At 48.3% G+C, this 61,128-nt stretch overlaps 1 protein-coding gene, 2 long non-coding RNA genes and 1 pseudogene across 5 annotated transcripts; 2 read left to right on the forward strand and 2 right to left on the reverse strand.

Annotated features, from left to right (window-relative positions):
• Positions 1-12,234: 12,234 nt before the first annotated feature.
• Positions 12,235-21,548, reverse strand: LOC118636941. 2 transcript variants are annotated; one of them, XR_004960860.1, is made up of 3 exons: positions 21,456-21,548; positions 12,860-12,979; positions 12,235-12,247 (listed from the first exon to the last, which is right to left on the reverse strand). It is a non-coding gene; the product is annotated as an uncharacterized LOC118636941 (long non-coding RNA). The 2 variants fall into 2 exon arrangements; XR_004960861.1 differs by lacking the exon at positions 12,235-12,247 and adding an exon at positions 12,367-12,383.
• Positions 21,549-21,944: 396 nt separating this feature from the next.
• Positions 21,945-52,251, forward strand: YY1 (YY1 transcription factor). 2 transcript variants are annotated; one of them, XM_036260368.1, is made up of 5 exons: positions 21,945-22,851; positions 40,229-40,391; positions 48,482-48,542; positions 50,199-50,357; positions 51,084-52,251. In XM_036260368.1, the coding sequence occupies exons 1-5, from the start codon at positions 22,188-22,190 to the stop codon at positions 51,264-51,266; spliced, it is 1,230 nt and encodes a 409-aa protein (XP_036116261.1). In that variant the 5' UTR covers positions 21,945-22,187; the 3' UTR covers positions 51,267-52,251. The 2 variants fall into 2 exon arrangements, with proteins under 2 accessions (XP_036116261.1, XP_036116265.1); XM_036260372.1 differs by lacking the exon at positions 50,199-50,357 and having other exon boundaries at positions 22,112-22,851; positions 51,084-51,985.
• Positions 29,863-30,074, reverse strand: LOC118629348 (annotated as a pseudogene).
• On the forward strand, positions 35,693-39,654 carry LOC118629359. Its single transcript, XR_004959468.1, has 2 exons — positions 35,693-35,728; positions 39,445-39,654. It is a non-coding gene; the product is annotated as an uncharacterized LOC118629359 (long non-coding RNA).
• Positions 52,252-61,128: the final 8,877 nt, after the last annotated feature.

A 61,128-nucleotide genomic window follows, 5' to 3' on the forward strand; every position in this document is an offset into this window, starting at 1 on the left:
AGGAGGTCCCCTGTCCCATGTGACACCTAATTCAGTGTAATCCAGTTAAAGCTGGACTGTATCAGGGAACTCTGCACTGGGCTACCTGTAGGGGGAAGGGGGTCACGGTCAGGACTAGGCACAGCCTCTGCAGTGCAGCACTGTTTCTGGGGACGGGGCATCATTTTCAGGTGAACTGGTCGATTGCTGCTGGGGGCAAAATTAGATCACTGCATATCAAGATCTATGAACATGCTCCTATGCTTTTACCTTTAATTGCACTCTGAAATATCATCTGAAAGAAAAAACATCATGTATTCCTTGCCAACATTATTTACAACACTGAAAACTAGGAGAGAAAAAACCCCATATCCAGCAATGGGGGTTGAATTCTCTGCCACTTATCTGCTTGAAATGGAGAGAGTGGGTCCCAACAGCCCCTTGAAGCCTTTCTGGAGTAAGAAGGAAGGCTCGATCCTCTTCCCTTGCCCGTGCCTCTAGGAGAGAACTCTCCTGAGGCTGACGCAGCCAGCTGGGCTCTGGACACCACCCCATTCTGCTCTTCTCGGCTGTGACCCCAGCACTGACCCCAGCTTCCTGCCGCCTGCACCCGGTGCTGCTGTACCAGCCACTCTGGCTTAGCAAACACCCACCCGCACCCCATGCTGAGTGGGCCCAGCAGGTCCAGCTGTCACTGCCAGCAACGCCCCTGTGCCCGCTGCCAGGGCTCCCGGAGGAGGCGGGAGCACATCTCCACGTACCTGCTGGGCCCGGGCTAGGCCTGCGCCAGTGCAGCTGCCTGCCTGCCTGCTCATCGTCACTCAGGTCTGTTTGGATCAGGTACCATTTCCAGCATTTCCTGTGCTCTGGCTGGCTCTGGGTGAAGAAGTCCCTGTCCCCTGGCACTTGTGAGCTCCTAGGGAGTTAGCGACCAGACCGATGACTGTCCCCATGAGGACGGTCTCCACAGCCAGATGACCCCACCCACAAAAGCAGGTAGAAGGAGCCTCTCCTCTTTGGTCTGCTGTCTCCCCCATCCTGGGTCCTGGGTCCCTGGGTACTATAAGTTATAGATAAAAGCCTTGTAAGAAATAGCAGAAATGGGCCACGTTGAGACTTTCTGGGATTATTTTTACAGATATAAAATAAGTCCCTTTCAACCCAGGGGGCACATGCCCAAGGTCACAGGGATATTTAGCAGTAGAGATAAGAATTCAGGTTTCTGACTGTGGCTATTGCTGGCCCCTCCCACTTTGTTCCGTACCTTTGTACAGACCACTCTGCATAGGACACAAGGATGTGCCAGGTCAATGTGGCAAACTAAGGTGCTTTAACATACACAACCTCATGCCATTCTCATAACCACCTCGAGAGCCAGGCCATTTTCCCCATGGAGGCTCAGAGAGATTAGGTCACTTGTCCAGGGTCACACAGCTAGTAAGGAGCAAGGACCAAATCTGTTCTTCCTATTGGGTTTCCAGCTCGGATAGCATTTAAGATGCAGCAACAGAAGCAAAAATGTGAGAGCCGGAGGGGCAGGTGCTGCAGAAGTCCAGCTCCAGTTCGGGGTGCTCACAGTGCCCCCTGCAGTAGGGAGGCAGAGTCTGGCCCCAAGAGCCGGTCCAAAGCCATGGACCAGACCTGGGAGCACAAGCACAGGCTGCCTGGCTTCCCTCTCGCTCGCTCGTGGGTCAGTCTCCTTTTGTTCACGCTCTGTCCCTGCTAACTCTGTGTCTACCACCGAAAGTAACTGCCTCATGGCAGCTCCAGGAAGTCACCTCCATCCCGCGTGTCCCTCCCCTCGACCTTGAGACAGTTCCACTCTAGAGAAAGCACAGACTTGTACAGTTTTTTTTTTTTTTTTTTTTTTTTTTTTTTATCCTCACCCGAGGACATTTTTTCTTTTTTGTACAGATAGAGTGGGAGGGAGAGAGAGGAAGGGAGAGAGAGAGAAACATCGACGTGAAGGGACACATCGAGTGGCTGCCACCCGCACGACCAACCAGGGCCGGGGACAAACTGCAACCGAAGTACGTGCCCTTAGCGGGAACCGAACCCGGGTCTCTCCGGACCGCAGGCCGACGCTCTAACCGCTGAGCCAAACTGGCCAGGGCAGACTTGTACAGTTTTTAAACTGATCCAGATTCCAGCCTCATTTAATCTGTCTGTGAGGTGGGCCTAGAAACCTGCCCTCAGGACAGGGTCACAGGCATGATCCAGGTCGTGATAAGAGTTCCTGGATTGCCCAGCTGGTGTGGCTCAGTCTTTGAGTGCTGACCCATGCACCAGGAGATCGCCTGTTCGATTCCCGGTCAGGGCACATGCCCGGGTTGTGGGCCAAATTCCCAGTGCAGGAGGCAGCCAATTGATGTTCTCTCCATCGATGTTTCTATCTCTCTCTCTCCCCCTTCATCTCTCTCTAAAATCAATAAAAATTTAAAAATTAAAAAAAAAAAAGAGAGTTCCGAGATGGGTTTGGGTTGTTTGGGGGATCAGAACCTTGTTAATCCACCCAGCAGCTTGGTCTCAGGCAGGGACCCAGCCAGCTTCCGCCAACCCCAGCATATGCAATGTGTCGACTGCAGGCTGGAGTTACAGGAGGAAGTGGTGGTGACAATCATTGAGTTCGTTCTCCCTTCCGGGCAAGGCCTGGAGGAGTGGCTGCCGGCCACCAAGTGCAGCCGAAGCACTGCTGTGGGTGGGTGTGGGCGACTCCTCGGGGGACCCAACGAGCACCCACGGAGCCCTGGGCAGGAGGCCGGGCCAACGCACAGCACCCGACTGCAGTACGTTACAGCAAAGGCACCCACCACCTAACTACACGCTGTGGTGTGGGGGAGGGAGAGGAGGTGGGGGTGGGGCTCTTCTTAGTCCATTCTGGTCTGTATCTAGAAGGAAGTGCCACAGTCAGGGTGCTTATGAAAACAGGTATTTATTCCTCAGTTCTGGAAGATTGAGATCAGGGACAATCTTCACCTTAACAGCCTGTCTCTAGTCTTTTTACATCTAGAATAACATACCTGATAAACGTGCCTTTGCAAAAAAAAAAAAGCAATTGCCTTCCCGACCCCATCCCCCAACCCCGTTCAAAGCACAACCCCTGCTCCAGAGCGTTGACCACAAATCCCCTCATTGTTATGTTAACTGTCGACTGTTAACTATCCGGTACCCCCTGTGTAGAAGTCTGTGTCTATCATTTCACTTTTTATCGAATCCCAGAGATGCCCACTTTGCCTACTCGATCACCAATGGATTTCATGTAACCCACTTCTGCCTCCTCTTTCGATTGTAATGTAGACAATAAAGTGCAAAACTGCCATTTTTCCGGAGCATTTTCTCAATCTGTTGAGGTTTTGCTTGCCAGCAATTATCATCAGTTTGGCTAAAATGAACTCATAAAAATTCTCTACAGGTTGGAATGTTTCTTACCTTGACGTTAGGATTCCCCAGGCGAACTTTGGGTGGGAAAATCTTCAGACCTTAGCGGGCTCTTTGCAGTGGTGATATTTTTAAATGACAAGGGCTACTACGGGGAATTAGGAGCTTACACCACTGGATGGGCTGAAAACAATGGCCAGAGACCCAGGAACGGGGATGCAGGGGCCGCCCCTGGGGTGGCTGGGGACAGGAGTGTGCAGCGCCCTGGTGACCCAGGGACCCAATACAATGGGACCGTTGCTGCAAACTGCCTCCTGGCACCCAGAAGACAGAGAGGCTGAGACGGGGTAGAACTAACCAAGGGGCACCACCACTGAGCACTAGAATTTCAGGTTGTGATCGATACAGTGCAGACACCTTGTTGACCTAAGAGATGCTCAAACTTGCAGAGGATTTTTATGGCTTTGAGCCAAATTGACAGCAGGCCAGGGAGCAAAGTCTCAAATGCTCCTGAAAATGAGTTTTGCAGTTTCTTTTATACTTTTAGAATTAAGGTGGGACAGAATGTGGGAGAAAGCAAGGTGGGGGTTGGATCACAGGGTAGTTACCAAGGTTCTGTGCTCTCTGGAGGCTGTTATGCCTGGAGGGGCCTGAGAAACAGGGTCGCTCTGCCTGGCAAAGCTGTGTCCTAGATGCACAGAAACAGTGGGCGGGAGGCTTGAGGCAAAGACAAAACTTTTACTAGAAAGTTATGCGCCTGGGGCTGGATTACCCGCCAAGACAGGCCCAGTTAGGAGTGTGTAATCAGACCACCCTGTGGGGTTGTTTGGTCACAGAACTCAGATTTATTACAGAGCTCCCTCCCTTTTTGTAAGAAAAGTTTTTTTCTTTATTGATTTTAAAGAGAGGGAGGGAGGGAGAGGGAGAGAGAGAGAGAAACACCAATGAGACAGAACATCGACTGGCTGCCTCCTGCATGTCCTGCACTGGGGATCGGGCCCACAACCTGGGCCTGGGCCCTGACCGGGAATCAAACCGGCGACCTCTTGGTGCATGGGACAGTGCTCAACCACTGAGCCACACGGCTGGACCAGAGCCCCCTTTTCATCCATAGCCTGCAAACACCAAAGCCTACTTGACTTCAGCCTTCCAAAACTGGGCATCTGACTGAAGCAACCCAATTTCACTGGTAACTGAAGCCCAGTTACCAAGGAGCCCGGGAGTTTTCGGCTTGCTGGTCTCCCTGTTCCTGGGAGCAGCTCAGGGAGGGAGTCCAGCCCAGCTCTCTCCCAGCAGGAGGCGGGAGGAGTGCGAGGGGGTGGGGGCTTCAGAGACCCGACTCCCTGGTCCTGGCAGCGGGGGAAGAAGGGAAGACAGCAGCATTGGAGGGTGGGTGAGAGGGCCTGGGGTTCAGCTCTGCACATGCAGCTGTATTCGCAGGGCGATGGGAGCTTTTCTGTAGATCATTGATCCGTGGAGAGAAAAATCAATACAAGCCCAGGGACTGAAAAAATAACTTGGGCTGGAATTTTTCTAGGGGGAAAAAAGCTCCAACCCATCTCACCTGCTGGCCCTATTAACAACACCGGCTGCTAAGTGGGACGAGAGTGAGTGCACACGCCTCGTGGTGAGAGAGGCAGGAGCTGGGTGTCGCAGGGTAGGGAAGACATGGGGGATGGGAAAGGAAAAATGACACACTCGGACAGGAAAGCTGAGGAGGAGTTGGAGGCAAGATGCACAAAGGAGGAAAGAGGGCAGAGCTGGGTGCAGAGAAGGGAGGACATGGACCACACGCTGCACAGGGAGTCAGTGATGGGAGGTGCCTGCGGCGGCTCCTGTAAGTAAGCGCGCTACTGGGTGAATGTGACAGCGCGCTCCTGGAAGCAGCCTCCGACTCCAGTGCCCCGAATCGTGCCGGAGCAATCCGCTTCCAGTGACCCAGATGTGGGCTGCCGTCTCCTCCTGGCTCTGTGGCCTCTTATTGCATGCACTTGCCCAGAGTTCTACAGGAAGTTGTCCAGTTCTTTATTCTCTGCCTTGCCTAAGGTAACCGTAATTAACTAGAGAGTGTATCTTCCCATTCTTTTCTTCATGCTCACATAACACACATACACACAGAGGAACAGAGGGGGCGAGGATGGGGAGGGCAGGGAAGGGGGAGGTTTTCGTACTTACCTACGAGCACATTCAAAGCCTAAGGCCTGGGTTACAGAAATATCCAGTCCAGGGTGGCAGCTGTCAAGAGGGAGGGCTTGTCAGGCTGGAATGCTAGGAGGTAGCATGTGAGGGGAAGAGGAAGGACCCAGCATCCAGAGGTGAGGCAGGGAGGGACAGGCACGGGAGGGTCACGGTGGAAAACCAGGTGTGCCTGCAGGAGAGGCACTGCAGTCGGGCTGATGGCAGCTTTGAGTCAGAGACCAGGGCCAGGGAGCTGACTTGGGATGGCCCAGGGACAGAGCTGAGTGACAATGGCGATCAGCCAGGAGGAGCACAGAAGAGACACATTGGGTCCAACCTGCCTGAACAGCTCACCTGGGTACACGTGGTCAAACTCAAACTCTGTGACCCTCCCAAGTGAAAGAACTGAACCCCACCCCCTCCCCCAGGAGAGGTTCCCTGAAGGGTGACACCAGTGGCCCGTTCATTGTTGTGCTCTGGAGACCGGAGACCGAGCAGGGGGCAGCCCGAGGGACACCCACTCTTTGGTGAGCTGAATTTGTTGCTGTTTGTCTCTGAGTAGTTTACTGGGGGGACAAACCTATGGGCCCAGTACGACAATGAAGAAATAAGTGCCCAGGGCTAGGGGAACATGGTGGCTGAGTCCAGGGACATTCCAGAGATGGAGAAGGCCTTGGGTGTGCTGACGGGAATATCCAGGTGATGAAAAGTTAAAGAACTTACTCTTGAACTATGAGAGAAGGAAGCAGGAAGTAGGTAGAATGGTGGAAAACAGTGAACCACTTCACTTCCATCAGTTTTCAAAACATTTTTATTTATTGATATAAGAAAGAGGAACATCGATTTGTTCCACTTACCGATGCAGTCATTGGTTGACCCGTTCATGCCCTGACTGGAGATGGGACCCGCCACCTTGGCATAGCGGGACAACGCCCTAACCAACGGAGCTACCCAGCCAGGGTCTGCTAGCTTCACCTGATTGTGAAATAGATGCTTATCTGGGCGCCCATCACCTGCTACCCGCTGGGTGAGTACACCGGTAGGGCATTCACTTGGACGGGAGCCGGTCACTTTCCGGGCGCACGTTCTTTGCTGCGTTAGCTGTGCCGGCAGGGTTTCCCTGTCGGGTTTGCTTTGCCAGGGCTGGGTGGGAGATCAGGAGCTTTCTGAGCAGGTCAGAGTGAGATGATCTTTCCAGAGCTCAGAGCATTTTTTTTCTGAATACGCTTCTGAGAAATAGGTAGACATACTTACCACCTTCCCGTAGTCTGGGGCAAGCAATATTCTCTACTTTCTTCACGTTATAAACTAATTTCAAGATGGATGCTTTTACACCGTTTGAAACAAAATTTTCTAGAGTTGTGTCTAATTTCCAGACATTTGTCAATTTGCTTACAAATGCCTATCTCTCGGAAAACCTTCGGGGCCGGCGAGCTGAGCCCTGTTCACAGTTGTTTAGCCTAGTGGAGCAGCATTTCCTGTCCTCCCATCCCCCATCAAAGTCAACAGCCATTTACTTAACATTCAGTTAAATTCCAGCCCTGAGCTCAGAAGCTTAAAGAGCTGCAAAAAGGTAGAGAGGAAACACCCCTGCTTTCCAGCAGCTTCCAACTCAGGAATTACCTCGCAGTAATTAAAATAAGACACCTGACTGAGGAGTGAGGGAACCGCGCCCAGGGGAGGGGCTGCTTCTACTGGGGGATCTGAGTAGAAAGGCTGGTGGAGATAGGAAGGCTTCCCTACTGAGGAGCAGGAGCCAAGGTCGGAGGATGAAGGGGCATGTGAGGCTGATGTCAGGATGGGAGGAGAGAACAGTAACAGACGACATTTACTTAGCACCTATCCGGTGCCAGGGGCTTTGTACACACTGTTTCACTCAAACTTCACAACAATCCTACAACAAATAGTCCTACTGTACAGATAAAGAAACTGGCCCCTGCCCTGGCCAGTCTTGCTCAGTGGTTAGAGCATTGGCCTGCGGACCAAAGAGTTGGGGGTTTGATTCTTGCCAAGGGCATGTACCTTGGTTGCAGTTCCTACCAGCCCGAGCTGGGGTCGTGCAGGTGGCAACCAATCTGTGTGTGTGTCTCTCTCTCCCTCCCTCCGGCTCTATCTGAAGATAAATGGAAAAATATCCTCAGGTGAGGATTAACAAATGAAAAAAGAAACTGGCCCAGACAGGTTACGAAACTCACATAAGTTCACTTAATAATAACTGGTGGAACTAATGTTCAAATCCAGGTTTGTCTGGTTTCAAAACTCTTTCTGCCACACCATGTTTCCATAACACCCAGCTAAGGGTCCTGCTCTCGACTCCCCAGGCAGTAGTAGTAGTGGCATCACCAGGTATTCCTGCTGAACAGTACAACCTTGTGTCCTGCCCTGGGCTGGCCAAGCTTCCCTCTGGGGACAGGAAGCAAATCCCTGCCCTCAGAGAAGGTGTGGTTTTGTGGGAAAGCAGACACATTAACAGCCACTTATGTTAGAATGTGCGCTGGCTGGTTTGGCTCAGCGGGTAGAGCATCAACCTGCGGTCTAGAGAGACCCGGGTTCAGTTCCTGCTAAGGGCATATACCTCGGTTGCAGTTTGTCCCTGGCCGCCCTGGTTGGGTCGTGCGGGTGGCAGACACTCGATGTGTCCCTTTCACGTCGATGTTTCTCTCTCTCTCTCTCCCTCCTACTCTATCTGAACAAAAAATGGAAAGATGTCCTAGGTGAGGATAAAAAAAAGAATATTAGAACGCACCCTGGCCAGTGTTGCTCAGTGGTTAGAGCATCAGCCCTCGAATGGAAGGGTCATGGGTTTGACTGCTGGTCAAGGGCACATACCAGGTTGCAGGTGCAATACATGGGCTGTGCGGGAGGCAACCAGTCGATGTGTGTCTCTCTCACCTCGATGTTTCTCCCTCCCTTACTTCCACTTTCTTGAGGATTAAAAAAAAGAAAGAAGAAAGAATGTAAGACCAATTGCAGTTGGAGCAGACTGCTACAGAAACACCTGTGCAAGGAAAGCTTCCCAGGCGTCCTGAGCTGTTAGGAAGAGGATCAGACCGGAGGTGGGAAAGGACATTCAGGCAGAGAAGCGAACGGCCTGGAGACACGGGGATGAACATCCTGGTGCAGGTCTGGGGGCAGCAGGACAGAGGACAGGGAGGCCGGGCGGTCCCTGAAGTCTGAGTGGGGTAGTGCCGTGGCCCCAGCTGCACGCTAGAAAACCTCAGGGGAGCCTCAGGGGAGGGACACTGCAGGCCGGTGGGGCTGCTTGGCAAAGGGTTAGGCGAAAGCCAGGGCCTGGGTGAGGACAGGGCAGCAGGAGAGGAGCCAAGTCTGCCTGAGAAACATTCGGGAGGTAGACACATCAGATTTGGTGGCTAGCAGGGATAACTGGGGCACAGGAGTCAGCCGGGTGTGACTGGTGAGAGACACCTTCGGGGGAGGGAGAAGGTGGGGGGCAGGTTGGGTGGACCCAGTGAGATTGAGCTGCCTGTGGGACAGGAGCAGGTTGATTTGGAACAGTGGGGCACGGATTTAGAGCTCTGGGGAGCACCCCAAGAGACAGAGCAACAAGAGGAGCAAGTCAGAAAGGAGAAGGTGAAGACCGAGGTGACCGAGACAGCCAGGTGGGAGTCCCAGGGACACAGGCAGACCATGTCAAGTGTTGAGAGGATGAGTTGCCCTGGCCGGTTGCCCAGTGGTTAGAGCTTCAGCTCACAGACCAAAGAGTTTCGGGTTTGATTCCGGTTAAGGGCATGTATTTCAGTTTCAGTTCAGTTCCTAGCCCTGGTAGGGGTCATGCGGGAGGCAGCCAACTGATGTGTTTCTGTTTCTCTCCCTCCCACTCTATCTGAAGATAAATGGAAACATATCCTCAGGTGAGGATTTAAAAAAAAAAAAAAGAGGATGAGTCAAAGTCAGGAGTCTTCACCTGTTTGGGTACAAGACCAGGTAGATGACAGAATGTCTGGCAGACTGCTGCAGACACAGTCCCAGGATGAATCGATAAGGTCAAGACCATTCTGACCGACAGGGTCTCAGGAGGCTTAGCTAATAGAAGGGGTAAGGCAATGGTGGGAGGGAGGCAGGGTCACAAGAGCCTTGTTTAAGGACCAGCAGAGCCCTGGCCAGTTTGGCTCAGCGGTTGGACCGTGGGCCTGCGGTCTGGAGAGACCCGGGTTCGGTTCCCGCTAAGGGCACGTACCTCACTTGCGGTTTGTCCCGGGCCCTGGTTGGGTCGTGTAGGTGGCAACCACTCGATGTGTCCCTTTCACGTCGATGTCTCTCTCTCTCTCTCTCCCTCCCACTCTATCTGAATAAAATATCGAAAAATGTCCTTGGGTGAGGATAAAAAAAAAAAAAGTTTAAGGACCAGCAGAGACTTAACCCAAAAGAAGAGAGCCACACACTCAGCTGAGGCTGGAGACCTCGAGTAAGGCAGGACAAAATCTACCTACGTGATGTGCCTGGAGAGGCACAAGTGGTTGAGCATCGTCCCTGCACTCAAGACTGCTGCTTTGACTCCTGGTCAGGGCACAAACCTGGGCTGCAGTCGGGGTGTATGGAAGGCAACGGATCGATGTTTCTCTCTCTCTCCCCCCATTCCTCTAAGTATGTGGTTGGGGGAGGATTAAAAAACAATCTATGTACATGAGTGGGGTTTCCTCTGCTGTAATATGTCAGCGAGACAGAGACACACAGCCAAACTGTAAAATGAAAGGAGCACTTTATTCACCGGCAGGCTGCGGGGTACAGCCCTGAGCCTTCTTTGTTGCCTGCTTATAAAGGCTCAAACTATTCTCTTGGTACCGCTTTTGGTTCCGTTAAGGGAGAAATGGAGAAGATCTGAGAGGAGCTGTTACAGAGGCAAGGGTAAGGGCAATCATTAATCTTTCTTTTTATAATCCCTCCAAGTCTACTAAGGCAGGGTCAGACAGTAGCTCCGCTTTTATAGCAAGAATATCACAGGACATAGCCAAGGCCCTGAATATTAATTGGAAACTCCATTGTGCCTACCAGCTGAAGCTCAGGGCAGGTAGAGCACATGAACAGGACCTTAGAGGAAACCTTAACCTGACAAAGGGCAGGTTACAAGTATGTTTGAAGGAGAGAATGGGAGCTGGTCCTGATGTCCTGGGTTTACAGTAAGGTGTGCCTCTTCTCCAATAAATGCCATTGTAGCCTCTGACTTCTGGAGGAGAAAACATCCTCCCAGAGGAATCGGACATTCAGGCATAACTAAGGAGTGTGTGACGGTGCCCTTTCCAAATGTGGTCCTGTTAGTTATCCAAGGGTAGAGGGTAGTCTGACCTGTCGCTGCTTAAATTGAGGTCTTCTTAGTTGTTAGTGGACCCACAGGCTGTTAGGAATGAAAGTGTAGCCCGTTATCTAATTAACTGGGGCCCTGGCCGGTTTGGCTCAGTGGTTGGAGCGACGGTCTGCGGACAAGAGAGTCCCAGGTTCGGTTCCTGCTAGGGGCATGTACCAAAAAAAAAAAAAGAGAGAAAAGAAATTAACTGGGCCCTGGCAGGTTTGGCTCAGGGGTTGGAGCGATGGCCTGTGGACTAGAGGCACGTACCAAAAAAAAAAAAGAAAGAAAAAGAAAAGAAATTAACCAGTATTTGTGCAGTGATCCCGGGCTCGCGGGGGCTGAGTTGAAAGGCCCTGGCCCCGTCACTCTTCCAAGTCAAGGACGTCTGGGGCGTGTCTACTAGCTTGTCTTTCCTATCTGACCCACTTGGCACTCTCGCTTCCAGTGTCCTCCTTTTTTGCAGTAGGCACACTGGCTCTTCTCTCGTTGGGTACAAGGCCTGCCTTCCTGACCCTTCCTCATGTTTCCCTTCCTAGGGTGACCCTTCTCCATGGGCCCTGTTTCCCTTAGGGCTGCTATTACCAACTTTGCTATTGTTTTATCTTGTTTTTCCCCAGGGTGTCCTATTATATTTTTTTAGTTATCTCAACTAATTGGGCCTTTAGGCCTAACAGGTGAAAAGCGTCCAAAGAAGCCCCCCGCACAGTCGCTGGGTCCTACCATGGGTGGAGGAATGAGACGTCCTAGCATGTGTGTTTATGTGGGGCAGTGTTTTCCAATTCTCCACAAGAGCATCTTGTGCCTGTGCCCGGGATCGCTACCTTCAATCCCCCAAAGTGCAGAGCCTTGCAGGGAATCTGCGTTGCTGCACTCGCCACTGGAGATTTGCCTCCTCTAAGGGAGGTAGAAGGATGGGGTGGGGGTGGTCCTATCCTCAGGTTTCTCTTGAGACCCACTAACAGTATTAGACTAACCCCGACAAAGTTGAGGAGGACACACGAAACAGACTTTGCTTTGTCTTCCTGGTTGCTCCGCTTGCGGAGCGCAGGTTGGGACTCACAGGCTCCGTAACAGGCATGGAGTACGCTCATTCACAATATAATCACATTCACATACAATTTAAATTTCCATCCAGAAATTCCCTATCCTGAGCGGCCCCTATGCCGTTTGGGAAGTGATCAGACTCGCCTTCTGCCCCAGAGGGGGCCGAGGGAACAGTCTGCCAGATTTGAATCCTTCTTAACATCTTAGGGGGACTCCTCGGAGAGGAGAGGCTGCAGCGCATCTGGCCTCTCACTCTCATCCAGATAGATGGTCACCAGAATTTACCTCTGGGAGGTTTTCTTACCAGGTCTCCTTTGTAGATTTAGAGACTGTGCTGTGTCTCCTGGGCTCCCTTGCTGAGACCTGAAAATAGCATGCGGTGCCCTGGAACGTCTCAGGCGGCCCTCCAGGCTTTCTCGGGCTCAGCTAGCTTTCAGAAGCCACCTGTCGTAGGCATCTAGCCCCTGGTGTCACAAAGCACCAGGGATCTCGCTGGGGCCTCCAAATGTTGTAACATGTCAGCAAGATAATCAGAGAGACAGCCGAATTGTAAAATGAAAGGAGCACTTCATTCACTGGCAGGCTGTGGGGGTACAGCTTCTCAAAACACAGCCCTGAGCCTTCTCTGTTGCCTGCTTATAGACTAAACTACACTCTCTTGGTGCCGCTTTTGGTGTTGTTAAGGGAGAAACAGAGCTACTACGAGAGGAGCTGTTTCAGAGGCAAGGGAGGAACTGTTATAGGGGATGAGAGGAGTTGTTCCAGAGATCAGGGTCAGGGCAATCATTAATCTCTTTCTTTTTATGGTCCCTTCGAATCTCCCAAGGCCATCATTAATCCCCTTATCTTTATGGTTCCTCTAGGTGTCAGTTCCAGTTTTTGTTTTTGTTTTTTAAAAAAAACAGCTCGGTTGTGTACGTGCGGGAATAACTGATCAGAATAAAATTTATTTTTAAGTCAAGTAGCCCAACTTACCTCCAGTAGATCCTAGGATTTCGGAAGTACAGGCAGAAGTGGGTTGATCCAAGTGTGAAATTTCATCAGACATAAGTGGTATGGGACGCTGAGGATGCTGTGATCAACCAGTGTTCTAGTCTGGGAAGTAAAGAGGGATTGAAATGTCTGAGGCTGAAATGCAGGGATAATAGGAGAGAAGGTTTGAGTACCGGAGAGGATGGCATATTGGGAGTTAAGATTCCAGAGATGGTGCTGTTTGTAGGTATGACAAGGACGTGGCAGCTGGCGAGGTGGCAATGAAGGTAACTGGTGTTCGAAAGGCAACATATAAGGAGCCTGTGCTGACTCAAGTCAACCAAGGGCTGGGTATGGCTTAGGTTCAGGAAGAAGTCTATAGACTAAGTGCCAAGTCTTCAGTGAACACAGGAAAAGTAGAGAGGGTGGCATCTGAGATGGCGTTAGCTTTGAGGCATGTCAGGGTAAGCACTGCCTTTGGATGACCTGGTCAGAAAGTCACTAGGAAGTTGGAGTGGTGGAAGCACAATACAGTGCACAGATGATGTGTTGTGGAATTGTGCACCTGAAACCTCTATAATTTTGTTAACCAGTATCACCCCAATAAATTCAATGAAAAGGAAAAAGTCACTAGGAAAAGATTTAGGCAATCCAAGATTGCATCCTTGCTAGTGACAATGCCATTTTTTTTTAAATCCTCACCCGAGGACATTTTGCATTTATCTTCAGATAGAGCGGGAGGGAGAGAGGGAGGCTGATAGAGAGAGAAGGACAGAAACAGTGATGTGAGACACATCGACTGGCTGCCACCCACACAACCCCAACTGGGGCCGAGCAGGAACTGAACCCGGGACTCTCTGGTCTGTGGACGGATGCTCTAACCGCTAAGCCAAACCGGCCAGGACATGACAATGCCATTTAAGCATAATAGTGCAAGCATACCACCAACCACTTCTCGGGCAGATATAGGACGCCATAGTTCACAGCACAGTGAAGTTCTTCCCTCCCATCCTATCCTTTCAGTCCTAAACTTAAAACTGTACATGACCCAAGGAGAAAACTGTGCCCTAAAGAGTGCCAAGGAGGTTTGGTGGCAACTTTGAACTGGGCTGTGGTTCGCTGAATCTGTGGAGAGAAGAGGCTGGTGGTCTGTCTTCCACCTCTGGGCTGCTGTTACGCCGAGTTGCAGCTGTTGACCCCACCATGACAATGTCCTTGCCAAGTCTCCTTCTACCCTCTCCTGCAAAGTACACGTCACAGGGGGAAAAGTGACAGGAAGATAGCAGCAGCTGGATCGCAGATATAGACACACTCCCTAAAGGAGTTCCAATGTTGAGAAACAGTTCTGATTGACACAGAAAACACAAAAGCAAGTTGATTCTACTTTTAGTAGAAAATAATCCACCTAGCTCAGAGAGATGAAAAACCCGTCGCTGATGGCAAATCTCTTCAAGCCTGGCCACCAAATGAAGTCTCACTGGCTCTAAGACACCACGTGCATGAGCACGGCCCGGGCCCATCTGTAAGCGTTCCCCTAAAGCTGGCAGTGGATAGAGCCCAAGGACAGAAGTGCAGATGTGAGTGGGCAGAGCTGTTTGCCCAGCAACAAACAGGAATAGTGAGAAGGGACCAGAACCAATCCTGGGGAGCATAAACGCTTTCCGAGCCCAAGTTGGGCATTTCGCATACCATCTCTGCTGACTTTTATAATCTAATCTGAACAATGGTATTACTCAGCCTGTTGGGAGAGCTGAGAAAAAGAGTTTAAAAAGTTACAGGCCCAGCCCTGGCTGGTTTGGCTCAATGGTTGGAGCACCGGCCCGCTGACTAGAGGCCTTAGGGTTGGTTCCCGCTAAGGGCACGTACCTCCGTTGCAGTTTGTCCCTGGCCCTGGTTGGGGTCATGTGGGTGGCAACCACTTGATGTTTCTCTCTCTCTCTCCCTCCCTCTCTCCCTCCCATTCTATCTGAAGATAAATGCAAAAATGTCCTCAGGTGAGGATAAAAAATAAAAAAAAAGTTACAGGACTTGGCTGATGTTACCTGGATAATAAATGGCACAACCAGGATCCTAACTCAAGTTTTGAGGACTCCAGACTGTCCTTCCCACCGATCAGTTCCACAGCTGTTCTACCTTCCAAGGCCCGAAACTCCAAAACTATCTTCATGATTAATCCCCACATTCAAGTGGGAACTCGGGACAAGGAATGGGTCATAAAAAGCATGTGTTATGTGCACACAAAGGACATGATATTAGAAACCAAGTACCGAGAAACGTCAACCATCCTCTACAGTAGTTTCAGTGGATTAATTTGATGAATTTCCAAGGCTAAAAATAGCCTTTTTGTACTGTTATGGACTTGTCCCAAATGTTTACAGATTTATCACCTAACATAGAAATTAACATAAAATACATTAAGCACTAGATTGGGCACTGTGTGGTCTGTTCAACTCTCCAAGGGCCTTTATCTGATGAGGCTGGGCTCTGCCCTGTCTACTTCTTCCTAAGATTTCCTCCATCTGGAATTGAGACAACTATTTGTGAGTGGTCTGTCCACAGCCTATGTCCCCTCTGTACTGCAGGCTTCACAAACAGGCATTCATCTTGCTCACGGCTGTGCTCTGGACCACATAGCAGGTGCTCACAAATGGGCAGAACACTGGCTCACCCAATCCCCTCGTTCAGGCCTCTCTGATAAGCAGGAAAAGTCCTCTTCTACCTGCTCTTACTGAGGACAAGGTAATTCCCAGTCCACTGGAGCTCTTACCATTCCACTATCCTAACTCATGCCCACTAGCACATGAATAAGACACTGTCCTGCACTTTTTACACTGCAGTGAGTATGCTGAAACAAGTGTGGTGGTGAGTTACTGTGGACTGAAGGAGAATTTTCTTTTCTGCTCCTCCTCGAGTGTGCATGCTGCATTACTCTGGAAGGGCAGTGGCAGGAGCAACTGTTACACAAAGAAGTTGATGTAGCTGCTTTGAAGGGACATTCTAACAGCAAAATAGAGAAAAATGAGCCTCATCTATTATTAAAGATTTCAACTTTCCTTAGATTTATGGGCAATCACCAGATTCACTTACTGTAATAAACCACTTAGCCTCAGAAAAAAACTTTGACTAAGACCTTATGAAAGTAAAGAACAAAATGTTGCATAAAAGATGGGCTTAATAGATATGTACAGTTAGGCCATTTCACCATAATTTAACTCCATCTCTAATGCATTGATTTTTGAGGGGTATCCCTTAATAGCTCATATTTCAGATTCCAGAACTAGGAATAATGATCGTTTAAATGATTAAGAAAACTGCACATACCTATAGTTTTGCACTTAACTGATACTAACCCAAACTAGGGGCAACCAATTTAGATTAACATGAATTTCTGCCCTAGTTTTTCTAAATATTTTATTGGAAGCTCAGCATGGATCTGAATTGAATAAAGACTTTGCAGCCTAGCAAGGGCAGAAAATGCTGGCTCTAGCTGAAAACCCCAGCCCTGCAGTATGACCACGAACAGCTCCTCTCTGGCCCATGTCTAACAGTCTCCATACTGTGACTGGTGCGGACCACCAGTGACTTTTCATTATAATACAATTAGCAAGGAACTTAGTGATATATGTTTTAAAATTATGCTTATAACATTATACCACACATATCAGATGTTTTAGAATTTCATACAAATATACCCTTAAAAATTAACATCACTTTTTTTTTAATCCTCACTCGAGGATATTTTTCTATTTATCTTCAGGTACAGAGAGAGAAACATCGACACGAGAGGGACACATCAACTGGTTGCCTCCTGCACGACCCCAATCAGAGCCGGGGACGAACAACAACTGAAGTACGTGCCCTTGGCTGGAATTGAACCTGGGGCTCATTGGCTCTACTGCTTAGCCAAACCAACCAGGGCTTACCATCACTTTTTTTTTTATCCTCACCCGAGGACATTTTTCCATTTTTTGTTCAGGTAGAGTAGGAGGGGGAGAGAGGAAGAGAGAGAGAGAGAGAGAGAAACATCGATGTGAAAGGAACACATCGAGTGGCTGTCACCGGCATAACCGACCAGGGCCGGGGACAAACTGCAACTGAGGTACATGCCCTCAGCGGGAACCGAACCCGGGTCTCTCAGGACCGCAGGCTGACGCTCTAACCGCTGAACCAAACCGGCCAGGGCTACTATCACTTCTTATTTGACAATGCTTTCCATATAATTCAACATACCAAAGAAGCCTAATTAGCATAATATTTCATGAGAGAGAACACATCTTATGAGATTTTTTTCAAGGGTCCTCTAGAAAATCCCAAAGTGAGTCCAAAGTCAAAAAGACTTTAGCTGTCGGTTTTATAGGAACGCCCTTGTAGGTAACTAACTACTTTTCTCTTGCTGCTTTTAAGATTCTCTCTTAGTCTTTAACCTTAGGCATTTTAATTATGTGTCTTGGTGTGGAGCTCTTTGGGTTCATCTTGTTTGGGACTCTTTTCAAGAGCCATCCACATCACCTCAGTCATTAGTGAGCTTTGACTTCTTGGAGATTCTAGAAAGCTTTAAACAGCTCTTATGATTCTTCCAATATTCTATTTTCTTCTGTAGTTGTTGAGATTCATTTCCATAGTAGGCTGGGCGCTTTATACAAAGTCGGAGCTGTAGAAGCAGATGAGAAGGTCAAGCACTATCACACAGGACTCCTCTGGTCAGTGCTTTCCACTTCATTAAAAAAATTTTTTTTCCTTTATTGATTTGAGAGAGAGAGGAAGTGAGAAGGAGAGATAGAAACATCGACGAGAGAGAACATCGATTGGCCGCCTCCTGCATGCCCCCAAATGGGGATCAGGCCCACAACATGGGCATGTGCCTTGACTGGGAATTGAACCGGCGACCTCTTGGTTCATGGGTCGATGCTCAACCACTGAGCAACACCAGCTGGACTCTTGATGAGCCAAAAAACAAACTATAATTCCATGTGCAAAGCATTGAGCTGTAGACAGACACAGCCATGGCCTTTGGAAGCGGAAAGGGTAAAAGCACCCAAATACTGGTGTAAGAGAAATACCAGATTAATTAAGTGATGTTAAATCATTTGTCTTGTTGAAAAAATAAAAGGACTCTAGAAATTCAGAGGGAAGGCTCACTGGCCCAATTCATTCTGCCCAACAGAGCAGAATAAAAGTGAGATTATCTCTACCTTTAAATTTAAAGCTCCATGGCTCTGAAATGGCCCTTTTAAATCCTCACTCGAGGACATTTTTCTATTTATCTTCAGGTACAGAGAGAGAAACATAGACATGAGAGGGACACATCAACTGGTTGCCTCCTGCATGACCCCAATCAGAGCCGGGGACGAACAGCAACTGAAGTACGTGCCCCTGGAAGGCTCAGTGGCCCAATTCATTCTGTCCAAACAGAGCAGAATAAAAGTGAGATTATCTCTACCTTTAAAGCCCCATGGCTCTGAAATGGCAATTGAACCTATTCTTTTAAACTGATTTTCACTTTTAGCAGCAAGTGCAAGCATGCTAGAGTTGTCTCAGGTAAGTGTCTTTGTGTGTCTAGTCATAAGATACTACCCCCAGTTAGCCCTGGCCAGTTTGCTCAGCGGTAGAGAGTCGCCCTGAGGACCAATAAGTCATGGGCTTGATTCGGGCCAAGGGCACATACCTCGGTTGTGGTTCGTCCCTGGCCCTGGTCGGGGTGGTGTGGGAGGCAACCAGTCAATGTGTCCCTCTCACTTCGATGTTTCTCTCTCTCCCTCCCACTCTACCTGAAGATATAGAAAACTATCCTTGGGTGAGGACTTAAAACAAGAACATCTCTCATCACAGAAAATTGGAGGCCAGTATATACACACACACAATTTTTTTTTTTTTTTTTTATCCTCACCCGAGGATATTTTTCCATTTTTTGTACAGATAGAGTGGGAGGGAGAGAGAGGAAGGAGAGAGAGAGAGAAACATCGACGTCAAGGGACACATCGAGTAGCTGCCACCCGCACGACCAACCAGGGCTGGGGACAAACTGCAACCGAAGTACGTGCCCTTAGCGGGAACCAAACCCGGGTCTCTCCGGACCGCAGGCCGACGCTCTAACCACTGAGCCAAACTGGCCAGGGCCACACACACAATTTTAAAAAAAATCCTCACCAGAGGACATTTTCCCATATGTTGTCCAGATAGAGTGGAAGGGAGAGAGAGAGAGAAACATCGACATGAAAGGGACACATCGAGTGGTTGCCACCCACACGACCCAACCAGGGCCGGGGACAAACTGCAACCGAGGTACGTGCCCTTAGCGGGAACCGAACCTGGGTCTCTCTGGACTGCAGGCCGACGCTCTAACCGCTGAGCAAACTGGCCAGGGCCATACACAAATTTTTTTGAGAGATAGAAGCATCCATTTGAGAAAAACATCGATTGGCTGCCTCCTGCATGCCCCACACTCGGGATCCACCAGGCATCTCAGGCATGTGCCCTGACCGGGAATGGACCCATAACCTCTCAGTCCATGGGAGGATGCCCAATCCACTGAGCCACACCAGCTGGGCTACAAGGCAAGTTTTAAAAGCTATTCATGAGCAGGTGCTAGGATAGCATTTAGGTGCATCTCAATGCTTTCTCCATACTCGACTGTGTAGTCTATAGATCTGTGACTCAGAAGCTAGGCTACCCAATTGGGTACTTGCCTCTTTTCTCTTTCATCTATGGGCAAATATCCACTTGCAAAGGCATTTTCCCACCATTTACTAGAAAGTGGGGAAATTAAGCCACTAAAAATTCTCCCACAACTGGTTTTCATATATGAAACATTTATGTAGAATTTATAACCTATGAAGCCAGAAATGCCTTTCAACAGATCTACTTTGCCCAACCGTGTGGGTGCAGAACTCCAAGAGGGGATTACTCAGGTTTTAAAAGTCAGATTCAAAATGAAAATGACTCCTGCCTTGGCCAGTTTGGCTCAGCATTCAGAGTGTTGGCGGGCGGACCAATGAGTCGCGGGTTCCATTCTGGTCAAGGGTAGGTACCTCGGGTGCGGTTGGTCTCTGGCCCTGGCTGGGGTCATGCGGGAGGCAACTAGTTGATGTGGCTCTATCACACTGATGTTTCTGTCTGTCTGTCTGTCTTTCCCTCCCTCCCACTCTGATAAAAAAGAAAAAAAAAAAGTACTCCTTTTCAGTAATATACTAAATAAAAATCAAGTCCAATGACATTTAGAAACAAGTAGGAACTAAATTGGACTGATCAAGTCACTTTTTTTAATCCTCACCTGAAAACTTTTTTTTTTGCATTTATTTTCAGATAGAGCGGGAGGGAGAGAGGGAGGAAGAGAGAGAGAAACATCGATGTGAGAGAGACATCCAGTGGTTGCCACCTATGTGACCCCAACTGGGGCCAGGGACAAACTGCAACCGAGGTGTGTGCCTTTTGTGGGAATCGAACCCGGGACTCTCTTGTCCTCGGGCGCCGTTCTAACCACTAAGCCAAACCGGCCAGGGCTCAAGTCACTTCTTAATCAAATGCAAACATTTCTCTAATATGGTCCCATAAAGACACCCACTTGTTTTAACAAGTTAGATCAAAGATTAATGGATTACGGTGCACAATAACCAGGGGCTTCAACTATAAGAACACTATCCAAAAGACAAAAGTAAACAGGGATAACATACACATTCAAGAAATTCATATGGGCGTTAAATTGGCCAAACGAGTACAACAAAGATACACCTTCCCAAGTTTTCAGTTTTTCATGACTTTCTTAAAAACCAGGAAACCTTTATTTCTATTGCTTTAAACCAGCCAGGTCGGCCAAAAAGAATAAATAGGGGCAAAACCACTTCGCTGAAATATAGCTAGCTACTCAGGAAGTTTTAACTTGCCGCTAATTCGTGCCATAAAAAATCCAGGCTCTGTGGCCGGTATAATGCAGAACAGGCGGGAAAACTGTGTTATTTAAAAAGGAGAGAAATATCCAAAACCTGGTAGACACAAGGAGGAGCATCTGAAAGTGAACAATAAGTGAAGACTGAGGTCAAGGGAAATCACAATTGGCTAGAGAGCGAAGAAAGGGAAGCTCAGAAAATTGTAGAGAATCAAAAGGAGCCGAGCTACACGACGAGCGGCCGGAACCTGAGTTCTAAGGTCTATCGGTAAGCAGGCACCAACGGCTCCGACCCAGGTTTCCGCCGGTCACAAAAGGATAACGGACACCCTCCCAACGGTGGACTTGGGGGCTCCGCGCGCCACTTCCACACACCCGCCCCGCGCGGCCAAGCTGCTCTCCGCCCCGGGCCCAGCGGGGCGATGCGGAAGCGCAGCCGTCGGCGGACATTTTCCTCTGCTGCCCGCCCGCCTTTGTTCGCCGAGCCCTCCTCACTCACCCCGCAGCCATCGCCCCCCCGAAGCCAGGCGCCAAGAGCAAACGCCGTCCCAAACGAAAAAGAGGGCTCAGGCGTTTCTCGTCTGAACAGGCTTTATTGGGGCGCCGGGGCCGCTCCGCGTGCGCCACCAGCTTCATCGCGCGGCCGTCTGGCCCCGATCCCTGCACTCCTTCAGGCCTCCCACCCACGCGGTGCCCGGGACCGCGCGCACCGCTCACCAGCTCCGGAGGCGGTAGCTGCAGAGGCGACGCCCCGATCCCGTGTGCGGCCCCGGCCTGGGGCGACGGGTTTTGCTGCTGTTGCACCGCGGAGGGCGGAGCCGCGCGACTAGCGGCGACGACGCACTGACGTCACGCGCCGCAGGCCAGCCAGCGCGCGCGGGGCCGTCCCACCTTCCCCAATCCGGGAGAAGCCCGGGGCAGTGGGCGGGGCCTCGGTGGCGAACCAGCCGATCGATTGGCAGAGGAGGAGGAGCGAGAGAGCAAGCGGGCGAGTAGGAGCGAGGCGGGCCGGGCCAGGCCAGCACGGAAGTCTCGCGAGGCCGAGCCCGAGCGCAGTGTGGCGGCGGCGGCGGCGGCGGCGAGATCTGGGCTCGGGGTGAGGAGTTGGTATTTGTGTGGAAGGAGGCGGAGGCGCAGGAGGAAGGGGGAAGCGGAGTGCCGGCCCGGAGGGCGGGAGGAGGCGCGGCCAGAGCGGGAGGCCGAGGCGCGGTGAGGCGGGGCGCCGGGGCGAGCAGCGGCCAAGCGAGCGCGGGGCGCACGGAGGCGAGGAGGCGGGGAAGCCCGCCGCCGCCGCCGCCGCGCCCGCCCCTTCCCCCCGCCGCCCGCCCCCTCTCCCCCCTCCCGCCTGCCGCCTTCCTCCCTCTGCCTTCCTTCCCCACGGCCGGCCGCCTCCTCGCCCGCAGCCTCGGAGCCGAGGCCGCCGCGGCCGTGGCGGCGGAGCCCTCAGCCATGGCCTCGGGCGACACCCTCTACATCGCCACGGACGGCTCAGAGATGCCGGCCGAGATCGTGGAGCTGCACGAGATCGAGGTGGAGACCATCCCGGTGGAGACCATCGAGACCACAGTGGTGGGCGAGGAGGAGGAGGACGACGACGACGACGAGGACGGCGGCGGCGACCACGGCGGCGGGGGCGGCCACGGGCACGCGGGCCATCACCACCACCACCACCACCACCACCACCCGCCCATGATCGCGCTGCAGCCGCTCGTCACCGACGACCCGACCCAGGTGCACCACCACCAGGAGGTGATCCTGGTGCAGACGCGCGAGGAGGTGGTGGGCGGCGACGACTCCGACGGGCTGCGAGCCGAGGACGGCTTCGAGGACCAGATCCTCATCCCGGTGCCCGCGCCGGCCGGCGGCGACGACGATTACATCGAGCAGACGCTGGTCACCGTGGCGGCGGCCGGCAAAAGTGGTGGCGGCTCGTCGTCGTCGGGCGGCGGTCGCGTTAAGAAGGGCGGCGGCAAGAAGAGCGGCAAGAAGGGCTACCTCGGCGGCGGAGCCGGGGCGGCGGGCGGCGCGGACGCGGGCAACAAGAAGTGGGAGCAGAAGCAGGTGCAGATCAAGACCCTGGAGGGCGAGTTCTCGGTCACCATGTGGTCCTCAGGTGAGCGACCGCTCGCGCCGGCCCGTGCCGGCCCCCGGGATGTTTTTGTTTTGAAGGGAAGCCATGTTTTATGTGTGTGATGGGCGCCGCCATCTTCTTCGCAGGGCAAGTATGGCGGCCCCAAAAGATGGCGGGCGGGCCGCGGCGGGGGCGGCGGGCGGCGGCCGGCGGCGGCCGCGGCACGAAAAGATGGCGGCGGAGGAGCGGCGCCGCCCGCTAGGCCGCAATGGCGTAGTTTCCCCGGACAGGGCGGCCCCGCGGCGCGGGCGGGGCGGGGCGGGGCGCGCTCTGGCCAACGGACGGCCCGTCGGCTCGTTGTCTTCGGCCCTCACCCGGCCAGCTCCCCGCGAGGGCCGGGGTCTCGGGGCGCGAAGAGGGCGTTGGTGGGGCATACGGACCTCGCGCCCCGGCCGAGGCTCTCGCTGCCGCCTTTCCCCTGCCTTCCTCTAGGGGGCGCCTCACGCCGCCCCCACCCCTTGCCCCGGCTCCACTGCTCCCGGGTGGCGCCTTCGGAAGGGGGCGGGGGCACCTCGGCCCTTTGCTCCCACGCACGGCGCAGGCCAGGCCCCGCCCGCGGCCGTGCTCGCTTTTGCAGGGCGGGACTTGGGCGGCACGTAGGGCTGGCGTGTGCGGGCTCCGCGTCGTCAGGCCTGTCACCGCGCGGCGGCCCGGCGTCGCCTGCGCTTCCCCGCCGCACGTCGTGGAGAGGGGCCGGGAGTGTGTCCATAAATTGTTATCCCTCGACGTTTTCGAAAGTTTTTTTCCTAAGTGTTTGTCTCTTTGCAAATAGGTTGGCTGTACCGCTAAATTAGTCGAGTGCTGTTAAATCTGTGCATACTTTGTACTTGATAGAAAGCTATCTCATTTTCTCGTGAGAAGGATTCTAGAAAGGATCTTTTCACTATTCTAGTACTGCTTTAAACGAAAGCCAGAAATATATCTAGGCATGCGTAAATCTTTTCATGCAGGACATTTATAACTTTCAAAAGGCTCTTTTGTTTATGTCCGCATTTTATTGGTAACCTACCAAGTTAAAGTGCTGGGATAGTAAATAGAATAATCCTGCTGTAGCTAACCTAGAACCTGTAAATTTATGGTTAAATTTAATACTAAATTTAAGTTGTAGGACACTTTAATTATTTTAACACTACTTCATAAATTTTCAAAATTGGATAACCTTTGAGTATTGAAGGATTTTTAAAATTTAGAGGAACGAATGACATAGAAGGAGAAAAGTCTGGACTGAAAAGCTGGTCTGGTTGTGTCTACTGAAAGCACCAAGTTCAGATAACTAAAGCTGCTTGGATGGACCTGTGACTCAGGACTAAGCAAAGGGTATCAGAGCTGCTGCCAAGATGTCAATAGCAAGTGCTAACAGGAGCTGCTCTGCATTTCAGAGGGCCTTTGAGTTTAGCAGGAGCTCTATGTTAAAGTGAACCCTGTCTGCATTAGAACTTCATGCTTATCAAAAGGTACTTCTAGCCCTGGCCGGTTTGGCTCAGCGGTTAGAGCGTCGGCCTGCGGTCCTGAGAGACCCGGGTTCGGTTCCCGCTAAGGGCACGTACTTCGGTTGCAATTTGTCTCCGGCCCTGGTCGGTTGTGCGGGTGGCAGCCCCTCGATGTGTTCCTTTCACATCGATGTTTCTCTCTCTCTTTCTGTTCCTCTCTCTCCCTCCCACTCTACCTGAACAAAAAATGGAAAAATGTCCTCGGGTGAGGATAAAATAAAATAAAATAAAATAAAAATGGTTAAAAAAAAAAAAAAGGTACTTCTATATGTTTTGGTAGCTCAGAACGATTGCAATATTGGAACTAAAAGTCATGTTTTTGCACTATTAGGCATGGAATAAGGAAGGGGAGGGACATGTTGGTTATGTTGAGTTTGCTGAATGGAGGATTCCTTTTGAAATTCGATATTTAGGTAGAGATATGTTAACCATATGAAGTTAAATTCACTTTTTCTTATGGTATGATCATGTAGGTTTTAAAATATGTTTTTAGCCGTGGCCAGTTTGGCTCAACGGTACAGCATTGGCCCGCGGACCAATGAGTCTTGGGTTTGATTTTGGGCAAGGGTACATACCTTGGTTGTGGTTGGTCTGGGCCCTGGTCAGGTCTTGTGGGAGGCAACCAGTATATGTGTCCCTCCCATGTCAGTGTTTCTCTCCCCACCCCCATCTGAAGATAAATTGAAAAATATCCTTAGGTGAGGATTAAAAAAATACATGTTTTTTTTTAGCCTCACTTGAGGACATTTTTCCTTTTTTTTTTCCTTCCAGATAGAGTGGGAGAGAAAGAAACATCGACCTGAAAGGGACACATCAAGTGGTTGCCACCCCCACCCCACAGTTCAACCAGGGCCGGGGACAAACTGCAACTGAGGTACATGCCCTTGGCGGGAACCAAACCTGGGTCACTCCAGACTGCAGGCCACCGCTCTAACCGCTGAGCAAAACTGGCCAGGGCTATATGTTTTTATTGATTAAAAATTTTTTTTTGTTTATTGATTTTAGAAAGAGGAAGGGAGAAGGAGAGAGAGAGAGAAACATCAATGAGAGAGAACATAGATTTGCCAGCCACCTCCTGCATGCCCCCCCACTGGGGATTTGGCTCACAACCTGGGCATTGTGTCCTCACCAGGAATCAAACTGGCAACCTCTTGGTGCATGGTCTGAAGCTCAACCGCTGAGCCACACCAGCCTGGTTATTTTTACTGATTTTTTAAAAAGAGAGATACATCCATCGGCCTCCTCCTGCATGCCCCCTGCTGGGGGTCTAGCCAATAACCCCTGGCATGTGCTCTGATGGGAATGGAACCAGGACCTCTCAGTCCATGGGACCACACTCAGTCCACTGAGCCACACTTCTGGGTGTCATGTTGGTTCTATAGTAACTTAGTAAAGCAGGGAATTTTACACATTCTGCATTTGATCTTACCAAATTACTAAACCATTTTCAGTACCCCTAAAGTTTGGTAACGAGGTTTTACTTGATGAAGTGGTACAATACCAAGTTGGTCACTGGCTAAAGTCTCAGGGCTTGACTAATGGGAGTCCATTTACACTTAAGTCGGCATTTACCCTATATGAGTGGCTGCTTACTTGGTTGCACAGTTTGGGGTATTTGTCCTTTAAAAAAGGGAAAAAAGAGCCCTAGCCAGTTTGGCTCAGCGGTTGAGCATCGGCCTGCAGACCAGAGAGTCCCGGTTTTGGTTCCCGCTAGGGGCAGGTACCACAAAAAAAGGAAAAAAGAATTAGTTAGTGTGTTACAGGGTACTCTGTGCGTAAAGGTGGTTATAAATAATAACTACAATAACATAATGTGGTCTATTTCCTGAGACATGTGTTGTGGTAAACTATCCCTTCCCTCTCCTTGTGGTTTGGAGTTATTACCAAAGAGAAGCTTAATAGTTTGTAATTAAATGTGGGTGTCCCAAGTTAAAATTCTGAATATACTGTAGTTTTATCTTCAGACCTCAAGTGAGATCATTGCTAAGAGGTGAGGAAATCAAAGCAGGTTCACTGTCAAGCTGTGTGTGTGTGTGTGTGTGTGTGTGTGTGTGTGCGCTGCATTCATATTCTTTTCATTTGATCTCAGGCGTGAGAGTTTCAACTGTACTATAGTTTCACTAAATTATTCTTTTAGGTGGGAATCGCTCTGTGAGGTGACAGTTTTGCCTAAGCCCAAGCTCAGTTATATAAAGTTCTTAATAATAAGTAACTATATATAGATAGGGTCGTCGTTCTATAACTATATATAGATAGGGTCGTTCTAGTTATTAGTGCTTTTGGTTTTTTCTTTGTTTAAAATATGTTTGTATTGATTTTTTTTTTAAGAGAGAGAGGAAGGAAGAGAGATAGAAACATTGGGGGGAGAGAGAGAGACAGACAGACATTGATTAGCTGCCTCCTGCACTTCCTCTCCTCACACTGGGGATTGAGTCCACAACCCGGGCATGTGCCCTGACCAGAATCAAACTGGGATTTCTCAGTCCATGGGACGACGCTCAGTCTACTGAGCTACACTGGTCAGGGTGTTTTGTTTTGTTTTTTAAGGCTGATTGGGAGCCCATTATGTTTGTGGAAACCAAATATTTGGACTTTACAGGTTTCTTTTGCTTGTATGTCATCTTTAATTTCCCACAGAGTAACAACGATGTGTATGGTTGGTGACTTTTGAATGGAACAGCAGCAAGAGAATGTAGCTGTAGAGTAGTTTTAGATCTGAAAGTTCTAAAGTCCTTAGATATCTGCTCTTCCCTTTTTTAAATTGATATAATTCACATGTGTGCAGTTTAGTAACTTTTTTTTTTTCATCCTCACCTGAGGATATTTTTTCCAATGATTTTTAAATAGGGAAGGGAGGGAAGAGGGAGGGAGGGAGAGAGAGGCATCTATATGAGAGAGACACATCTATTGGTTGCCTCCTGACCAGAGCTGGGGATCAGACCTGCAATCCAGGCATGGGCCCTTGACCGGAAATCAAACCTGAGACCCTTCAGTCAGAGGTCTGACTCCAGGGCTAGTAGTTTCTAATAGGTTCATCAGGTTATGCAACCATGACTACTGTCTAATTCTAGAACATTTTTATCATCCCAAAGAGAACCACGAACCTGCTAGCAGTCACTCTCTATTTCCTTCTCTCCCAGCCCCTGGCTACCACTAGTCTACTTTCTTTTTCTCTGAATTTCCCTGTTCTGGACTTTTTCTTTAAGTGGAATTGTATAGTATTTGGTCTTTGTGTCTGGCTTAGTCTGTTTTCGGGGTTTGTCCATGTTGTAGGATGCACTTCCTTCCTCTTTATGGCTGAATAGTGCTCCATTGTATGGATAACACAGAGCCTTAGTTTTCAGAGAAGGTTAGGCACAGGTAAGGCTGAACACATTTCAGTGTTTAATCACAGTTCAACTGTTTGCAATATTCTTAATTCATTGCATCAAGGCCCATGTTTATTTTTTTCCTGGCATATAATTAGTGACTATTTCAATATTCCTATATTTGGGGCACAGTATTATTCATCACTGTTGTATAGGAGTGACATCCTATTTTACAGTGTTTATAAACTAAACCAGTTAACTAAAGCATTGGGTGGTATAGGCTAATGATAAAAGCTGAGTATTTAAACCATTTAGTTTTGAGAGAAACCTAAGAAGGCTTACAAAACTTGCTTGATGTTTCAGGTATTTAGAAATTGTGGCCTTCATTCAAGGCTGTTGATATTTTAATTATCTTCTGTTAGGCCAAATGTAGGAGTGCTTTGTGTTGGATTGAGCAAAACATCTAAGACCAGAAAACCTTTGATACTAGAATCAGTAAATTGAAAGAAAGTCGAAAAGTATTAAATTTTTTCTCATGGAGCCAAGCCAGAGAAGCTCTCTCCAGAGTAATGACGTCAGCCCCTACCTGAGGCAGCCTAAGTCATAGATTCTGATTCCTGACCTGGTAGCTCTGGAGGCCTGGTTCTCCGTGTCAGCCTTTCTAGTCCAGGTTGTTAACCTTTTCTTTTCCTTCCCACCATCAATGGCCGAGTTTCCTAGGAGGAAAGAAAAATCTTCATCAGGAAAAGGTCAGGACTCCTGACCTACCTCCTAGCATTTTAGGCTTTTGGAAGAGAATAAATAATTTTTTTTGGATGTATGCCAGACTTCTGAGCTGATATTTACAAAAGGCCTTTCTATTTGTTTTTTTTTTTTTTTTAAGTTTGCTTAGTAAGGTTTGTTTGTTTTAAGGCTGGGAAGTTTAAGGCCCTTAACAGGTTATTAGCAAAAAAAACCCCCAAAACCCTCAATTACTAGAATGAACAGTTCTTAAGATCTGCTTTTTTGTTGTTGGGTTTTTTGTTTGTTTGTTTTTGTTGTTAACTTCTGATCTGTTCTTCCCAGGTGATCTTTTTTTAATCCTCACCTGAGGATGTTTTTTCCATTTATCTTCAGATAGAACTGGAGGGAGGGAGGGAGAGAGAAACATCATGTGAGAGAGACACACATTGATTGGTTGCCTCCCACATGAACCTAACAGAGCTGGGGACCAACCGCAACCAAGGTATGTGCCCTTTGCCAGAATCAAACCTGGGACTCTGATCTGCGGGCTGATGATCTAGCCACTGAGCTAAACCGGCCAGGGCCCAGGTGATCATTTTATGAACTCTGCTCTAACTACTTCCCATAGGAAGAGTATGCAAAAATGAGAACTTTTTACAATTTTAGGTATTGGATATTTACCAGTGAGTTGTATTTTATAGTATTAATGGATAAACTCTCAAACCATGTATTTCTAAAATCTGGCGTCTTACATGTAATCTGAATGTTGAAAATAACATGCATTTTGCTATTGTTAGCAAAATATTAAGATGTGGGGAAGTCTTGGATGTTAGTTGGCTCTGTCATATAAATTTGTGCCTGCCTATGTATGGTGGGCTGTAATTACAGTACAGGAAAGGAACCATATCTTAGTGCTAAGTATCTTGTGTTAGTAGGTCCCGTTCTATTTAACTTTGTGGTTAATTATCAATAACATCAAGCCCAGTGGTTTCTGGGAATCATCACATTGCCTCTTTAGAGGGCACTGACCAAAGTATCCAACTTTGTTGTATCTTAATTTCTGACCTTGGGATCTTTGTAAAATGACTTGTTTGGAGTAGGGGGATCCTAAAAGCATTTCAATTCCTTTATAACAAAATTCTCCTTTCTGAATTCCTCTGTGACAGTAGGAAATGACATATTCCAGTTTTTAAAACATAGCTCTTTAATTTTTTTTATACTAAGTATTTTATTTAGTATTTTAGTAGTAATACTAAGTATGCTGCTGCCAGTGTATATAAAATAACACCCTTGTGGAACAGAAATTCATGAAAATTCAGATAGGTAGATGTTACGGACTGACAAAAGCAGAAGATTGTATAGTATGGCATGTTATAAGATAAGTATGTTATACAGGCTTCCAATTTAATAACTCTTTGAATAGTCATCGGTTCAAGAAAAGTCACTTAGAACACCTTCGAAGATTCATTTCACTACAAAAAGGAACAGACTTTCTGGGGTCTGAAGGGATTGGTACTTGAAGATACTCCAGTCAGCTGGGGGTCATGTTGAGCATTGTTTCAAATCTGCAGCTGCCTGAGAAACTTGCGGGGTTGAGCCCAGCTTCCAGCTGGGGCTATTGAACCACTTTCTTCATAGCCGTGAGACTGGAGGAACCAGACATGGTCCATGGTCCACGCGAGAGCCTGACAGGTTTGTCGGTAGTGGGTCTGCAGGGCCAGACCTAACTCTTTAATTTTTTGTTTGTTTGTTTTAATCCTCACCTGAGGACATTTTTCCATTTTTGATTCAGGTGGGGGGGGGGGCACCATCGACGTGAAAGGGACATATCGAGCGGCCGCCACCTGCATAACCATCCAGGGCTGGGGACAAACTGCAACCGAGGTACGCACCCTTAGTGGGAACCGAACCCAGGTCTCCCTGGACCACAGGCCAACGCTCTAACCACTGAGCAAAACCGGCGAGGGCCTAACTCTTTAATTTTAATGTGACCTGGTGAATATTAGAAACTCTTGAATAAAATTTTTAATAATAATTCAGTTATTTTAGTCTTGCATAGTGGTTTCAAATAGGTTTAAAGGTTAAAACAATCTAACTGGTTGTAGTAGACTTTTTTTTCCCTTGTATAAATTTCTATGTTTCTATATTAAGTAGGTTTTTATGGATTCTTAAAAAGGACTAAATACAGGCCTTTGGATTTCACACACACATATAATCTATTCTTTTCTGAATTTTCTAAGACTTGAAATTAGATTACTTCATTTGCTGGATTAAAAACTCAAACACAACAGTATGAATATACTTAATGTCACTGAGCTGTAGACTTAAAAATGGTTAAAATGGCCCTGGCTGGTGTGGCTCAGTGAATTGAGCGTCATCTCTTGGATTGAGGTCCCAGTTAGATTTCCCTGTCAGGGCCCATGCCCGGGTTGTGGGCTCAATCCCCAGTGTGGGGCGTGCAGGAGGCGGCTGAACAATGTGTCTCCCTTGCATGGATGTTTCTCACTCTCTCTCTCTCTCTCTCTCTCCTCCTCCCCCCCTCCCTTTCTTTAAAAAAAAGGTTAAAATGGTAAACTTTTATGTTCTATGTGTTTTGTCATAACCTGCAAGGCCACACATGGTTTGATCCCTGCTTTCCTTCCCACTCTTCCCTCTGCTCCCATTAGGTTTCAACCTTTCTGCCTTCTTTCAGTTCCTTAAACTTGTTTCTTAGCACTAGCTTCTTAACCTCTGCTTTTCCAGTGCTGACCCTGGTGCTTGCATTCTTAGTGCCACCTTGATTTTCAGGTCACACCTCTAAGTGGCCTTCTCTGTTCGTTCAAATTAGCATGCACACAGTCCCCTCTGACACTTGCTCAGAGCTGTTTTTATTTTCTTTGTAGCACTGTCTGAACATGTCTTGCCCCTTTTATTTTAACTTGCTGCTTATCTGTCTACTTTCTCTAGAGTGTAAGCCCTGGGCTATAACCCTGCAGCCTTAGAATGACGCTTAAGCATGCCCGGCTGGTGTGGCTCAGTGGTTGAGCACCAGGAGGTCACTAGTTCGATTCCTGGTCAGGGCACATGTCCAGGTTGTGGGCCAAATCCCCAGTGAGGGGCATGCAGGAGGCGGCCAGTTGATGTTCTCTCTCATGGATGTTTCTATCTTTTTCTCCCTCAACCCCCCCCCCCAAAAAGAAAAAAAGAATGACACTAGGCACATGTAAGAGTCTCAGCAATTAGCTGAGTGCACGGAAGCTGTGTATAAGGCAGAGTCCTGGCCTGCAGGTCACCATTCATTCTCATCTATTACTGTAGGGGTGGGAGAGAAGCGTTGAGGGTGAGGAGAGGGAGGAGAATCATGTTCTGTTAGAAAAGTCATGGACTTCAGAATCAATCTTAGATTCAAATCCTAGATCTGTGACTAAGTGCACTTTATTTATTAAGTTATTTTTAAATGGGTTTTTATTGAATTTTGTTTTAAGAGAGAGGAAAGGATAGAGATAGAAACATTGATGTGAGGGAGAAACTTTGATTGGCTGCCTCCTGCACGCCCCCTACTGGGGATCAAGCTCACAACCAGGGCACCGTGGGGTGACCAGAAATAGAACCAGAACCTCTTGAGTCCATGAAGGACTTCCTGAGTCCGTGAGGCGAGGCTCAATCCACTGAGCCACACCAGCTGGGCTGTACTTCTTTAAACACATTACTTGGCGTTTCTGAGGCTTGATTTCTTGAACTAAAAAACATGGGGTTAATATCTTAAAGGTTTTTGTTTGACTTAAGGAATGTGATAGTTGCTGGCATAGAACAGGTACTCAGTAAATGATAGTATTCCTACTTAAGGTCTCCATTAGTGGGGGAAAGTACAAACAACCTATGCTCACTTATGTCTGTTGCTTAGCAATGAGTCTCAAATATGTAGCTCTCCCCTGTTTCAGTGAAGGTTTGGGTGACAGCAGTAGTGAGTAAGGAATGTCATTTTTGCTAAAAGTCAGGTAGAAAGGTCAGACCAAAGTTAATGGCACAAAATGGAAGGTGTGGAGAAATAAAATCTAGTCAAGTAAGTAGGTAGGTAAATGTAAGAATTGGTAAAAGTAGAAAATCAGGATCACAGAAGAAAAGAAAGCATGAGGGTCAACCCTAATGAGCTTCCTGGCAAACGAGATAAAAGAGGAAACCATACTACCATTAGCTGATTCTAAGATGGGAAAATTTGATCAGGAAAATCAAGCTTTTCTTAGGACTGAACTTTAAAAATAAACTGTTTTATATTTGAAGAGGACCACTGGCTGGTAGTAATGCACAGATTCCAACCAGTCTAGTATCACATTTCACGTGCTTAGAGTGGCCAAAAGACTTAAAATTTAACCTAACTGAAGATGGTTCATTACTTTCTATGTTCTTTACTTGGTTACTAGTTTTTAAAAAGTTTGACATTCTTCAAAAACCTTTAAGCTATAACCTCCACTGTTCTTAAACCCAGGAGGGAGGGGAAAGTGGACTAAAGGAGTTTTTGCAAACTCCTCTATTCCAGATACAATGGTTGGCATTAACGTATTATCTCGTCTTAGCCTTATAAAGTAAGTGCCATTCTTTTTATTTATTAACCAAGGAAATTAAGCAAGGTTCAGGAATAGGAATGAAAGGCCTCTTGAAAGAGAGATTTTTTAAAAAAATACATATTTTTAATGATTGTTGGAGATAGAGAAAGGGGGAGAAAGGAATATCGATGAGAAAGCCTAATATCTCTTGGCTGCCTCCTGCGTGCCCCCCACCAGGGATTGACCCCAGAACTCGGGCATGTGCCCTGACTGGAATCAAACTGGCAACGCTTCAGTGCATGGGATGACACTCAACCAACTGAGCCACACCAGCCACAGGGAAGGAAAGAGATCTTGATCTGAGCTTTGAAGAGCAGACTGGACTTAGATGATGGGAGGATGAGAGGCAGGCAAGACGGGAAAATTGTATTTATCATGTACCCTTTTTTTTTTTCTTCTTTATTGATTTTAGAGAGAGAGGAAGTGAGAGGGAGAGAGAGATGGAAATATCAGTGAGAGAGAACATTGATTGGCCGCCTCCTGCATGCACCCATTGGGGATCAGGCCCACAAACTGGGCATGTGTCCTGACCGGGAATCGAACCGGTGACCTCTTGGTGCATGGGTCGACGCTCAACCACTGAGCCACACGGGCCGGACTCGTGTACCTTTTTTAAGTCAGTCCTGGCAACAGTGATTGACATTTATTTATCTATTTATTTATGCATTTTTAGAGAGAGAGAGAAACAATTGATCGGCTGCCTCCTGAACGTCCCCCACTGGGGATCGAGCCCACAACCTGACCAGGAATGGAACCGGGACCTCTCAGTCCATGAGCGGACACTCAGTCCACTGAGCCACACTGGCTGGGCTTTAAAGCAGGTTTAGATCCTTCACTTCATTTATATGCTTTATCTAGACCTGCATTGCCAGGCAGTACAATTCAGTAGCATAATAACACTTGACATTGAAAGTGGAACCGTTAGCACCTCTTTCCCCTGGTACAGCAAATCTGTTTCCACAGAAATGAACAGAATAGAAGGCTGGGGCGGACAGGGAAAGTTTTCTTTATTTGAATGCATATTATAACAACAAAACATTTTAAAATAGAATTGTAAAAAAAATGAATTAGTAACTTTTTACTATGTTTTTTTTTTTAACAAAACGGGAAACATGTACACGTGGTCTGTGAATTTAATAATACTAGTTTCTGTTTTAGAGCATCAAATTTTTACTTGGCAAAGACTTCTGAAGATTTTCTTTTGCAAAAATCAGATAAAATGGCCAAATAATAACAAACACTGACATTATTTGATCTATTGCTTTAATATATTTCGAGCTCTTGGTGAAAATGAGACAAACATTGTGTTTGATCCCCCCATGTGTCACATTGATTGGTTGCTTCCTGCACAACCCCAACCAGGGTCAGGGATCGAACCTGTAACCCAGGCATATGCCCTTGATTGGGAATCTAACCCAAGGCACTTTGATTCATGGCTGACACTCCCAACCATTCAGCTAAACCTGCCAGGGCTGTGGTTGTTTTTTTCTATGTAAATATTTTATTTCCTTGGATTTTGTTGTTGAATATTTAATGACCCACTTTAGAGTTTCTGTGCATCCATTTTCAAGTAATTCTTCAAGTTAACTTCTAGGTAATTAATACACTGTTTATTAACTAATGAGTATAAAACATGAAAGTGTACAGTAATCACAGCAATTATTTAGTACTTAAACCAACAAAAAAGTTTTTTAGGAAAGAAGAGCGTATTGCAAACATTGTTTAGAAATGTAGGTGTAGCCCTGGCCAGTTTGGTTCAGCAGTTAGAGCGTCGGCCCGTGGAACAGAAAGACCTGGGTTCGGTTCCTGCTAAGGGCATGTACCTTGGTTGCAGTTTGTCCCTGGCCCCGGTTGGGGTTGTGTGGGTGGCAACCAGTCAGTGTGTCTCTTTCACATTGATGTTTCTCTCTCTCTTCCTCCCTCTCTCCCTCACGCTCTACCTGAAGATAAATGCAAAAGTGTCCTCGGGTGAGGATTAAAAAAAAAAATGTAGGTGTATAGTGATAATAAAGAGCAGGCTGACTTCTAATTAGTTTTATTATGGTGGTAAAGTTATGTATAGACCATGCACTTACTGTCTGTCTGTACTGCCTTCACTGCAGGCCACTTGCACTTGGTATGTCACTGAATAAAAGTCTCAGTAGACAAAGCTAGTTTTTTCCCTACACTTGGACATAACTCTTCAGTCTCCTTTGCAAAGTCTTCTTCATTCTCTCAACATTGGACTTTCCTGGGTTTTGGTTCTGAGTCCTCTTCTCTTTGTATATTTTTCAGTAAATAATATTCTATATTTTGGTGGCTTTAAATACAGTCTTTATGCCATTGATTCTCATATGTTTCTCTAACCAAGATTTCTTTTTATCTCCCACACTTGCATCTCTAAGTACCTCCTTGAGGTTTGTCCACTAGATATCCAACAGATATCTTAGTTGAACTCCAGACCTGCTCCTGCATAGTCTCTCTTCCCCCACTGTCCTCCATATCAACCAATGATACCACCATCCTCCAAGAAATGGAAACAAGAAACTCAGCCTTATTGCCCTGGCCGGTTTGGCTCAGCGGTTGGAGTGTCAGTCCGCAGACCAGAGAGACCTGGGTTCTGTCCCCGCTGAGGGCACGTGACTCGGTTGTAGTTTGTCCCCGGCCCCAGTTGGGGTTGTGTGGGTGGCAATCAGTCGATGTGTCTCTCTCACGTCGATGTTTCTCCCTCTCTTCCTCCAGCTCTATCTGAAGATGAATGCAGAAATGCCCTCAGGTGAGGATTTTAAAAAAAAAGAAAGAAAGAAACTCAGATTTATTAACTCCTCTTCCTAAATAAAACTTGAGCCCTGGCTGGTTTGGCTCAGCAGTTAGAGCGTCGGCCTGCGGTCCAGAGAGACCTGGGTTCGGTTTCCTCCAAGGGCACGTACCTCGGTTTCAGTTTGTCCACGGTCCTGGTTGGGTTGTGTGGGTGGTAGCCACTCGATGTGTCCCTTTCACGTCGATGTTTCTCTCTCCCTCCCTCCCACTCTATCTGAACAAAAAATGGAAAAATGTCCTTGGGTGAGGATTAAAAAAAACAACAACTAGGTGGTGCATTTATATACCGACATTCATAGCAACATTATTCACAGTAGATAAAAGATGGAAATAACCTAAGTGTTCATCAATAGATGAATGAATAAACAAAATGTGGTATATACTCATACAGGTATATTATGCAGGCATGAAAAAGAACGAACTTTTGATATGTGCTACAACATGGATAGATCTTGAAAACATGCTTGGTGAAATAAGCCAGGCACAGAAGGATAAGTACTGTGTGATTCCACTTATAAAATACCTAGAGTAGGCAAATTCATAGAAACAGTAAGACCTGAGTCTGGAGAAGAAGGGGTTATTTTTAATGGGTGCCAAGTTTCTATTGGGGGTGATAAAGTTATGGATAAAGATAGTGGTGATAGTTATACAACATTGTAAATATATGTAATGCCACTGAATTTCACGTTTACAGAGAGTTAAATATGTTAATATCTTTTACCAAAAAAAAGCAAACAATGAAAATGGGGTGTGTGAGTCAGGCTGAGTTTAGATGTACTTAGATAGTGTAAAATCTTTCCAGCCTCTACTTTAGGCATATTTCATTCTTGATTGATTGGTTTATTTGAGAGAGAGAGAGAGAGAGAGAGAGAGAGATGTTCCGCCCACTATGCAGTCGTTGGTTGATTCTTGTGTGTGCCCTGGCTGGAGACTGAACCCGAAACCTTAGCGTATCAGGACAATGCTCTAACCAACTGAGCCAGCAGGCCAGGGCTATATTCTAATTCTTAATCATTTTAGTGACTGTGTGTCCACCCCCGAACTCCTCTGCTTTGTCTTGAATATTGGAACTAAGAACTGAGCCTAAGTATTTCCTCATTTGACTTCTGTTTGTCACTCCAAAAGTCATGTTTGTCACTCCAAAAGTCACATACTGAAGCCATAATCCCCAGTGTGATGGTCTTAGGAGGTGTGGGGCCTTGGGAAGTAATTAAGTTGTGAGGATAAAGCCCTGGTGAATGGGATTAGTGCTCTTCTAAGAGACAGGAATTTTGTGTATATGAGGACACAGCAAGAAGGATTGGTCTACAAACCAGGAAGAGGACCTTCACCAAGAACTGAATCAGTCGGCACCTTCGTCTGGAGAACTGAGGGCAGGGACTTTGTTTTGTTTCTGGCTGTTGTTCCTGGTACCTCGAACAGTGAGTGCCAGGCACATAGGAGGCCCTCAGTCATGTGTTGAACTAATACAGTGACTGATTTAGCCTGTGGTTTCTTTATGCCAGAAAGAAGTCAGCCTTTTTTCTGCGTCAGCATACTTGAGATGTACTCTCATCAGTAGCTTGCTCAGAGAGCATCAGTGTTTCTCAGATTTGGTATCATTCTTGTATCAGAAATATAAAACACCAGGGAAGAAATAGTTTCCCTGCCCACCAATGGTGTCTCTGTGCAGTTGTGCTAAGTTGGGGAGGTTGGAGGTGAAGGAATTACCACCGCTCTGAGAAAAGAAGGGGAATGAAAGACTCTGGGCACAGTGTGGAGCTCCAGCTGTGTCACTTATGATCAACAGCCACGTTTCCTGAAAGTTTTTTTTTTTTTTTAAATCCTCCCCGAGGACATTTTTTGCATTTGTCTTCAGATAGAGCGGGAGGGAAAGAGGGAGGAAGAGAGAGCGAGAAACATCATCGACATGAGAGAAACACATTGAGTGGCTGCCACCCACACGACCCCAACCAGGCTGGGGACAAGCTGCAACCGAGGTACATGCCTCCAGCAGGAACCAAACCTGGGTCTTTCTGGTCTGTGGGCCGACACTCTAACTACTGAGCCAAACCGGCCAGGGCTTGAACGTTCTTATTAATACATCTAGCCATTGTCTTCTTAGGCCCCTTCATCCTTGGTGGATCTCACCCGTGAATGGGTAACCTGAGAGATACTATCTAGCATGTTTTTGTATTTGTTTTTGCTAGACATTGTGCCAAGTAGGGTTTTTTCCCCTTTGTATTAAATTTATTGGGGTGGCACTGGTTAACAAAATTATACAAGCTTCAGGTGCACAATTCTATCTAGTTCTTTCTCGTTCCAAACAAGAGGCCGCTGAGCTTAACAGTTAAGTACACGGGTCTCAGAGTTAGATTCCACAACTTCACCTTTGCCACCGACTGGTCAACCCTGAGCAAGCTACTGAACTTTACTGTGCCTCAGCTTTCTCCTCTGTAGAACACATTGCTGGTTTTTCCACTTCATGGGGTGAACATAGTGCCCACAGCAAACATTCAGTGAAACACCAGCTGCTGTTCTGCTCTACAACTCCTTATGATGACCTAGGAGAGGTCCTAGCATGGAGAATGGTGGGGGAAGAGGGGCAGTTAAGTGTTAAATTGTTGTGTTCTGTGCTTTTCATTGCTGAGGGGACTGAAGTGGAATCGAAGGAACCTACACACTGCCAGCATCTCGCCTTCATTCTCTGGTGTTGGAGAGTAGGGTGCTAATCAGCTATGTGCAGTTTTGGGTCGTGACATTAATTGCAGGATTTGGTGTGGTTTGGTTTTGGTCATGTGTTTGAACACTGGTGGAAGGTAATGAAGGTAAGAATTGAACAAGCCAGCTTTCACTTCTGAAAATTCTAGTGTTTCTGCTCTTTGTAAAACAGTTTGGTGGAGAAACAGAACGTTCTAGTTAGCATTGAATTTTAGGAACATTTGTTTTCTGTGTGAGGCACCAGAATTGTAGAAGGCTGGTTTTGACCTCTGGACCCTTCCCTCCAGTGTAAGAGGCCAGGCTGACAACAGCGTGATTTAGAGTTTGGCAGTGTTATTAGCAATAAATTATATAGGAGTTGAAAGAAGAGGTAAGAATCTGAGGCTAGACTGATAGAATCAACAAGCCAATAGAGAACTGGAGCGAGGCTCGCGGGTAGGCTGGGCTTACAGAGAGCCAAAGGGGTGCCTCGCCTCGTGCTTATGCAGTATCTCTTGCCAGGCACTTGTGAATTAACCCGTGGGGAAAATGGCTGTTGGAGTGTGAGGGCATATGTACAGGAGAAATGGAGAGTGAGACTAGATGTGTTAAAATGGAACCAGACAGAGAAACATTTGTAACAAAAAAAATTAATAAAAATTGAAAGTAAGAAGAAAATGGAACCAGATAGCACAGGACCCAGAGAGCCAGGTTGGAGTAGTTTATACCTTGTTAAGGCCCCATAGGTGAAAGTGTATCAGCTATATTTTCTATATCAGTTTATTCTTTGTAGCATTACTAGAGCAGAACATGATTATGAAGCTCCATTAAGAATTTACAGTAGTCATTTTAGGCTCGAGATAATAAGAACTAAGCGGATAGTGGTGGGACAAAGGGAGAGAAGACCTTTTAAAAATGATCAGTAGGATTTGCTGTCTGTGATACCGGAGATTAATTATGGGGATCAATATTCCTTTTCTCTTTGTATTTGAGATGATGGTAAGAGATACGAGTTAGAGATGTCCTACATTCTTCAAACACGTGTTTGTTGAGGGCCAACCATGCGCAGACTTTGAACAAGGCTCTTTGGATACATGGGGGTTAGGACTGACCAGCACCCCTGTCCTCGGAGCTGACATCTGGTGGAAGAGACCGATAAGTGTGACACCGCTATAATTACAAGTCATAGTTCGAGCTGTGTGAGTAAAACATGAGGTTAGGTTGATGAGCGTGGTGCCTTTGAGGAACTAAAGGCCAGTGTAGCTGGAGCAGAGTGAGGAGAAAAGAGTGAAGAATACGGAGGATGGAGAGGTAGGCAGGAGTTTACCTAAGGCGAAGGCTACAAAGTGAGACTTGAGTCTGTTGCGGGGTGGTGGTTAACCGGAAGTGTGTGTGGTAGATCAGAAGAGCTCAGAGAGGTGGTAGGAGGAGAAGCGAGAGCTGAAGGTAAATCTGGTAGGGAAGTGGATGCTGGGGCAGTCACAAGGAACTGCCCTGTAACCTGGGAGGGAGCACTCAGAAAGATCCGCTGGGTTTGACACAGAAGATTTTGGTGACTCTCAAGCTAGAAACAGGATTTCACAAGATTAAGGAGAAAGACTGGGTGCCCTGGCCGGTTTGGCTCAGCGGTTAGAGCGTCGGCCTGTGGTACAGAGGAGAAAGACTGGGTGCTTAAGAATTGAGGTATGGCTATGAAAACATTTTATGTAGTTTTTAAAATGTATTTGCCCACATAGACATTTTTACTCAGCTAAGATCATCTTTTGATGTGTTTCAGATGAAAAAAAAGATATTGACCATGAAACGGTGGTTGAAGAACAGATCATTGGAGAGAACTCACCTCCTGATTATTCAGAGTATATGACAGGAAAGAAACTTCCTCCTGGAGGGATACCTGGCATTGACCTCTCAGATCCCAAACAACTGGCAGAATTTGCTAGGTAAGTGACAAGAACTTACTTTTAATCACACTTGAGTGTTGCCAGCTATAGTTTTTTTGTGCCTAAGTTACAATGGTGGTTTGTATTCTTGTTCAAGGGAAATGTTTGAAAACAAAAGCAGTTCGTTTAATAATAAGTATGCTGTTAATGTGAGTGACAGCATTGTAGATCCTAGAAGACAATAAGATGAAGTAAATACTCTTTAATTCCATAAATGACGTTGCTTATGAATGAATAAATTGCACATAATTTGTTTGGAAATGGATATCTTTATACTATCCCCTGGCCTGCTTGTAAAAGTTTCAAATTGAGTCTGTTATCCTGGGCTAAGCTGCAAGGGTCTGTACCACATTTGTACAGCTGACCACTGGGAGGATTTCATCTTTTCACGTTTCAGTGGGCTACCAGGGAAGATCCTGGCGTTTTGTTAATTTATACTGGTGTGACGGGAAGGGATCAGGTATCCATGGCTGGGACTGTCCAAGGTGAGAGCAGTCAGGAAGGTCTGAACCCATTGGATGTTTGTTTTGCCTGAAACGGGCTGGACTCCTACAGAAGCCTCGGCCCCTTTTTACACTGTTTATTTTACAGTACTGTTTGGCAGTTTTTACAAGGGCATGAGAAAACCCACAGAGATGCAAACTTTTTATTGTTAATTCTCGCTTGATATTTATTCCATTGGTTTTTAGAGAGAGTGGAAGGGAGGGAGGGGAGAGCGAGAGAGAAACATCAAGGTGAGAGAGACATATTCATTGGTTGCCTCTTGCTCGCACCCCGACTCGGGCTAGGGATCAAACCTGCAACCCAGTTATGTGTCCATGACCCGGAATCGAACCCAAGACTCTTTGGTGTCAGGCGACACTCTATCTATTGAGCCACACTGGCCAGGGCAGAGATGCAAACTTAAAATTAACTAATAAACTCTGGAGCCAGGGGATCTTCTCTTTTTCCCTCTCTGAGGTTGAATGGAGCCTGGAACGGCTCGGGAAATTGAGGTGAGGGCCAGGTCAGAAAAGAAAGAAATCTCTGTGATCCTACACCATGTAAGAACAGAGTGGGGCCTCCTTTTTTTCTTTCTCTTGAGAGCAGAGCGGAGTAGGACAGAGCTGGAGACTCTGAAGTGTCCTGGTGTCTCCTCCAGCCCTGCCAAAAACAAGGTGGGTGACCTCTTGCCATTTGGAGCCTCAGTTTCCCCACGTGTCAAATGGGTTTAAGAGTTCCATTGTGTTTTAATAAAGGAGTTCCAACACTCTTCTCCTGCCAGGGAAACCAGTTACAGAGAAAATACACACATTAATTTATTTCTAATTCATTATGTCTTAACAAAAAAGTTAAGGCTCAGTTTTTCTATTAATGGCATTGTGTTCCAGCTGTTAATTGCCATTCATATTTTAAATACAGGCCTATGTATCAAATATTAGCGTGCGCCACCCTCCCTCCCCCCAAATACAGATGGAATCTGTAGGATACGTGGTCATCGATGAGGTTAGAGATTTTGAACAGATTAGGCCAGCTGTCATGCCATTGTTTAATAGTCATATGTTCTTAAAGTTTGTGACCTTTTCCTTATTGTAGTTAGAATTTAGTGAGGATATGATATGGGCTGTGCTCCAGGGTTAGAGATAATGGAACACAGGGGTCTAGAGAAGCTTTGTGGCCGGTGGCATTTGATTTGGGCCTTGAAGAGCATTGGGCTCTGCTGGCTAGGTGGGGTGTCCATGGTGGGGCTGTATGCTAGACTGGCACGCACACGTGCACACACTCCGTGTCCAGTGTGCAGTCAGAACAGCAAGTGGTCGGGTTGCCTGAACGTAGAATTCTGTGAAAGGAAACGTGAGAGATGGAGGAGACAGGGGAAGGGTGATTAAAAGCTTTGTTTCTCACTCTGGCTAATGTGGCTCAGTTGGTTGAGTGTCATCCCATGCGCCTAGAGGTCACTGGTTCCATAACCAGTCAGGCCATATGCCCAGGCTTGATCCCCAGTACCGAGGCCTGCAGGAGGCAGGTGATGTTTCTGTCTTTCCTTCTCTCAAAAAATAAAATAAAACCAATAAAAACATTTTTTTTAAGCTTTTTTTTTTTTTTTTTTTCTCAGGTGATGGAGAGGGTGCTGGTCTTGGGTTCAGGGTAGATAGATAGCACTTGGTTTCCGGTGCTAATAAAAGGGCCATTCTGGACTTGAGGTTGTTTTGGAAAGCTAGGGCTAGAGTCATCTGATGAGAGGGGGCTGAAAACGCGCAAGTGTAGGTGAGTCAGCTCTCTGGGGAGAGGTTTTGGAGGGTAAGACCCTGAAGGAAGTCCTGGGAAAGCCGTATTCAGAGGGTAAGAGGAAGCAGGGATGGAGCAGAAGATCATTCAGGAGAGGAGGAGGAGGAGATGCAGGGAAGCAAGCACAGCGTCCTGAGTCTGCTGCAGGCCGAGAGAGAGGGAGGCGTGCCGCACCGAGCTGGGCATTGCTATGAGACGTCGTAGAGGAGCAGAGGGTGTTGCAGGAGGGAGCCTGTGGGCAGTGAGCAGTGGGCAACCCCTGGCACTGTCACCTGCTGCAGAACCAGGGCCGCTGATCTGGGAGCTTGTCCCCAGTCCTCTGAACAGAAAGTCTCCTGGTTCTTCAAGCCCTAAACCCGGGGGTGGGGGGCATGTGGCACTATTGTGTAATAGAAGCCCCTGCCTGTTTGTTTCCCAAGTGACCTCACCTCCATGTCAGGGCTTCCTGAGACCTTTCTCCTGAGGAAGGGGACCAACAGGGACTGGGACTCAGGTACCATATCTCAAAGGTACCATTTGTGAAATTTCAAAACACTAAGGATAACGAACCTAAAAACTTGCAGAGAGAAAAGATAGGTCACCTACAAAAGAGTGCTTGTCAGACCTGAAAGAGACTCTTCTTCAACAGAAGTAGAGAAGTAGAAATGGAGCAGTGTTTTGAGGTTTCAGAGGAAAAGTTATTATAAACATAGAATTCTTGATCCAGCAAAACTATCACTCAAATACAAGATTTGTTTTATGTTGCATGCATGCTTTCTGAGAAGGTTACTTTAGGATATATTCCAGTAAAATGAGTGTGAACATCAAAAGGAAAGCTTCCTACAGAATACAGTGAAAAGAAGACAGCTGTGCAAGAGGCTGGCAGCCCTCAGTTTAGTACAGGAAGTCTGTGGGTTGTGAGAATTGCTACAAGAAAAGTCGATCTCACTCAGTAGTGGACAGAATGAGTAAGAAGCTGGAAGATCTTGCAGGTATGGGAAAGAGTCTTCTAAAAATGAAAAAGGAATCAGAAAGTCCCTGAAAAGGGGGACAGAACAAGGAAAGCAATGGCCTAAAAATGGGGCATACAGTTGACAGTATTTGAGGAGAAAACTTGTTTGACTGACTGTAGAAGGCTCTCCTGGGTACTGAAGTGACTTTGTTGGACTTCTAGAGCAAGAAGTGTGATCCCTGGCACAAGGTTAAATTCTGCAGTAAGTAGTATTTACATGAGCATCTGAATGTAGTGTGTTTTTTTCTGTTGCAACCTGTTAAAGATTTCATTTGTGTACAGAATAGAAAGAGATCTTGCTCATCTTGACAGTGTATGCGAAGTGAAGGTATAGGGTTGTGCTCATTCTCACCCCCATTTCCTATCTTGAAAAGATCATGTAAAACTAAACAGATCTCTAATTGGACCGTGGTGGTGGTGAGAAATATTTGAGCCTGGAATGCACTATTTTGCAAGGTCTTCACATTGAGAATGTGCATAACAACAGCTGAATAGGATTTCCCAAAGGCCCCAGAATTGGTGACCGAGACTCTGAAAGCTGAAGGCACCAAGTTTTAAGCTATTGAGGGGCCTGACCCCATCTTCTTTGCTTATAAAGATCCACAGAACTTGATCTGCTGGCTTTCACTCTTCATCTGCTTCCTCTCATAATTTGGCTGTTGGCTTAAGGGGAGGGGTGTTAGTTGTTCTTTTCTCACTGCCATATACTGGTTGCTGGGGTTCTGCACTGGGCTTGCAATGGACCACAGGATGTTTTGGGCTCCTGCTACACTGACCCTAGACTGCTAAGTCCATCGGTTGGTTTGTGGGCAAGTACAAAAAATACTGAATTAAATTTTAAAGTCATGATACTGGGGAGGTGGGACTATGGGTGACTTATTTCCTGAAATGTCTTTTTAGTAAAGACTTCAAAAAGCGTCAGTGGGTGGGACCCGGTGAATTTTATTTCCCAATTAAATGGACAAATTTTGTGTCTTTTTCATTAACTAAAGCTGGCCCTTTGGAAACCTTTGGTCTAGAAAGATCAGAATAAAGAGTGCTTAGGTCAGTCCCAAGTCGGTTATTTTGTTGTCCACTACCCACCCTGGGACTTTAATCGCAGGATTAATGTAAAGGTGGAATGTGATCATGGATCTGAAAGTACCTGAAATCTCTTCAGTATCCTCACATGAATATGCACTGTTATTTAGGAGACAATTCACTTAACAAATGTCTCATTTGTCTAAGGCAGCATTATTCTTTGCATAGCTCTTTACCATGCTTGCAACCGCCAGCTCTGTTACACAGGAACCTCTGTCCTGTCAGCACAGGTCCCAATCGGTGGGTCCAGTGCCAAGTCAGTAAGCTTCTTTTGCAGGGAAGAGGTTTATTTTCATTCAAGAATCATTGCTTCAGAAATGTAATCTGCGCTTCTGGGACACTGCAGATTTAACTTGGCTGGAACTTCTGGTTTATACAATGCCCTGCAGGAAATTGTGCCAGGAAATTCCTGCAGTTTCTGGTCCTGGAGTCCAATCTTTACCATGTCTTCCTTCCACAGATGCAGAATGAGACAGTATAAAACCAGTCATGTCATAGGGAGTAGGTTCTCCATTGTTGAATAAACGGGAAATGACTCTTGTTGGTACCTGGCTCCTTGTATAATTTCTAATACATGAGGAGGCCTTTTATTTTACCTTTGCCTGTCTCTCTACAGTCTTTCAATCCTTTAGTTGAAAAGGTGGTTTGTAGCATCAGACTTTGGGTTGTTAAGTATAACTGGAATTTTTTTAAAAAAAGGAATTAACTCATTTTTAGCTAGGCCCATTTAACACATAGTTGGTGATAGTAATAGCTGTCACTTCCCAAGAGTTTAATGTACACCCCCTCTTAATCTTCACATTTCTAAAGTAGGTAGTGTTACACCTTTTTACAGAGTAAGAAACTGAGGCTGAGAAGTTAAGTAATTTGCTCAAGGTCGTGAAGCTAGGAGAAGTCAGGATCAAGTCACACATCCCATTCCGTCTCATTCATAGTGCCTTTGCTGTTGTCATTGTTGTCTTTGGGTCAAAAGATCTTTGTAAAGTATCACAGTCCATGAAAACTGCAGTCTCGGTTACTTCTGACTAGTTTGGGCAGGTCAAGAAGGTATTCGAAATAGTAGTATATGATTTTAAGTCTACCCCCACACACAGTTTTTGGATTTCAAATATATAATACACACCCCCCAAATATGTTTATATATGTGTGTATGTACACACACACACACACATCTTTTTTGAGAGATTGATCAGCTGCCTCCTGCACGCCCCCTACTGGGGATTGAGCCTGAAACCTAGGCACGTGACCTGACCAGGAATTGAACCAGGACCTCTCAGTCCATGTTTAATCCATTGAGCCACACTGGCTGGGCCTGTCATATATATTTTATTATTTAGCAAGTTATATGTCAGATTGGTGCCATGAAGATTTTAGTCTTTATTCACAAAATAAAACTTTCAATTAAGTATACTTCTTTGGGAAATGACCTTTTCCCAATGTTTACGTTGGAACCAAATGGAAAAGGTGCGTGCGTCTACCGTCTCGTTCGCTGCCCTGAGCGAAGCAGGGTGGTTTGCCGAGCAGCTTAACAGTGCTGTAATGAGACACCTTCCGCTTCCTTTTTGTCCACATGCATTTTAAACTTCATTCTAAAATTAATTATATTGTTAAATACTTACATATACTTTGAACATTACATTTAAATTAAAATAACATTTTTAAAAATTAAGCCCTGCTGGTGTGGCTCAGTTGGTTGAGCATTGATTGACCCATGCACTGAAGGGTTGCCTGATCGATTCCTGGTTGGGGTGCATACAGCAGGCAACCGATCAGTGTTTCTCTCTCTCTCTCTCTCTCTCTCAAATCAATAAAATGTTTTTTGTTTTTAAATTAAGAGTTGGGTAAATGGTACATGGCACCATTCTTTTTTCTTTTGTGTATATTTGAAGTTTTTCATGATAAAAAAATGTTTTTAAAAATGAAGTTTCTAGGAATAATCTAAGAAAAGGTGTGGAGTGTGGGAACCCAGTTGAGCTGAGCCGCACCTGCCCTGCTGGTACAGGGGCCTCACTGCCACTGCCCCCACATTCAGATCCTGAGGTGGGTGGGTCAGGGAAAGGCTTTGTGCACGACTTCATTGTCAATCCCGTGGGCATTTTTTAAAAGTTAGTTAATTGAGATAATTTGCATGCAGTAAAACTCACCCTCTTTTAGGTGAGTACCATTCTATGGCTTGAGACACACAGTCATGTAGCCATCTCCACAGTTGAGAGAGACAGAGCATGTCAGTGGGGTCATCAAAGGGTAAACATTCTTAATTGGGAAGGCTGAAACTTGGTTCTTAATAATACTCTTTTAAATTAATATTTGGAGTAGAACCTTTTGTATGAATCATGAATAGTTTTTCAAACTTTGATGTAACCTCCAGGTGGCACAGTGGCACCAGCCTTTTATCCTGCCTAGTTCCGTGAACTCAGACCTGAACTTGAGGATTGAGTGGTATTTAAAATAACACAGGCTACTTCAGAGCCCTGTGCACAAGAGGCACTTAGAAAATATTTGCTAGCTGTTAGCTGATGTGGGAATCCTCTTAAGTATAAGAAAGACCCAGTACCTATAGGGTTGGGGTGGGGTGAGGATTCTAGACTGAAAATGTTATCATGTAAAATTTGTACAGTCTTGAATAGATCCCTTAGAGATGAGTTATAGCTGCCAGATAAATTGTTACACCTCTGCTCTTCCAGGGCATAGAAAGTTTAGGTGATTCATGAGTTAGGTTGTATAAATTAAGCACCAGCTAGTCCTTGTCCTAGATCAAGGGTGAAGAAGGATCTCGTTTGGGCCTTTGTAGTAACAAAGGGGACAGCAGAACTCTAGTAAAAGAGTGGTGGTCAATTAGCTTGTGGTGAGGAGTCACTGACTTAGTTGTTTATTAAATATGCACCCTCCTGTAGGAGCCTGAGGTGGCAACCGGGGACAGAAAGAACATCTCCAGAAATTCATACCTTTTTCTAGGAACCCTTTAATTTCTCACCCCTCTACCACACATATCTGTAGGGAGTATTTGGAGAGAGAGTTTTGACAAAAGTCTAAATGTTGGTTCAGTGGAAATAGCAGGTAGGTAAGTTACCCACTCTCTCAGCAAGCTTTCAAGATAGTCATTCCACACAGGGCTCGCTCTGGCTGCCCACAGGAGCGGGACTCTCATCGCGTACCCACTGCCCCTGAAGCAGGGCCAGGCATCTCTGACTTTTAAAGAAATGCTCTTATTTAAAAACAAAAAGAGTATGCTGAAAATTAAACAGGATGAAGAGTATAGTATGTTCCCGCCTGCCCACCAGTCCCTAGGGACTTCTAAAGTAGCCAACCAGTAGTAACTTGCCGCAGTGAGGCTCCCTTCAGAGCTATTATACCCATGTGTGTAAGTAATTCTGTTTCAAAGGACTGTTCTGTGCCCTTTTAAAAAAACCTGAAAGTTCAAAGAGTTGGGTGGAAGGAGCACATATTTGAATCACACAGATCACAGCGCCATCCTCAGCTGCCCCACCAGCTCATTGGCATTGCGACCCTAGGCAGCAACTCACTCTTTCTGAGCGTGAGCATTCTTACCTGGCAAGTGGGAAGAGAGCTTCACAGGCATAGGTACCCAGAGAATGTGAGTTGTCTCATCCCTTCCCCTTCGTGGAAGCATATTGATCTTAGCTTTTGTACCTACAAGGAAGACATTTTAGGGACTATATGATTTATGCCAGTTGAGTCTACCCACTCCTACAAATCTCTTTCTCTCTCTCTCTTTTTTTCTTTTGGTAAGAATGAAGCCAAGAAAAATTAAAGAAGATGATGCTCCAAGAACAATAGCTTGCCCTCATAAAGTAAGTAATGCTAGGGGAAAGTGTTCATTAGACTGTTAATGAAGTTCTAGAGAGATTATTAAGAAATTTGCACTTTTTTATTTGTTTTTATATTTGAGATTAAGTGAGGAACTATAATCCTTGGTGTCTAAATTCAAGAGATTATATTTTGTGATGTAAGTTTTGTTCAGTAAAGGCCACTTAAATTGAAATATTAAATGGGGTTACTGTAGGGCACCATTGTTTTTATTATTACTATATACTGAATATACTATGTTAGGATTTTATTTCTTCTTTTTGAATCATTAACAAGTCAATCTTAAGACATTGGGTTGTGTCTCACCCATGGACCTTTATGGAACCGTAGGCTCGTCATAGGAATTTGGAGATTATTTTGGATGGTGCCAAAGTAGCCTAATGAGACTTCATCATGTTTTCCCAAAATTTTTCTTAATTTGTTAATTGTGTGTTACTAGAGGGGTACTTAATTGTTTTCAAATGTGATTTAGTCTTTAAAATAAAATGATAGCTTAAAAGGTACTTTGAGGTATTGGGTTAGGTCGGTTTCAAACTTAGTTGGATGTAGAACTGTCACACAGGTGCAGAAAAACAAAGGGGAGAATTCTTTAATGGAATAAGGAAATTTTTAAATGAAGGATTGGAGAAGGACAAATTTAGCTTTGTGGTGTCACCTCTAATGACTGTGCACTCACAAGTTATTAATGCTTTTCATGTGGAGAGTTTGCAATGTGATATTGGGGCCAAAAAATAGATAAACATTTGAAAACAGTTCTGCCTTCGAGTGCCTGCCATCTCTCTAGCTTCTCTGTCTACTTCTTTAAATCCCGTTTTCTGAATGGAAACAGCGTAGGGGTCAAGGTGAAAAAACTGTGGCTTTTCCTGCCCGCCCTTCTGCCTGTGAAGCTGTCCACTGGTTGGCTTGTGCTGTCCTCTGTCGTGCTGTCTGTCATTTCCCCCACCCACTCCATCACTGGGCAACAACTGCAGAAGAAATTGGGCAGGACATGCTTCTCTGAGCGCCACACTCCCATCTGCCCCCCACCCCCGCTCTCGTATCAGTTTGCCTGCTTCTTTTCCTAGTGTCTCACAAAATAAATTTCTTCTGTAGTTGCCATTCCTTGGAGACCCTCTTGCTTCTTTCTCTGTCAAGAAGGGGAAAGAGGCAGAGAGAGAAGAGGGAACAGTAGGCGATGGAGAATGACAGCCCATTCTTGCAGCACAGAATACGGGGCCCACCAAAGGTAGTGGTGGACTGCCGTCATTTTAACTCCATTATTTCTCAGGGCTTCTGTTACTTCATGTGGGGACGGAGTTGGGTGAGGCAGCGGTGGTGTAGCTGGAAGCCAGGGGGTTGGGTTCTACTCCCAGCTCAGCTACTGTTAGTAGTGTGACCTTGGGCAAGTCTACTTAAAGACCATCTCTAAGCCTCAGTTTCCTCATCTGTAAAACAAGGGTTTACATTAAATGATAAGGCCTTTTTCAGCTGTCTGTTTTTTTGTCTTAAATAATTTAATATTTCTGCTGTAATACTAAGTGAATTTTAAATGGGGGGCTGGGGGTTGTTTTGTTGTAACGTGTCAGTGAAGGCTGTTCAGTGGTTGACTTCTCTGTCGCACTTGGCAGTGTGAACCACTAAGCTTCTCTCTCTGTTCGAAGGGCTGCACAAAGATGTTCAGGGATAACTCTGCCATGAGAAAGCATCTCCACACCCACGGCCCCCGAGTCCACGTCTGTGCAGAGTGTGGCAAAGCTTTTGTTGAGAGCTCAAAACTAAAACGACACCAACTGGTTCATACTGGAGAGAAGCCCTTTCAGGTAGAGCCAGTCCCCCACCCCCACCCCCACCCCAGGAGTGTAGGCAGCTGTGACGGAGCATAGACACCGGGCTCAGTGAGTGTCGGCAGGCAGCCCTCGCTCAGGGAGAGATGGCTTGGTGTCCAGACAGTTGTGGGAGGGGCTGCCCCCGCCTTGTCCTGCCCTGTGTGCTCTGACATGCTGGAGACCGGATGTAGTATCCATCACATCGGGAGAAGTGGGATTGCTCGAGAGCAAGCCTAAAACTGAATTTCCAATGTGTTCACTGTGGGATCGAAGCAGTTTAGTTTGGGTAGCTAGTATATTGAATCACGAATTGGCAGGGAACCGCTAAAATTGTACTGTGTGAAAGTGAGTACAGTTAACATTTCGTCTGGTTTTAGAAGCCTGTGAGCAAGGGAACGAGTCACAGTGCAGACAGTGCATCTGATCTGGTTCACCAGAAGCCTTCCTGTCACTTGTGCACAAGTACTGGGGACCTCAGCATAGTGATTAGGGAGGTCCTCGCTGCTTCCCAAGTGTTTCTCTTATGTTGTATTTAAGCAGATCAGGAGGCTGGCCATGGGTTTAGCAGTGGGCCCGGCAGAGGTAGAGTTCCATGCCCACTCATTGGAGAACACAGCTGGAAAATGTCCCCGGGGCAGGGAGGAAAGCATGAGGTCAAAGAAGTAGGCTGTCCTCGAGTCCAAGTCGCTGAGCGGGTTCTTTCTGGTCTTTCCCCGACAGTGCACGTTCGAAGGCTGCGGGAAACGCTTTTCACTGGACTTCAATTTGCGCACACACGTGCGCATCCATACCGGAGACAGGCCCTATGTGTGCCCCTTTGATGGCTGTAATAAGAAGTTTGCTCAGTCGACTAACCTGAAATCTCACATCTTAACACATGCAAAGGCCAAAAACAACCAGTGAGAAGATGACAGAAGAGCCTTCTTGACCTCGGGAAGCATCTTCCAGGAGTGTGTTTGGGAATAAATAAGCCTCTCCTTTGTATATTGTTTCTAGGAAAGAATTTTAAAAATGAAACCTACACACCTAAGGGACATGTTTTGATAAAGTAGTAAAAATTAAAAACTTTAATAAGATGACATTGCTAAGATGCTCTATCTTGCTCTGTAATCTCGTTTCAAAAACACGGTGTTTTTGTAAAGTGTGGTCCCAACAGGAGGACAATTCATGAACTTCGCATCAAAAGACAATTCTTTATACAACAGTGCTAGAAATGGGACTTCTTTTCACATTCTTATAAATATGAAGCTCACCTGTTGCTTACAATTTTTTTAATTTTGTATTTTCCAAGTGTGCATATTGTACACTTTTTGGGGATGTGCTTAGTAATGCTATGTGTGATTTTTCTGGAGGGTGGTAACTTTGCTTGCAGTAGATTTTCTTTAAAAGAATGGGCAGTTACATGCATACTTCAAAAGTATTTTCCTGTAAAAAAAAGTTATATAGGTTTTGTTTGCTATCTTAATTTTGGTTGTATTCTTTGATGTTAACACATTTTGTATAATTGTACCGTATAGCTGTATTGAATCATGTAGTATCAAATATTAGATGTGATTTAATAGTGTTAATCAATTTAAACCCATTTTAGTCACTTTTTTTTTTTTTTTTTCTCCGAAAAACGCTGCCAGATGCTGGTGTTCAGTGTGACTTCTCTGCCTGTTCGGTCACAGAAAGTGGTGCTCAGCTGTAGAGTGTATTGTACCTTTAACACCTGCTGTGTACATCCGTGTAACACAAAGGGCAACAATAAAATAGCAATCCTACAGAAAGAAGGTGGCAGAGCAAGATCTGTAAGCACAGTCTCATTTCCTTTTGTTGTCCAGAATGATTATAATTCTTGAGCCTCCCAGAAATTGGAAGCTAAATAAAGCAACTCAAGTTTCCTTTATTTTGCACTCAATTCCACTGACTTGTGATCAAAGTGATGCATGGGTATTTTAATACTTTCCTGCGTGGACTGAGTTCTGAAAGAGTAGGTAACAGGCATCGTGAGTTAAGGAACTACCTCGGAGGACCCCCAGCCAGGCCCCTTGGCCACTGGGTTTTGATTTTCGCTCCCCCAGCAAAGGTATGACAGAGTTGTGCCCTGGCCTGTGTTCTCAAGGTAAGGTGTTACCTGGCAGGACGAGCAGGTGTCCATCGCTCAGGCCGCCTCTAGGCGCCTCCAGCAGCCCCCCTTGTCTGGCAGGAAGCAGGTTCGAGGTTCCTGGCCGTTGGTGGAGAGCGTGGTCCCTGTGGCAGTGGGGCCTTGAGCGCGAGTACATGTGCCAGTTGAGCGCCAGCAGCTTCACTTCATGCTTCTAGACGGACACAGTGCTGGTTGGCAAGGTGATTCGATTAAGAGAATTGTACTCAATGAGTACTTGACCTCTCACATTGTGACTGTACGATTATGCTATTTGAATTTTACTTCGAGTCAAACGTCAGGCCCATGAGAACATTTTATAAACTGCCATGATACAGCAAAGTCCCATTTATTCAGAGTGCAGACATGCCATGTGTCTTGGCTGTCTGCTTGACTGTGTCAGGTCACTGACAAACAATAATGGATTTCTTTACCAGATGTCCAGGACACCGGCGGGTCGGAAATGTAGCCCTGTCCTTTCCGCTTCCCCACCGGTCCTGCGCAGGAGGGGTGGCCCGTAGGAGTGACCCTGTGGCTCTCCAGAATTTTGAAGTGCCTTCTGAATCATACGTGAAAAACTTAACTTGAGACACTTTTTATTTGTTCAGAATCTGTTTTCCATTGAGTAGTTTGATGGAACTGAGTTAATCCGAAGAGCCCAGCTGTCCCCTGGATAAGCCAGGCTTTGCCGTGTCTGGCAGTCGGCAGTGAGGTAAGCCATGGTGGAGCTCCCTTCCGCAGCCGAGCGCCGTGTGAGCGTGTGCTGCTCCGGCTAGACCTGGGGCAAGGCCTCCACGGGTGCCCGTGGTGGGGGTGCCCGCACCTTCCCTCCTTGCCGTCAGGTGAGCAGTCCCGGGGTGCCTGTAGTAGGTTGGGGGCTGTGTTGACCTTGCCCAGCATCGGCGCCACCCTGGAACCTGGTCCTGGCACTGCCCTTGAGATTCCTGCCCAAGGGCCTGTGGCAGGGCAGCCTTGTGCTGTGGGGGCCCACTGGCGGTCCGGAGAGCCACGCCATCTCTGACCTACAGAAGCCAGGTCCCCGAGTGGAGGGAGGTCCTCTTCCCGTGCCTTGACCCCTAGGGGGATGCCTCCGGTCATCTCTTCTGTCCCTCTGTCTCTGAGTGAGATAGCCACCACTCCCCTTGATTCTTTCTCTGTTCATGTGTCTTCTCTCAATCTGCAGAGTTAATTTCTGAAAGGAATTTCATTGGGGGTTTGAAGAAATTTAATGTCCGAGTCCCTTGTTGCCGAAGCACTCAATTGCAGTAGCGGAGAGGATGATAGGCGAGCGAGTAGACAGACAGAGCAGCGGTCGTCCTCACGGGGCATCTGAAACCCGGTTTGCTGTGGCTAAGTCATAACTTTGCTAAACATGTAAATGACAGACTGTGAAGTGGTGTTCTAACTGTGCCCGTGGTCCTGGGGTTCGTCTGATTTATAAGGAATACTGATAGACATATTTTCTTACATCTGAGCTGAAATACGTGCATGTTCCTGTCTGTACTATAAAAGCCCAGAGGATGCGTTTACATTTAATAAGACGTTGTTTTCTATTTTTGGATTTCTTATTATTTCCCCTCTTTTTAGCAGTGGGGTTGGGGGAAGCATAATATTTGTATTAAAAGCTGTCATCGCAGAGTGACATTTATTTTCCAAGGTGACATTGAACTCAGGCTGATGGTTCCTGGTGGTGTTTGTGTGCTTTGCCGAGATTAAGGCCTGAGGGTTTGAGGAAAAGCAAGACCTTTCCTGGCTGGTTCTCACGTACAGTTCTTTAAATGTCACGTACTTTGCTAAATTTGAGTAAGACCCTTTGGCAGAACAGTAAGCCCAGTGCCTGCCACCGTTCCCAGGCAGAGTTGTAGTTTGTTTCTTCACAAGCAGATGTCACTTCCATCCAGCCAGCAGCCCGAGGGACGCAGATCGGCCTGGGTGGTCAGCTGCGGGCTTTGTCTGCTTAGCAAAGCGGACCTGTTGTCACTTTTCCGAGACTTTGTGGCCCAGGAAAACCTGGCTCTCTGAAAGCTCTTCAGTTGGGAAGCTGGCCATTCTACCCCCATTTCAGGCAGAGAGAATTGATCACTTCTTGTGTCCGGCTCTGATTTGGGATCCACATGGCTTAGGAGACCATGCTATTAATCTTGAGTTCTCTAAGTTCCTTCTACTGATATGACATCTGACCACCAGCAAGAGCAAGGGTCCCAGAGGTCAGAACGGTGGTGAGAGCGGAAGCTGCCAACGGCATCCACTTAATGCCATGACCATGCTACGAGGCTTCCCAGCTGCTCCTCTGGCTGCCGAAGCCAGCTCCTTGCCTGTCGCTGGACAGCCTCGGGCCCACGGGCCGGAGAGCAGGGCGCAGCGCCTTGTCAGACGGCAGGCCCAGCGGGTCCTGGCAGGTGTGTTCATTCCACCCGAACTTTGAACCCAAGCACTGCCCCCTTGCAGCCCGGCCATGCGCCCCACAGCCTGCTCTTCAGCATTGCAGAAGGCCCTTGTCGCCTGCGGAAGCTTTGCCTGGTGGCTGGCTGGGTCTCCTGCACCCTAACATACTGACCTCGGTTGACTTTGGTGGTTACTGCTCAGGCCTTTTAGAGCAGCAGCATCCAACAGGAGAGGTCAGGCCCCTCCACATGGGCCAAAGGCTTCCCGCCTCCCTGCCAGGCCTGCGCGCTGAACAGAGTGGCAGAGCGGAGGCTGGAGCTGGGAGGGCGGGTGGTATGCTGTGGACACGAGGAGGCCTCTCCCCTCATGGAAACACGGGGACCGTCTACAGCGGGCCAATCAGATTCTCCCGAGCTGGTCACCCTGCCCCCACATTCCCGGCCAGCATGTGGGGGTCTGCAGAGTGCGTGGTGTCCCGGTCATCCCGGAGCACAGTGGGTTTGGTCAGATGGACTGCTTTCATTAAAGACTCCATAAGAAACAGTGTTGGGGTGTCACGGAGCTGGGCCAGTTGTGTGCTGTACTCTGTTGGCTGCTCTATCGGGGGGCCGCATGATGTCTGCATGTACTGTGGAGGGGAAAAGGGCATCAATACCAAACCGTTTTCTACAACATTCGTAACTGTTATGAGGCTCTATTATCTACAGATGGTGATTGGTAGAATCATTTTCATAGAACAATTGTTTTTAGTCACTTTCTGGTAACTTCTGTCGGCCCTGGCTCAAGGTCTTAGCATTGTGTCTCATGTACTTCTTCTTCTTCAATGTTCTTGGCCATTTCTGGAATTGTCCTTGGTTTTCCCTTAGCTCATAGGTCATAGATGCAGAAATATTATCGCATTTAAGGCATCCACGTCAAGCAAGATGGCTTTGCATCCAGAAAAACATTAAACGTAACTCAGTTTGAAGCACCAAGCATGTGTAACACGGCTCTATAAAATATAATAAATGCATAATGTTAAGCTTTTTAATGCCTGTGGTTCTTGTTTGTTCTCAAGCCTCTACGCCGCCTGTTGTCCTGAATGTCGTTGTGAACCTGGCGGCAGGCTCCTGCCTGGTCTGAAGCCCCCGGGGCAGGTCTTCAGAGGTTCCCTGTGGCCCAGGGATGGAAACTCCGGCATTCTGTCTCACTAGCAAGAAATGCTTCCTTAACGAACCCCGCGGCTCCTAGATGGACTGATGGGCCAGAGGAGTTTTCACGAGAAACTCGCCCACTTTTCAGAAAGCAGAGTCTCATCCCCGTGTGTTCCTTTCGGGAGCTCCAGTTAAGAAATCTTAACAGACTTAACACTTGATGAAAGATACCGAGAGCTAGTTAGGATTTGGCCGAAAGCGAAACGCAGAGAGAAGCGGCTTCCTCGCCTGGCGGCTGGTGTGCTGCAGAGCGGGCGTATTCTCTCCATTCCCGTGCCTTTCCCTTCTTGCTAGTGGTGGAATGGGCTGCTGGCAGGATGTTGCTGAGGTGGCGAGTCCTGCCCTCCCCCCCAAACCTGCTGAGTGAAGGGCGGAGCCATGGTGGGAACTGGGTGATGTTCAGATTTTGGATCAAAAAAGGTCGAGGGCGCCCCCACCCCCAGTAGCTGAACCCACTGTGCCTAATTTGCCCTTGCCAGCATCTCTGCCTAGCTGTAATAACATTCGTTGGGGTCCAACTGCCCAGGACTATGCCTGGCGCTGTGAGTATTGTATCAATTTCTCCTCCCTCGGAGGAGTTCTGTAGCACTGCCCCGTGTCGTGAATGGGGGTCACCAGAGAAGGTCCGGGCCGCTGCAATGAAACGCCGGGCCTACCTGGCTCCCGCTGCGCACTGCTGCCCCTGGCTGCCCAGCCTGATCCATCTCCAACCCCTTGGAAGAAGCCTAGCCCGTGCTCGGAGCGGCACCACGGCCCCCTCGGTTCCGGTCGCACCGGCCCACCTGAACCTCCAGGGGCTCCCCACTTCCTACCGGATAAAACCCAAAGCCAAGCCGAGCCCTGACCCTACTTTCCCAACCTCTCGCCTCCCCTCGAGGCCTTTCGTGTCCAAAGCTGCCCCTTCCCTCGGACCCCCGTGTTCGTTCATTCACTCAGCTACGGACCACCACTTGTGTCGGACGTCCCGGGGCTCATGGAACTTGCATCTAGTGGGGGAGACGGGAGAGGGGAGAGGATAGAAGGCAAACGGGCCAAGTGCTGTGCCAGCGAGGGAGGGGCCTGGCCCAAGCCCCCTCTAGCCCTGTGCCCACCCTCTGGCAGGGGGACAGCCTGTGCATCCTCCTCTCCCCCTCCCGTCTGAGCTGCCTCTGCCCTGGCCTCCCGGCCTGAGGTTATTCAGTTTTTCAGCCTTTGACCCCCAACTGGGCCGGTACCAGCAGATTATAGCCTTTTCCTTCCCACTGGAGGGCGCTGTGCTGTACTGGGGAGGGGGGGTTCTGCGCATGTGCGGGGCTAGGGGAGGCCAGGACCCATCTGGGGACGCCTGGGTGCGGCCTGAGCTCGGGTCGGGTAGGAGCCGCCCTGAGACCTGCACCTTGGCACCCGCAGCCATTCGTGCCATCTGCGTGCGCCCCTAGACCCAACGTGGGGACCCATTCATGGGCGGAGTGGTCGTTCATTTGTCCTCCAGCACCGTGGGACTACCTGCTGCTGAGCCCCGGGTGTTCTGAGGGGACCCGGACCTGTGTGCTGGGAGGGGACACGTGGGGAGGCCAGCCAGGTCGGAAAGGCCTCAGGATTCGCCCGAACTTTAGGGCTGATGACCTTGGGCCAGTCGGAGGTTCCTTTTCCTCAGCAGAAGCTGGGCAAAGGGGGAAAGGGTCACGGGGCCAGCCTGGGAGAGCCCAAAAGGAGGGACAGGGAGGGGCGGGCTGGGCCCCAGGAGAGGGGGGTTCTCCTGGTGCTCTGGTAGGACTGGAGGGAAGACGTCCCAGGAGGGGCCACCTGAGCTAGGCCTGGGGCTGGGGGTGCCCCCTAGACAAGGGGAGGGGTGGCCTGACCATCTCCTGCCCTGGGCGAAGTCAGGACCTGGTGTGTGTTGGAAGAGGGGCAGGAGCCCTCCAAGCCCAGCTGCTTTCTCTCACCCTCACACCACAGGCGGCAGCCGCTTCCACTCCCAAATCTGTCCACCCCCGTCCACTCCGACTCTGCCGCAGTCACCGGTTCATTCTGAGGCTGGGTCACTCCTCCCCGCCCATCTTCCCTGGTGCCCTTCCTCCTGACCCGCTCGAGCCTACCACTACCATGGCCGCCCCCAAACCCTGTGTTTCCGACACCTGCAGCCCCCAGTCTCTGTCCTGGGGTCCTCCGCTCACTGCCACCCCTGCTTCTCTGGGGCTGCACCCCAGCACCCTCAGCCCCATGCCAGCCTTCCAGGGCACGCTTCCCACGTCAAACCGCACGGAGCACCACCCGTGCGCCCCCTGGGGGCACACAGACTGCTCCTCACGGCCCGTGGTACCCATCAGCCGGCCTGGGACAGCATGGCCGGCCAGGTCGGGGCCGCTGGGAAGGGCTTCCCAGTGAGGGGTGAGCAGGGGCTGCATAGGCCCAGCTCCCAGCATCCACGCTCCCCTGGGCAGCCTGTGGGTGCCATGTAAGGGCGGGCACAGCAGCAAGGAAGCGGGACCAAGGTGGGCCCTGACCTGTCCCAGGCTCCTGCCCCTCCCTCTGCTGCTGGGACTGCCACTCCAGGGTGTCTGCCGCTGGGTGTCCTGGGCCGGCAGGGAGCTCCTGCTGCAGGGTAGAGGGCGGCCCTCTGCTGCGTGGCCAGGAAGGCCTTCGGGCTCCTGCCCCAGTACCAGCTGGCCATGTGACCTTGGACAGGGCCTCCCCACTGGGGTCCCCTGCTGCAAAACGGAGGCTGAGAGGACTGGAGAGGGTGTGTGCACAGGGCAGTCACTGCCCCATTACAAGACCCTGCCCTCCACGGGGGCTGTGGCGGCCTGCCTCTGGGAACAGGGGCTCTGGGCTGTGAGAAACGACTGAAGAACTAGTGGAAGGCAGGCCCGGGCCAGCACGGAGGCCGCCTGCCGAGGCCCACGGGGTCAACAGGCGCGGTTGCGGTGTGTGGTCCAGCGCAGAGGAGCTGGGCAGGGCCACAGGCGCTTCCTCTGCACGGCTGGCATCCTGTGCCGAGAAACTGGGAAACGCCGGCGCAAAGTGTCCCTCCGACTGCCATGGGGGCTTCATCTGTCATCATTCCCCAGAGGGGTCCCTCCCACCTGCCCCTGCTGCTGTCCCTTCCCACCTCAAGCGCTTTGGCTCAGAAGCACCCCCACCCCTCCGCGGCCTGCCTCTTGTTCCGTGTAGCCCACCCACCTCGTAGCCTCCTGTGGAGTCCGGTGAAACCTTCCAGTGCCTCACCTTGGCCATGATGCCATTGGCTGCAAGTGACAGAAGCCCAAGGACAGTGACTGAAACAAGGGGGAAGTGACTGGCCTTCTGCAGAACAGGCTGGTGCAGGGGCTCTTCCGAGGCCGCAGGGCCGGCGGGCTCTCCTCTCTGCACTTGTCCCTTTACAAAGCTTTTTCGGAAGCCCCAGCCACTGATCTCTGCTTTCATCTCATTGACCAGACATGGGACCCATGGCCACCTCTAGCTGCAAGGGAATCAGGAAAAGTTTTTAACTGGACGTTCTGAAGCTCAGAGCAAATTTGGGTTCTATTAGGAAAGGCAAGACTATTAGGTAGGCACCTAGGAGGATCTGCCAACATCCCCCAGGGACCTTCGTTGGAACAGGTCCTTGCAGAGGTCGTATTGGAGTAGCATAGTAGATAAACGCCTATTGTTTGAGCCACACACCTCCAAGACGACTGTCAAGGTAAAAGAACGTTCAGTACCGAGGCCACACTACAGGGAGTGGGAGTGTTTCCAGGCGCTGGGACTGGGGACGCCCAGGGCCGTCTCCTAGCTGGGGACAGTCCTCGGCTCGAGGAAGAGCACGTTGGCCGGGAGGAGGTGGGGACCAGGTTTCTGCTTTCACTGCACAGCCTGCGTTTCGTCTGCATTTTTATTTGTATTTTGCCACATTAGTATATTATGTATTCCAAATAGAATAAATATAAGTGAGGGAGAAAGTAAATTGTCAAATAAATTGATAAAATCCTACACTTCTCCCGCCCCATCTGTTGGTAATGTTTAACCATCAGCGCTCCGGGCGGGAGCCGGGGACCCTGGTGTTTAGCATTTGCCTGGGTTTTCTCGGAGGAAAGAGGAGAGAGAGAGGCCAGGGGACCTCATGGGGAAGGAGCTGCTGCCTGGCACCCCAGGGAGGGGACAGCTGGGTTAATGGGGCCTGCGACACCCCTGAGCACACTGCACCCCAGGGCCACCGCCAGCCCCTTCCTGGCCTCCTGGCCCTGGAAACCGCAGGCAAGCCCAACATCACAGGCTGGTGCTGGGACTAAATGGGGCGTGAAGGCACTGCCGGCTCCTGCCTACCCTGTGGGCGGTGGTTCAGCAGTCGGGAAGGGAAGAGCCTCCAGGCTGGTAGCTTCGTGCCCAGGACTGACTGCAGGAGGCCGAGAGAAAGGGGGTGGGCAACCAAGGCTTCCTCCAGGAAGCGCTCATGGACCCCGTCGGCTGGGTGAGGTCTAATCTCAGGTGGGAGACCCATTCCCCTTCCTCCGGGAGGCCGCTGCTGACCTCGGCAGTTCCTCTGCCCTCAGCACAACGAGTACTCTGGGGAGCTCCTAACACACCTGCCTGCCCTGCCCTGCCCTGCCCTGCCCTGCCCTGCAGGAGGACGAGCAGGGGGCAGGTCTCCCATTCTGGGGTAACCAGACACCCGAGGGCACCTGCTGAACGCCAAGACCCCATCCAGCCCGTGAGCTTCACTCGCTCAGTCCTCATACTGCAGACGAGGAAGCCGAGGCTCTAAGATGTGCCCCAAAGCTCACAGGTCACACAGCTGGGGCTGCCATCAGGGCCCAGGGGTACAGACCACCAAGCCTGCCCCTCGACTCCAGGGAGGGGTGTGGTACGAAGCCCCTTCTGATACACAAAGCTTGACCCTCTTAAAAAACAAACACTTTATTCCCTCTGTGGCTTCTGTACCCCAATGACACTCGTGTACAGGGTGGAGTGCTGTCTTCTTTGACCATAGCTGCCTCTGCTGGAGAGCTTGTCACACTGCCCAAGAGGCTGCCACTCAGGGCAAAGGGGGCCATAGTCACCATCTGTGCAAAACCACCCACCTCCCCATCAAATCACACGGCCA

Source organism: Molossus molossus, unplaced genomic scaffold (genome assembly GCF_014108415.1).
Source record: "Molossus molossus isolate mMolMol1 unplaced genomic scaffold, mMolMol1.p scaffold_m16_p_1, whole genome shotgun sequence".
Classification (NCBI taxonomy): Eukaryota; Metazoa; Chordata; class Mammalia; order Chiroptera; family Molossidae; genus Molossus; species Molossus molossus.

Coding starts and splice junctions, on each gene's coding strand:
- YY1 (XM_036260368.1), top strand. CDS start 22,188: ATGGCCTCGGGCGACACCCTCTACATCGCCACGGACGGCTCAGAGATG. Junction 40,392..48,481: donor CAACTGGCAGAATTTGCTAG/GTAAGTGACAAG, acceptor TCTTTTGGTAAG/AATGAAGCCAAGAAAAATTA. Junction 48,543..50,198: donor CAATAGCTTGCCCTCATAAA/GTAAGTAATGCT, acceptor CTCTGTTCGAAG/GGCTGCACAAAGATGTTCAG.